We start from the raw sequence: 72,089 nt of genomic DNA, 5'->3' as shown, positions 1-72,089 counted from the left end.
AATGAATCTTCAGGAGAAACTTTCAGGCCTGCGTTACCCTGGAAATATAACACAATCCTATTCAGCCCACAGGAGGATCCTCTTAGGCTCCACCATATAGTTTATAGTTCTCACGGTACTAAAAGGAGCTTTTTAAAGAAAACCTTATAGATATTTTCCCACTAGAATGGGCCTCAGAAGCAAAGAAGATTTTCACTGTACTTAGAGAATATATTTGGTGTTTGCATGGGGAAGAGGAGTGAGGCTTAATCCAAGTGATTCCAAAACATTTCATGGTGAATGTTACAAAAAGGTCAAGTTCAGCTCGATAGAAGAAAAAACTTTGACAATTACATCTATCCAAAAACTGGAATGGACTGGAGGTATTCCAGCAAAGGCTGAAGGAGCCCTGGTTGTGCATGTTCAGAAAATCTATATTTTGGAAACGTATTGGGCTAGAAACCTAAAATGCTATAAAAATATTCAATAAAAGAGGAGAGTCTTGGTATCAGAAAATACTGAAAAACAAAGTTGCATCGATTCTAAAATAATACATAGAAAGCGAAGCTAAACTGCCATGCTCTCCTCCCCACCATCCCACTCAAAACCCTGCCATTAACTTGGTGCTTGGTGCCCAGAAGACAGGAGCATGCACTGCGGACAGTGTTTTGCTTCCAGTGACTTCAGGAGGAGGCTAGCTGCAAGCAAGAACTGGATGATGGTTAAGCCACGTGTTTCTAAACCATGGGTTTCTAGTGGCCTAGAAGCATCCTGGTTTATCTGGCTCTGGTGGGAGCCTTCCCATAGCTCACCAGGTCTCCTCTGCTGATTTGTACTGTGGAACAGAGAGTATATTTCTCCAGTCTGTAATCGTAATGTCTCTGCTTTACCACTCTTCAAGAGGATGACTTTAATTACAACTATGCCAGAATCATGTTTAATATCCTTGATCATAGGAAATTCTGTTGGCCTTTGCTTCTTGGTTTTCATTACCTGAATGCCCCCCATCCCCTTTCTTCACTCTGTAAACTCTGACTGATGCTTTAATTCTTAGCCCTTGAACCCTTCCCTGACCATTGCATGAATTCTTACCTGGATATTCTTCCGTCTCTTGTACTTCCATGGAGCTGTGTATAGATCCCTACAGTAGAACATATGACCAGGACCTGCCACAAAATTTACACAGCCCAGTGCAAAATGAAGATATGGGTCCCTTGTTTATAAATTACTAGGAATTTTTTAATGGTGGCACAGGGCGTTAAATCAAGTGTGGGGACTTTTGTGATTGCACAGATGACATGTGTGTGAAATCAACCCTACTTCTGATACTGTAATCAGATTCTGTGTTACATATTCTGTGTTGATTTCAGATTACTAATCACCAATCACCCTTTTTTGTGGTAGTATCAGAGTTCCATTGGGGGGGTTACTTCTTCCCCAATGTATATGTCTCAGTGCACCTATAAATCAAGGCCCCCAGCCTCTCCTGCTAAAGAATAGGCACATGACTAAACTCTATTAACTCCTCTCTCTCCTCCCCTCCTTCCCTTCCCTCCCTTCCTTTCTCTTTCTCCCTCTTTCCCTCTCGCCTTCTCCTGAGTCTTGAATCTTGAACAGAAAGATACAAGAACAGGGAAAAAAATTGGGATGCATTTGTTCACTGGCAGCGCCCTCCAAGACTGTTGAGAAGTTATTGGTACTTAAACCCTTAGACATGCTAGTTCTTCTTCTATTTTCAAGCCTGATTCTCCAGGCTTCTCGTTGATCCTGTGAGTGTCCCAAGAGCTTTCCAATAAATTTCTCTCCTGTTTAGGCAGCCAGAATCTGTTTCTGTTGCTTGCAATCAAAGAACCCTGTGAGTGATAGTATATCTCATTCTCTCACTGGACTGGGAGTTCTTTGGTCTAATTAAAATTATAGCATACATGCATTAACATACATACAGAAAAGTACAGAGTGTTTCACATATGGGATTTCTTTTAATTTTCAAAATGAGCCTTCAAGAGCTGTCGCTATCTTCACTTTTCAGATGACACCAATGAGGTTCTGGGAGATCAAATAATTTTCTGAAAGCGTCCCGTTTACTTAGTTATGGAGTCAAGCTTTTCAGACTAAGTTTTTTTCTGACTCCCAAGACTACACTGTCCCATGATGTTTTGTTCCTTTTGCATCCCCATTGTCTGGCACATTGCTGGGCACATCGTATTCCCAGTAACTATTAAACAAGTGAATGAATAAAGAAAAGAAGGAATATTCCCACCCATGTCTTTATCCAGTAGCAGTCCGTAACCTGTACCTAATGGTCGACAATTATAAAGTCAGATTTTTATCTTTTGCCTCTCTTATCATAATATTTTATTTGCCATTTACTACTATGAAAACATTGGCAGATTCATCACTTATTTCTAAAACTAGCTTAGCATACCAATATCTCAATTTATTTCATGATTTTTTTTTTTAGCAGTTCACTGTGACTGCCACTTTCCAGATCGAAGGCACAATGATTGGCGCAAATATATATCAGTTCTTGACTGCCAAGGAACAAACTGCAACTTTAACTATTCTGGCCTTTACTTTAATAGAGACATTCTCAAATGATTGCCCTTTACCCATAAATCTTTGCAAAATCAATAATGTGGAAGGGGTAAAGGTATATAGAGTCTGAGAGTCTGCCTGAAAATGTAATTGTGCCACGGTCCGACAGCCTTGAGGAGAACCAGACAGACAAGAAGGTAGCTAGAGCAGTTCAAAATTCTACATGGGATCTGTCTATCATATAAACAGAGCAAATACATCTGGCAGGTAAAAACAAAACCCATTATTTCCCCCCTTATGTGTGTCTAAACAATTCAATGTAAATAAGATGTTACTGAGCAAAGGACTGATCTTTACTGTTCCGTGTACAGGTTCGGAGGTAAAAAAAAAAAAAATTAATTAATTACAAAAGCTTGCAAACAATGTAAACAGCATTAAGCGCAGTAATTATAAGATAAGCACTGAAGCAATTTTCAGTTGATTAGGGGTGGATGTACAGAGGTAAACCTACAGTTTGCCTGCTGGTGCAAGAATGGCTTAGGTGCCAATTAGTGGTTATTGCTACTAATTATTAAAAACATTTTTAAGAGTAATTAAAAATTAAATGCACCTGGTCTTCCCTGGTGGCGCAGTGGTTGAGAGTCCGCCTGCCTATGCAGGGGACGCGGGTTCGTGCCCCGGTCCGGGAAGATCCCACATGCTGTGGAGCGGCTGGGCCCGTGAGCCATGGCCGCTGAGCCTGCGCGTCCGGAGCCTGTGCTCCGCAACGGGAGAGGCCACAACAGTGAGAGGCCTGCGTACTGCCAAAAAAAAAAAAAATTAAATGCACCTGTATGATGTCTCATAACTGTGTGGTGGTAAATTGCTCTGATTTTCCATATCTATCACACAGGAACTGCTCAGTAAGGTGGAGAAGCTTTATGACACCTAGTATCAGAAGCCAAACTATATATGCATATGCCTTCTCTGTGCAAGCATTGCTGGAGCTCAGTTTTTCTGCTCAAAAGTTTCTATGAATGAATGCTACTAGGTCAAGGTCATTACAGTGCTAATGAGGACCATAGCTGAGGGCTTAATCCTTTACTTCTGACATTAGTTATATCCTCGTTGTGATAAAATACTGTTGAGAAACTAAAGAAGTTAAGGAAAGATAAAGCTTAGCCTCTCTGAGACCTCACTTTCCTTCTTAAAAGCTGTGCCAGAGAGGACAACTTCAGAATTCTAGTACAAATACTGGGATCTCACCATTAGCTCTGTGACCATGGGTACATCACTAATCCTCCTGGCATCGGCTATTTTACCTTCAAAGCACAGAGGTGGATTAACTGCCCTTGCAAGTTCCTTCCAGCGTTAAAAATCTGTGTCCTGATTGGGCTGATATTCATATGACATGAACAAGAAGAAATGGATAATATTTACTGAGTGTTCGTCCAGTCTCAGGCTTTTCCATCAGTGGGTCAAATCTTTGGCTGTGCTCCGGAATTACCTGGAGATCTTTTCAAAACTATGATGCCAAGGCCCGTTCCCCAGAGATTCTGATTTAATTGAATGGAGGTGGGAACAGGGCATCGGTAGCTTTTCAAAGCTCTCCAGGTGACTCTAATATGCTTAGAAAGTTACAAATTACCAACATGCTTTCCATACATAAGATCACTAGTTCTGATATTTTAAAATACTCTGTGAAGTATGTATTTTTGTCCCCATTTTACAGATGAGTAAACGTATTTAGGGACTTTGTGTCTATCATAATATAAATGTGTCAGAGACAGGATTGAAATTTTGGAAAACTGACATTTTCCAAGCTTCTCTGATCCAAAGATCCTGGCTTCTCTTAACCTTAAATATACTAGCAATTTTATATGTTGTTGATTGACTTTCTGCGGTCTCTCCTCTTTGGTTACTATTTGTGTTATTGTAGCACACATCATTAAATGCCTTTCCTTTAAATTTCCTTATAGTTCTTGGATATGTAAATGAATCGTACACAAAATAAGGGTCATGAATTTGCTTGTCATTCCCATAAAGGATTCTTTGACACACTGCAAAACAAAATGTTGGCAGTCCAGGTGTGATGTTCTTAAAAGAGCAATCAGGGCTTCCCTGGTGGCGCAGTGGTTGAGAGTCCGCCTGCTGATGCAGGGGACACGGGTTCGTGCCCCGGTCCGGGAGGATCCCACATGCCGCGGAGCGGCTGGGCCCGTGAGCCATGGCCGCTGAGTCTGCGCTTCCGAGCCTGTGCTCCACAACGGGAGAGGCCACAACAGTGAGAGGCCCGCATACCGCAAAAAAAAAAAAAAGAGCAATCAGCCTCTTTCAATAGCTGACGGAGCCCGAAAAAAGGTCTCCTCTCCTCAGGAAGAGGAGGCCTGAGAGACTTCTGCTGTCTCACTACAGCCAACTACACAGGAGGTGATGAAGGAACACACGGGTGTGAGCGGCCAATGGGAAAAGAGGGGAATTTCTATTAACCTCTGCCTCAGGCCTTTTAGGTTTGGTTTGTGTTGTGTTCATCTTAAGGCCATAACCTCTATTTCTCATGATTATCTCCCTGGCCCCAGGACATCCCTACCACTTATTTAGTTATTATCTCCACTGGAAATCTACTTATCTTTTAAAAAGGCAGGAAACAATTTATGTCCCACCATCATTCTATTTACAATCTTAATCCTACACAGCCAAGGTAAAGAAAAAGAGTCATTACCTGTACGTATTGGCGAGTCTACTATTTGATACATTATTGGAGCTTAAAGATACAGATAACAGCAGCAAAAAACAAAAATGCGCTTCACACAGCATTTACTGCTCTTCTTTTGATTGGAGCTCCTGCTACGTACCTGAAAGCAAGAAGGAGTAGTATTTTCACGCCAGCATATAATTGGCAGATCCATATTTTGTTTTTGCTTGTTTCTTTCTTTCAGCAAAATCAGCCTGCCTTCTTTCTGACTTTCCCTGCCAAGCATATCGAATTGTGTGAGGTTTATGGATGTACAATCATTCCTGGGCAACCTGAAAGCCAGGGGAATGACAAGGAGATACTGCAAAACAAAATTTACAAAAAAAAAAAAAATGGTAAAAGTATGAGTGAATACTAGAAGACAGATTTGAGATAATTATTGGAATGATGACAGAGTATATCAGCCATGATTTGTTTTGCCAGGTTGTCGTTTCAAAGATAATGAAGAACTATTAAATCAATTTCTTTTTTTTTAATCCCTCGGGGAAATGAGTACACAGATATTAAAGAATAAATGAAATGAATACACAGATACTAATTATAAATACTAATTATGATAAGTTTGAACAGCTAGCTACTTTAGACAACACTGGAAATATTCGCTATGCAAATGCATAAACTCTACCCAACGGCTTTATAGATCCCTGGCATTAGGTCCAGAACTATTGTGCAGAAACAGGATGGTGGCTCAACTTGGTTGGGGGTCATTTTTATTGCCAATTTAACTCGTGTTAAATTAGTGGGTATTTAACTATCACTAAAACAATTTAGGGCTCAATTCACCAAAGTATCATTTTTACTAATATTTTAGTGAAAAGTGAAGAATTACTCCTCCCCATGCTGTCCTGTGATGCCAGAGGCACCACTCTCTCTAGTCTATAGTAATGAAACTCGCATTGCCAAGGGTGGGCTGCTTGCCTACCAAGGAAAACAATACTCTCCTTGAGAGTTTGGTATCCTGCTGTATTTTATTGCTGTAAAACCGTTTTACCATCCCTCTTCACTGAATGAGATTTTTAAAAAATTCCTAAATCATGAGCCAAATTAGCCTAATCCAATCCAGTATTTCATGGAAGACCTTCAATGTAGGATTGTTACATCAAACTACCAACCTTTCGTTTCAGGAAAGAAAAAAAAAAAAAACATATTTCTCTACCAACAAGAAACATGATCCACTCCACATTCAGAAAGATTTACAAATGCCACAACACAGTTATCTACCAGCAAACATATCATTTCTTTGTTTTGTAGGACACCAAGGATGAATTATTCATGAGCCCCCATTTCAGATGCTTATTGTGTCTGGTGGCAAAGGCTCCGCCCGCTCAGCCGCAGGAAAGCTCCAGCGCTTTGCTGCAGGCACAGTGCTCTGTGCCATCCAGGGACCAGCCGCGTGCTCTCGAGTTACTGGAGCGGCGCATGCGGTTCCAGTGGCCTCAGCTGTGGAGACAGCTGTTTGCCCACAGTCTGTGATGGCAGAAATGTGTGGTAGGCTTCCCCCTAACAGCATGCACCCCCCCACACACACACACCCTCACACACTCCCATGCCATGCATCATACATCATACCACCAAGGGGATGCAAAGAAGCCCCATGATTTGGGGACCAGAATGAGCGATGCACCACAGTTCAGAATAGCTCTTTATCTTGTATGGAAAATTATTGGATAGTAGGCTGTACAGCCTCAGAATCTAAACCCTTCTTGTAATTTATGTATCAAAAGGTTTGTGCATGCGTGAAATTCAGAATGATTTATTGTTTAGTTATTGCCTTATTTACTTACTTAATGGATTGATTGATGTGCCAGGATCCCACAGACAGCAGAAGCTTTTTTTTTTTTTTTTTTTTTTTTTAAGATTATTTTAAAGGAAAGAGGTGGTTGTCAGGAGTTTCACCAACACAGTCAACGCCTCCCTACTGGTGTGTATTCACAATGAATTCCTTTTGGCTCTTGCTACCTGTCTGTGGCTACTCGTTGACACAAAATACTGCACCTTGCACACAATAGGAAGTGTTAGAGATGGAAAAAAAATTAGGCGTGGAAGGGTAAACTACGGGGAGAAAATCTGAATGGAACACCAGAGCTTCAGCCAATATAAGCATCTATACTAGGCAATCCCTTATGTGGAGCTTGGGCTGCGAGCGATAGAAAAACTCCTCTACAATGGGTGTTATTAAAATTCCATGTGGCATCATTTCTTCACAGAAGAGGGAGGTGCAGACAGAAAAGTCCCACAATTTGAATTCCTCTCGTAGACCTCGGGTCATCTGTTTATCTTTCGGACACTGACTTACTTTCATTTTGTAAGGACATGCTACACCTGAATTGGTCAATGTAATAAAATAAAATTCTCCATAAACGTTGAAAAGGTAGTTACAAGAAAATTTTCACAAACCTCTTACTAGCACGGCCCTTGAATTCTATTTGTTACTTTATAAGGGAGCTCAGGACAGGAGAAGGGTGGACCCGTTTCTAGAAATGGGATGTTGAATTTCTCTAGACTTTTATTCACTCAGTGTTCTATGCGTGCAATGTTTACGTAAGATCTTTGTACCCTAATTCCCAACCGAGCTCTAATTTGACATAATGCGGCGTAGAATGGCACCAGTCATCGGGCTTGCATCAGAAATGCATTTTATTTGGATTCAATTCAGACTCTTAACGAACTGATTCCTGTAAATGCAGCAGATGGGAGTGAGGCAAATGGGAGCGTGTGTGCGGCCTCACACCCAGCATCACTGCTGCTTCCCTGTGCTAAAGCCTTTCCTGAGTTAGCTGGTTAGTTAGTTAGCTAATTAGTTAGGCACACTCCAACTGAAACTTTTCATTATAATTAACACATTTATCCTAACAGTCCACCAAACTGAGGCATGAAAAGCTACCGTCCAGCCAAGGCAATTCGATTCTTTCGTTTGCTTTCTCTCTCCTCCTGATAAATGCACTGAATGTTGCCAGAGATGGTCTAACGGTTTATAAACCTGGCAAAGCTGTAGCCAGAGCTTCTTTTCTAAAAGTCAATTAAAAATGCTAGTTGCACTGTAAACAGAATTCTCCATAGAAGAATGCCACGCAGTGCCCAGAGTGGTCTCTTAATACAAAATATCAATCTGATTTTCCTCAGGAGATTTGCTCTCCTTTTGCAATGCAAATATTTTCAAGTGTACTAAACACGTTTTAGCACCTCAACATAGGCACTAAAACTATTTGCATGCAAAATTACCCAGAGTAGGCAGACAGGCACAAGCTTATGCTAGCACCATATGTGCTGAAGAATTTGAGCCAGGAAACAACTAGTATCTGGACGTTATTTACAATTTAAATTTAATTTTACATTATTATTCAAACCAGAGCTTATATATAAAGTCTCTATTAAAATTAATGTTTCACATGGAACAAAATTTCACCTAAAGTTACATGTTTAATAGTACTGGGCTTTTTTGTTCCAGCTGTCTAAACCACTCAAGAAGGACAATACGGGCACTTTTGTCCCTTGCCTTCCAACTCTACCTGCATGCGTGGTTCATTTTTCCCTCTAACAAATTCTCTCGGAAAGAGCAGCAAAATTAATGTTGATTGGAAAGCCCAGAAAGCAACACAAAACAGAGACCAAGCCAGACACATGGAAGCGCAGAAGTGATTTGAAGAACTACACACCACTTGGAAATAGCGTAGAACATTGTTCACATTCAGATTTAAAAAAAAAAAAAATCTTTTTTTTTCTTCCTAAGAAACTCCCTTTCATGTTTTTTGAACATGAGCAATGACTCCAGTTTAGCATTTAGTTTGCAAATTGCAATGTGTCATAGTGTCCCAAGAAAACAGCACTTCTTTATGTACTCTGGAATACTGTTAACCCTTTATCTCCATTATGCTTTTAGAGCACCTTGATGGAGAAATCCGAAATCTGTTGGCAGTGTTTGGATGGTGTATTTAAAAATTACTTGTTAATGCAGATCAAAATAGAACTCTACTTTCTTCTTTCTCTCTTCAGGTAATTTAGCATTTCAAGTTTGGTGAGATTTCATGTCTTTCATCTCATTGTTTTAAATGTTTACTAGTTTATTTTTATGTTCATTTTAGGAGAAATATATTCAGCTGAATCAGAATGAGTATTTCTAACCCACAGCTATAGAAATAAATTTAGAGTGGAGGGAATATAAGAAAAATCAATATACTGTATTTCATCACAAGGGCCACGTCAGATATGCCCAGAATCTTAACTACAAAGAGTTCTTTCCCTTGGATTAGAGATACTCAAATTTTTTATAAATCTAGCATATATAATTTTTCTTTGAGTACTTCAAGTATTGTTCTCAGTTTAACAGCTTTTTGCTTTCTCTTTCTTTCTTCCTTTCCTTCTTTCTTTCATAAGAAGGAGAAGCTGCTTTCTTTCTTGACTTGCAATCAGCCTTAGAAATGTTGAATCATTGCCTAGGTGCATGAACTCAATTCTGAGTAGCTTTAATTTAGAGCTGCCAACATTTCTATAACATAAGCTCTCTAAAAGAGGCCCACAGAAGAACCAGAAATCTGTGGTTGTGTAGAAAGTTGAATGGGAGTGGAAAATCTCCACGTTTACACGTCTATCCTTGCATATTAATATCATTACATTTAAAGGCTGGTTTGATTTCAAACATTGAATTAATTAAGGGAACTTCCAGGTCGAGTTATAAGGCCAAATCAAATGCCAACAGCTCCCTCTACTGGCTACTGGAGGAAATCATTTGATCTCCATCAATGAAAAAGAAATTTGCTGTTTATTTAAGAAGCATCTTCATCAAATTATAAATTTTTTGCAAAACATAGAAGCTTCTGGGGAAAGCTGGAAAATGTTCACTTGTAGTGATATAAAGAAAAACACTAAGAATTATAGAAATAGAAGTTGACAGTCATGTGAATTTTCTGCTATCAGTAAAGAGTTCCTGCCTCCACTAAAAGAACATCTGATTATTCTCTTGCCCAGCACCCTCTATTATATAGAGTTTGGGTTAAGGTTAAAATATAATTAGGGCTAGGTTTAGGTTTGCGTTTTCCCAAATCTAACACAAATATTAAATTTATTTTCTGGAAGTTGACAAATCTTAATAGAAGCTAAATATTTTTCATGATATTTCTTTGTCACTTGCTGAATTTTAAAAAAGAAAAAAACCAAGACTATCTTTATTGTTATTTCAGTGAGAATAAATAGAACACTTTTAACTTGTATATCATTTGGAAGCAAAAATGTTGGCTTCTTTTATTTAAACTCTAGCATTTGATATAACAAGTAGCTTAATTAGAGCTATAAAAGTAAAACATGTAAAAAATAAGCTGCGTTTTCCTCGCAGACTCTGTGCCTCAGCCTTCATGGAGACTACTGTCTTCCACCACCTGAAATAATCAATCTATTGGGTTTCACTCATTTAGCGCTGTCTCTCCCTTAAGTCTCCCCCAACCCCTCTGCAACGCTTGGCCACATTTTCACGCAGCCATATTCCCTGAACATAAATGGAAAATGTAACAGCATACTCAGAACTTTTCAAATCCCACTCATTTCAACAAGTGAGACTTGACAAGGTTGATATGATAGGCGCATGCGAGAAGTTTTAGAATTTTGACGTAAATGCACCGTGAAGGAAAAAACCCTTCTTTTTTAGAAGGGAAGAAATACAGCACTGCAGAGGCATCAACATCCCATTCTATGGGTGGGCCTTAACAATGCTGTCCCCAACCTCCAGCCCAGTTTACCACATAATTTGAAAACAAACATGTAATTTTTGAGAGATTACCAAGATAGAATAATTATTTCCCTCTCTCTACCAACCTGCCATTCCCCCTTCCCCCTCCACCCACCCACACAGCCTCGAAATGTATGTATGTATCCTTCATCTTTGGGAATAGGGCCATTTCTTTTAAAAGAACCATCCTGCATCTTAAACTTGATATCTTAATTTAGGAAATCACACTTATTTCCTAAAGCACCCATAATTGGTGTCAAAAGCCTCAGAGAATCTTTTTATGATAGGTTCTTCCTTGTTTAACAATATAATTATTGTTGAATTACAGTACATATTGGCATGCAGTATTTTTCGGGATTTTCTTATTTCACTAATTCTCTTCTAACACTAATTCTATTCTAGAAGTTGAATTTTTGAAACATTCAGTTAAAAATGTGGTTTCGGAGTCAGGCAGTTCTCCTGTATTCAAATCTCACCTCTGTCATTTACAAACGTGTAACCTAAGGTAAGCCACTTAAACTCAGGGAGACTCAATTTCCTCTTCGGTTAAGAGAGAATAATAATACATTTCTACCCCATTGGGTAACTCACTGAGGTTGCCTTGAGATAACATGTGTAAGATGCTCTAGCAAAATGGCACATAACAAACAACCAACGTTGCTATTCCTGCTTAATAAACAAGAAAAAGAAGTCGTATGTGAATGAAACAATGTAACTGGTCATTTGATTTCCTGAAAACAAATGCCACCATAGTCAACCAAGGGAGCATTGAATACCAATGGCTTTGACTAGAAAACTGAAAAGAAGACATTATCTAAAACAAGGATTCAGATTTGATGGGTGAAGCAACCATGCTTCTTACCTGGGAGAGCACAGCAGAGTTCTTCCCTGTGATGGGACAGGCACTGGTTTGCAGTGGGGCAGTAAGTTAGAACGTAGAACCAGAGAATAAAGTTGTCCTTCAGGGCTCATCTGGAGGGAACATCTACTGGACAATGGGTCCACAAAAGATGATGAATCATTGGCAGAATCCTTTGAGAATCCAAGCTTTGGAAGTGGATAGACCTTGTTCCAGTCCCACCACTGGGCAACTTTGAGCTGTGTGACCTTAAGCCCATTTCCTCACATGGTCTGAGCTTCAATTTTCAATTCTGAAAAATAAGGATATTGTCTAATTCACAGAGCTGGGTGAGAATTTTGATCACAGATTATTGTAAAAGATTCTACACGGTCCGGCTCCTCCTTTGCTCTGCAGCTCTTCTGCTTCAGTCCTCATCTTTGCTCCTTCTGCTGCAGACGAAGGGGCCTTCTTGGAAGCCTGAGGTCCTCATTCTTGCCGTGTCCCTCACAGTGCATCATCTCTTTAATGGCAGCTTGTTCATCATATCTTAGCTCGGTCATCCCTTTCTTGTGGAGGCCTTCCTTGACCTTGCTGAGTGGGCCAAATTCCTTCTGTGTCTTCTTCAACTACCTTATAGTTCTCCTCCATCGTGGTGCTTATCACAGGTTTAATTTAGTTTGATTGACTGTCTTCCTACTAGACTATGAACCACTTACTAAGGGCAGGAAGTGGCCGGGGTTTTTTTTCACCATTACATCCTCCATGCCTGGTAAAGAATAGGTACCTAATAATTACTGTTGAACAAATAAATAGAAATCCAACACATAAGAGATACTTGGAAAATGGTCGTTACTACTACAAAATCTTAGCATCAGAGGGAGCTGAGAGGTCCTCTAGAGATTAGTCCAAATCACTTTTGCTTCCACTATGTCTCCACCACGTTCACACCCTCTTTAGATCCATGAGCAAGGAATCAAGATCTCAAAAATCAATGGATGCCTACTAAAGTCTACACTTATTATCCAATGGCATCCACATTTCCCTTGGTTCTCCTAAATCACATTCCCTTTTATAATTAAAACAATGTCTCAGTTGTAAAGAGCTATGAGTGTGATGACAGTAACTCTGAACCATGCCCTCCAATAGGGGATTTTATGCAGTGATGGGACTGGAAATTATTTACTTTGGGAAGAGAATCCTGTTGGGATTTCTGCACAAGCCTTTGTATACTGAGAGATGCTGCGCATATTTATGGGGCTGGGAGGTCCTAGAGCTGCATTTTCAGATGTTCCTTATTTCTCTATTTGTATATTTATTCAACTCCCCACCTTCTGGAAATTCTGTCACTGGGTAGAAATGGTGATAATGGCTGGGAAACATTTTAGCGCCATAATAAAAGTCACTAGAAGTGTGGTAACGCAAGAAAGAAAATGTAGTGGTAAAACCGTAGAAACATTTAACAAATTGTTTTCCACTAATTAAAAAAAAATAACCCTTGGAGACTTGAAGGGCAGGAAATGCTGCCACTCTATTGCCTTTTTAGTCAAATGCCTTCATAGGCATATCCCTTTAACATATATTATTAATATTGATCCCGCAGGGCCTGAAACAGTTTCCACCTCATCCCTGTTCTAACTACCCCAGGACACTCTGACCTTCTTTCTGAATTCCCATTATGCCTCTTTGCACTCTTTACTCTTTTGTGAATTGTTTTTGATATTCATTTTTCTCTCTCAACTAGCTTGGAAGTAGGGACCCCTTGGAGGAGGGCTTGGGACTTTGGAAACACATATGGATTTTGGAAGAGCAAAATCCGATTGGAATTCCATTTCTTTACCCTTACTACCAGGATCTATGCCTCATTTAGAGCTATCTGACCAAATTATTAGAATTAAAATAGACGAAATGTGGTGAAGTAGCAATAGTTTACCTTATCACCCTGCCCTCATCATGTCCTTGGTTACAAATTTAGTTAAATTCATTTCAATACTTTTTATAAAACTTTTGTATATTTGTTTTTACTTTCTGGTTAGGAAACATAGACAAGTTCTTTTAGAAAATTTGAACAATTCAGAAAACTATAAAAGAAGAACTTACGAATTAGCAGCTGCCATGTTTGAGGGCTTACTGTGTGCAGAAACTGTGCTGTCTGTTGTGTATTTCTATTACCCCTTTTAATTTTGGCAGTAGCGCAGAAGGTAGATAATAATATTATTCCCATTTTACATGTGAAACAACAAAAGTAAAGGATCCCTGAGGGTATACAACTAGTGATGGATTTGGAAATCAAATCCAGCCGCTCACTCCATAGCATAACCATAATACTAAAGTAGTTACTAAGATTATCCATAAATCAACCATGTCCCATCATAGAGGGAAAATCCATGCTATTCATTTTTTGTAGATTTAATAATATTTCCTTCCAATTACATGTACACACACACACACAAGGCATGCACACACATATAGGGGGAGCTGTGCAGTATTTTTAAAATAAAAATTGGGATCATACCATATGTACAGTTTATTTCATTAACGTATATTTGGCATTTTCATGGCATAAAATTTATTCAGATATACACCTTTAGTAGTGACTACGTAAGCATTTTTTTACCCTCATTGAACCATCTTTTTCTTGGACTTTCAAATGATTCCCAATCCTTAGCATGTAAGTTTTCTCCAGGTTAAATTTACTGCATATTAGGATTATGTACATTATAATCTCCAATGTATAAATTAGTTCTCATAGGAAGGAGATAATTATGTAACCTCCCAGATGTACCACTTGTGATTTAGACCTTGTAAAAAACAAAAGACTTTTATAATAATCCTCCAGCCCATTCCATTATATCATTCCATTTATAATTAATGATGATGAAAAAAATAGATAATTAATAATTATTAATTATTATAATGATGAAAAAAAAGATTTTTTTAATAATGATGAAATAATGATGATGAATAATAAATATATGATTATATTAATAATGATGAAAAAAAAGACAATCCACTTCATCCAGTTCTGCCCACAGTACCAAAGTGCCTGGAGGCCAAGAATGAGCCCTCATACATCATTTCACCAAGTTTGGTCACTGGGCTAAGAAAGGCAATGTGGTGTCACAGAGAGGAGTTGGACCTGTAGACAAAGGTCTGGGACCCTAACCATTGTCACCATTTATTACTGTGACTGTATTCTGAGCAAGGAAAATTGATCGTTGTAAGCCTCAGTTTCTTTGTTGTAAATTATAATAGCAATACATTCTCTCCTGTCTTGGAGGGTGGTGGTGAGAATTAAATGCTAGAACACTCTGTACACACTGTATTTTATTATTATTATTATTTAGGCTTGTCTAAACAACCATACACTTACTTAGAAAGAAAAATCACAGAAAATTTTTGGGTCCATCCTTTTCAATGCATGGAAATGTCTACAAAATTCACAGAAGCTCTATTTGTTCTGAAAAAAAAAATTTGTGGACCATTTGTGCCCCATGGAAGAGAGGAATGTATCAAGAATGGGAATTGACTTTATTTTTAATAGAACACATTTCTTATGATCCTTGATTTTTTTTTTTTTCTGTTGTTGAATTCTATTAGAAACTTAAAACCACTTCTGTGTTTCTCATCATCTCTACTTTTCCTCTTCTTGGGCCCATGACACAAAGCCTCATGCTCTTTAGAAGACAGAGTAAACAAAAATTAGTCAGAATTCCTCCCTTTAAGGCAGGCTTGATGCCCTCTCTGGTTGTGGCTCGTATGGGTTCTTTGTGGCTTAGAGCAGAATGTCTGGCCTGGAAAGCAGAAGGCTTTTAGCTGGCTCTTGGCATGCGTGTTTTGGGACCCTTCTCTGCTCATCGTCACTGTCTCGGTCACCCTGCATTTCTCTTGACACCTGGACACTGACCTACCATGTAACTAACCACATTGCATAAAAATCCAGTGAAGGGTGAACCTTCTCACTAGTGTGAGTTTCTAGGGTCCTTCTCATGAAAAACTTTGGTTAGGGCTTCCCTGGTGGTGCAGTGGTTGAGAGTCCGCCTGCCGATGCAGGGGACACGGGTTCGTGCCCCAGTCCGGGAAGATCCCACATGCCGTGGAGTGGCTGGGCCCGTGAGGCATGGCCGCTGAGCCTGCGCGTCTGGAGCCTGTGCTCCGCAACGGGAGAGGCCACAGCAACTTTGGTCAGAGAATCATACCACAACTGTTGTAGGAAGGGGGGACCCCTTGCAGGGCCCGAGAGTGGGCTCTTGTCTAACACTCGGAAATGAATTGTCCGAGGAGACACACGTGCTGACAAAGCAAGAGACTTTATTGGGAAGGGGCACCCGGGTGGAGAGTAGGTGGGTAAGAGAACCCAGGAGGACTGCTCTGCCACTGTGGCTCACAGTCATGGGTTTTATGGCGATGGGATTAGTTTCTAGATTGTCTCTGGTCAGTCATTCGGACTCAGGGTCCTTCCTGGTGGCGCACACATCACTCAGCCGAGGTGGATTCCAGTGAGAAGGATTCTGGAAGATTGGTAGGACATATGGACTGGCATCTTTCTTTGACCTTTCCTGAATTCTTCTGATTGGTGGTGACTTGTTAGTTCCGTGTTCCTTACCAGGACCTCCTGTCGTAAAATAACTCATGCAAATGGTTACTGTGGCGTCTGGACAGGGTGGGTGGTTTCAGTCAGTGTTTCCCCTAACACAACTGGTATGTTAGATGTAATGTCTGTTCTCTTATTTTTTTCTGAAAAATTTCCTTGTCACATTATTTTCATTCTCTCAGTGATTATTTGGGAATATAACGCTTGAGTTGAGAATTCTCTTAGGGTTATCAGAATGCTAATCTGGGCCTGCACGCTGTGATATGGGCTTTATCGCTTTCTTTATTGAATTTCCCCCTGTGTTTTTTTTGTTTTTTTTTTAACATCTTTATTGGGGTATAATTGCTTTACAATTGTGTGTTAGTTTCTGCTTTATAACAAAGTGAATCAGTTATACATATACATATGTTCCCATATGTCTTCCCTCTTGTGTCTCCCTCCCTCCCACCCTCCCCATCCCACCCCTCCAGGCTGTCACAAAGCACCGAGCCAATATCCCTGTGCCATGCGGCTGCTTCCCACTAGCTATCTACCTTACTACGTTTGTTAGTGTGTATATGTCCATGACTCTCTCCCGCCCTGTCACAGCTCACCCTTCCCCCCCCCATAACCTCAAGTCCATTCTTTAGTAGGTCTGCGTCTTTATTCCTACCTTACCCCTAGGTTCTTCATGACATTTTTTTTTCTTAAATTCCATATATATGTGTTAGCATATGGTATTTGTCTTTCTCTTTCTGACTTACTTCACTCTGTATGACAGACTCTAGGTCTATCCACCTCATTACAAATAACTCAATTTCGTTTCTTTTTCTGGCTGAGTAATATTCCATTGTATATATGTGCCACATCTTCTTTATCCATTCATCCGATGATGGGCACTTAGGTTGTTTCCATCTCCGGGCTATTGTAAATAGAGCTGCAATGAACATTTTGGTACATGACTCTTTTTGAATTATGGTTTTCTCAGGGTATATGCCCAGTAGTGGGATTGCTGGGTCATATGGTAGTTCTATTTGTAGTTTTTTAAGGAACCTCCATACTGTTCTCCATAGTGGCTGAACCAATTCACATTCCCACCAGCAGTGCAAGAGTGTTCCCTTTTCTCCACACCCTCTCCAGCATTTATTGTTTCTAGATTTTTTGATGATGGCCATTCTGACTGGTGTGAGATGATATCTCATTGTAGTTTTGATTTGCATTTCTCTAATGATTAATGATGTTGAGCATTCTTTCATGTGTTTGTTGGCAGTCTGTATATCTTCTTTGGAGAAATGTCTATTTAGGTCTTCTGCCCATTTTTGGATTGGGTTGTTTGTTTTTTTGTTATTGAGCTGCATGAGCTGCTTGTAAATTTTGGAGATTAATCCTTTGTCAGTTGCTTCATTTGCAAATATTTTCTCCCATTCTGAGGGTTGTCTTTTGGTCTTGTTTATGGTTTCCTTTGCTGTGCAAAAGCTTTGAAGTTTCATTAGGTCCCATTTGTTTATTTTTGTTTTTATTTCCATTACTCTAGGAGGTGGGTCAGAAAGGATCTTGCTGTGATTTATGTCATAGAGTGTTTTGCCTATGTTTTCCTCTAAGAGTTTGATAGTTTCTGGCCTTACATTTAGGTCTTTAATCCATTCTGAGCTTATTTTTGTGTATGGTGTTAGGGAGTGATCTAATCTCATACTTTTACATGTACCTGTCCAGTTTTCCCAGCACCACTTATTGAAGAGGCTGTCCTTTCTCCACTGTACATTCCTGCCACCTTTATCAAAGATAAGGTGTCCATATGTGCGTGGGTTTATCTCTGGGCTTTCTATCCTGTTCCATTGATCTATCTTTCTGTTTTTGTGCCAGTACCATACTGTCTTGATTACTGTAGCTTTGTAGTATAGTCTGAAGTCAGGGAGCCTGATTCCTCCAGCTCCATTTTTCGTTCTCAAGATTGCTTTGGCTATTCGGGGTCTTTTGTGTTTCCATACAAATTGCAAAATTTTTTATTCTAGTTCTGTGAAAAATGCCAGTGGTAGTTTGATAGGGATTGCATTGAATCTATAGATTGCTTTGGGTAGTAGAGTCATTTTCACAATGTTGATTCTTCCAATCCAAGAACATGGTATATCTCTCCTTCTATTTGTATCATCTTTAATTTCTTTCATCAGTGTCTTATAATTTTCTGCATACAGGTCTTTTGTCTCCTTAGGTAGGTTTATTCCTAGATATTTTATTCTTTTTGTTGCAATGGTAAATGGGAGTGTTTTCTTGATTTCACTTTCAGATTTTTCATCATTAGTATATAGGAATGCAAGAGATTTCTGTGCATTAATTTTGTATCCTGCCACTTTACCAAATTCATTGATTAGCTCTAGTAGTTTTCTGGTAGCATCTTTAGGATTCTCTATGTATAGGATCATGTCATCTGCAGACAGTGACAGCTTTACTTCTTCTTTTCTGATTTGGATTCCTTTTATTTCCTTTTCTTCTCTGATTGCTGTGGCTAAAACTTCCAAAACTATGTTGAATAAGAGTGGTGAGAGTGGGCAATCTTGTCTTTCTCCTGATCTTAGTGGAAATGCTTTCAGTTTTTCACCATTGAGGATGATGTTTGCTGTGGGCTTGTCATATATGGCCTTTATTATGCTGAGGAAAGTTCCCTCTATGCCTACTTTCTGCAGGGTTTTTATCATAAATGGGTGTTGAATTTTGTCAAAAGCTTTCTCTGCATCTATTGAGATGATCATATGGTTTTTCTCCTTCAATTTGTTAATATGGTTTATCACATTGATAGATTTGCGTATATTGAAGAATCCTTGCATTCCTGGAATAAACCCCACTTGATCATGGTGTATTATCCTTTTACTGTGCTGTTGGATTCTGTTTGCTAGTATTTTGTTGAGGATTTTTGCATCTATGTTCATCAGTGATATTGGCCTGTAGTTTTCTTTCTTTGTGACATCCTTGCCTGGTTTTGGTATCAAGGTGATGGTGGCCTCGTAGAAGGAATTTGGGAGTGTTCCTCCCTCTGCTATATTTTGGAAGAGTTTGAGAAGGATAGGTGTTAGCTCTTCTCTAAATGTTTGATAGAATTCGCCTGTGAAGCCATCTGGTCCTAGGCTTTTGTTTGTTGGAAGATTATTAATCACAGTTTCAATTTCAGTGCTTGTGATTGGTCTGTTCCTATTTTCTATTTCTTCCTGATTCAGTCTTGGCAGGTTGTGCATTTCTAAGAATTTGTCCATTTCTTCCAGGTTGTCCATTTTATTGGCATAGAGTTGCTTGTAGTAATCTCTCATGATCTTTTGTATTTCTGCAGTGTCAGTTGTTACCTCTCCTTTTTCATTTCTAATTGTATTGATTTGAGTCTTCTCCCTTTTTTTCTTGATGAGTCTGGCTAATGGTTTATCAATTTTGTTTATCCTCTCAAAGAACCTGCTTTTAGTTTTATTGATCTTTGCTATCGTTTCCTTCATTTCTTTTTCATTTATTTCTGATCTGATTTTTATGATTTCTTTCCTTCTGCTAGCTTTGGGGTTTTTTTGTTCTTTTTTCTCTAATTGCTTGAGGTGCAAGGTTAGGTTGTTTATTCGAGATGTTTCCTGCTTCTTAAGGTGGGCTTGTATTGCTATAAACTTTCCCCTTAGAACTGCTTTTGCTGCATCCCATAGGTTTTGGGTCGTCGTGTCTCCATTGTCATTTGTTTCTAGGTATTTTTTTATTTCCTCTTTGATTTCTTCAGTGATCACTTGGTTATTAAGTAGTGTATTGTTTATCCTCCATGTGTTTGTATTTTTTACAGATCTTTTCCTGTAATTGATATCTAGTCTCATGGCATTGTGGTCAGAAAAGATACTTGTTACAATTTCAATTTTCTTAAATTTACCAAGGCTTGACTTGTGACCCAAGATATGATCTATCCTGGAGAATGTTCCATGAGCACTTGAGAAAAATGTGTATTCTGTTGTTTTTGGATGGAGAGTCCTATAAATATCAATTAAGTCCATCTTGTTTAATGTATCATTTAAAGCTTGTGTTTCCTTATTTATTTTCATTTTGGATGATCTGTCCATCGGTGAAAGTGGGGTGTTTAAGTCCCCTACTATGAATGTGTTACTGTCGATTTCTCCTTTTATGGCTGTCAGTATTTGCCTTATGTATTGAGGTGTTCCTATGTTGGGTGCGTAAATATTTACAATTGTTATATCTTCTTCTTGGATCGATCCCTTGATCATTATGTAGTGTCCTTCTTTGTCTCTTTTAATAGTCCTTATTTTAAAGTCTATTTTGTCTGATATGAGAATTGCTACTGCAGCTTTCTTTTGGTTTCCATTTGCATGGAATATCTTTTTCCATCCCCTTACTTTCAGTCTGTATGTGTCTCTAGGTCTGAAGTGGGTCTCTTGTAGACAGCATATATAAGGGTCTTGTTTTTGTATCCATTCAGCCAATCTGTGTCTTTTGGTGGGATCATTTAGTCCATTTACATTTAAGGTAATTATCGATATGTATGTTCCTATTCCCATTTTCTAAATTGTTTTGGGTTCGTTATTGTAGGTCTTTTCCTTCTCTTGTGTTTCTTGCCTAGAGAAGTTCCTTTAGCATTTGTTGTAAAGCTGGTTTGGTGGTGCTGAACTCTCTCAGCTTTTGCTTGTCTGTAAAGGTTTTAATTTCTCCATCAAATCTGAATGAGATCCTTGCTGGGTAGAGTAGTCTTGGCTGCAGGTTTTTCTCCTTCATCACTCTCAGTATGTCCTGCCACTCCCTTCTGGCTTGTAGGGTTTCTGCTGAGAGATCAGCTGTTAACCTTATGGGGATTCCCTTATGTGTTATTTGTTGTTTTTCCCTTGCTGCTTTTAATATGCTTTCTTTGTATTTAATTTTTGACAGTTTGATTAATATGTGTCTTGGCGTATTTCTCCTTGTATTTATCCTGTATGGGACTCTCTGTGCTTCCTGGACTTGATTAACTATTTCCTTTCCCATATTAGGGAAGTTTTCAACTATAATCTCTTCAAATATTTTCTCAGTCCCTTTCTTTTTCTCTTCTTCTTCTGGAACCCCTATAATTCGAATGTTGGTGTGTTTAATGTTGTCCCAGAGGTCTCTGAGACTGTCCTCAGTTCTTTTCATTCTTTTTTCTTTATTCTGCTCTGCAGTAGTTATTTCCACTATTTTATCTTCCAGGTCACTTATTGTTCTTCTGCCTCAGTTATTCTGCTATTGATCCCATCTAGAGTACTTTTAATTTAATTTATTGTGTGGTTCATCGTTGCTTGTTTCATCTTTATTTCTTCTAGGTCCTTTTTAACTGTTTCTTGCATTTTGTCCATTCTATTTCCAAGATTTCGGATCATCCTTACTATCATTATTCTGAATTCTTTTTCAGGTAGACTGCCTATTTCCTCTTCATTTGTTAGGCCTGGTGCATTTTTATCTTGCTCCTTTATCTGCTGTGTGTTTTTCTGTCTTCTCATTTTGCTTATCTTACTGTGTTTGGGGTCTCCTTTTTGTAGACTGCAGGTTCGTAGTTCCCGCTGTTTTTGATGTCTGTCTCCAGTGGCTAAGGTTGGTTCAGTGGGTTGTGTAGGCTTCCTGGTGGAGGGGACTAGTGCCTGTGTTGTGGTGGATGAGGCTGGATCTTGTCTCTCTAGTGGGCAGGTTCACATCTGGTGGTGTGTTTTGGGGTGTCTGTGGCCTTATTATGATTTTAGGCAGCCTCTCTGCTAATGGGTGGGGTTGTGTTCCTGTTTTGCTAGTGGTTTGGCATAGGTTGTCCAGCACTGTGGCTTGCTGGTCGTTGAGTGAAGCTGGGCGCTGGTGTTAAGATGGAGGTCTCTGGGAGATTTTCACCGTTTGATATTATGTGGAGCTGGGAGGTCTTTTGTTGACCAGTGTCCTGAAGTTGGCTCTCCTACCTCAGAGGCAGAGCCCTGACTCCTGGCTGGAGCACCAAGAGCCTTTCATCCACACGGCTCAGAATAAAAGGGAGAAAAAGTAGAGAGAATTAGTAGAAGTATGAGGAAAGAAAGAAGGAAAGGAGGGAAGGAAGGAAGGAAGGAAGAAAGAAGGAAAGAAAGAAAGAAGCAAAGAAGGAAAGAAGGCAAGAAGGAAAGAAAGGAGGGAGGGAGGGAGGAAGGAAGGAAGGAGGGAAAGAAGGAAAAAAGAAAGAAAGAAGATACAGTAAAAATAAAATAAAGTATAATAAAGTTATTGAATTAAAAAATTCTTATTTAGAAAAAAAAGGGACGGATAGAACTTTAGGACAAATGTTGGAAGCAAAGCTATACAGACAAAATCTTACACAGAAGCATACACATACACCCTCACTAAAAGAGGTAAAGGGGGAAAAATCATAAATCTTGCTCTCAGAGACCACCTCCTCAATTTGGGATGATTCGTTGTCTAAAGGAGGGAAGGAAGGAAGGAAAGAAAGGAAGAAAGAAGGTAAAGTATAATAACGTTATTAAAATTAAAATTATTAAGAAAACAATTTTAAAAAAAACCATGGACGGATAGAACCCTAGGACAAATGGTGGAAGCAAGACTATACAGACAAGATCTCACACAGAAGCATACACATACACATTCACAAAAAGAGGAATAGGGAAAAAAATCATAGATCTTGCTCCCAAAGTCCACCTCCTTAATTTGGGATGATTGGTTGTCTATTCAGGTATTCCACAGATGCAGGGTATATCAAGTTGATTGTGGAGCTTTAATCCGCTGCTTCTGAGGCTGCTGGGAGAGCTTTCCCTTTCTCTTCTTTGTTCTCACAGCTCACCGGGGCTCAGCTTTGGATTTGGCCCTGCCTCTGCGTGTAGGTCGCTGGAGGGCGTCTGTTTTTTGCTCAGACAGGACGGGGTTAAAGGAGCCACTGATTCGGAGGCTCTGGCTCACTCAGGCCGGGGGGGGGGGGGGGGGGGGGAGGGAGGGGCACGGAGTGCAGGGCGGGCCTGCTGCGGCAGAGGCCGGCGTGACTTTGCATCAGCCTGAGGCCCGCCGTGCGTTCTCCCGGGGAGTTGTCCCTGGATCCCGGGAACCTGGCAGTGGCGGGCTGCAAGGCTCCGCGGAAGGAGGGGTGTGGAGAGTGACCTGTGCTCGCACACAGGCCCCTTGGTGGCGGCAGAAGCAGCCTTAGCATCTTCCGCCCGTCTCTGGGGTTCGCGCTTTTAGCCGCGGCTCGCGCCCGTCTCTGGAGTTCCTTTAAGCAGCGTTCTTAAACCCCTCTCCTCACGCACCAGGAAACAAAGAGGGAAGAAAAAGTCTCTTGCCTCTTAGGCAGGTGCAGACTTTTCCCCGGACTCCCTCCTGGCTAGCCGTGGTGCACTAACCCCTTCAGGCTATGTTCAAGCCGCCAACCCCAGTCCTCTCCCTGCGCTCCGTCCGAAACCGAAACCCGAGCCTCAGAGCCTCAGCTCGCAGCCCCACCCGCCCCGGCGGGTGAGCAGACAAGCCTCTCGGGCTGGTGAGTGCCGGTCGGCACCGATCCTCTGTGCGGGCATCTCCCCGCTTTGCCCTCCGCACCCCTGTTGCTGTGCTCTCCTCTGCGGCTTCGAAGCTCCCCCCTCCGCCTCCCGCAGTCTCCGCCCGCGAAGGGGCTTCCTAGTGTGTGGAAACTTTTCCTCCTTCACAGCTCCCCCCCACTGGTGCAGGTCCCGTCCCTATTCTTTTGTCTCTGTTTTTTCTTCTTTTTTCTTTTGCCCTACCCAGGTACGTGGGGAGTTTCTTGCCTTTTGGGAGGTCTGAGGTCTTCTGCCAGCCTTCAGTAGGTGTTCTGTAGGAGTTGTTCCACGTGTAGATGTATTTCTGGTGTATCTGTGGGGAGGAAGGTGATCTCCGCGTCTTACTCTTCTGCCATCTTCCTCTCCAAGACCCCGCCTGTGTTTTATTTCAAGAGTTTGTATCATGGTGGATATGGTTCCACAGGCATGTATTTCCAAGTGATGGACTGCTAGACAGATTTTACTTTCTTTCCCCTCTCTTTTGCTCTTAAACATCAGATGTTTCCTTTTTAGCAGGCTCTTAAAAATGAATCTGGTTCTCTAGAGTCAAAATTCTTAGCAGCCTCTGCCCTGCCTATCTGTGATAATGGGCCTGTAATCGTAGTTTTAAGCTTGAGCCTGAAATCCCAGAGAAAATATTAGTCTTATACTGTGTGCTCCATGTGTGGTAGTATGATTCCTGCATCAAAAATTAAATAATAATTACGGTTTACTTCAGTAATGTAAATGTTTACATAAAATAAAAAGTGAAGAAGAAGGGTTGGCTTTCCATTTGGCTCGCAGCTACCATGCCCAACTGCACGTTGTAACCCACCTCTGGATGAGAATTTCAAATCCTGTGGTTACCTACCCTCAAATTTCAAGACATCACTCTTCAGCTTTCTGTTATGTTTAAATGAGGAGACAGTCAAATAAAACTTAAGGCAACTTTTATCTTTAAAAGTAGATTTAAATATAATATACTATCTACCTCTTCTCTCTTGTTTTAAAAAGATCCGCCAGCCCGTCATACTTAAGAAATTGAACCAAGACGTGTTATTGTTACTGAACGCAAGTTCACGCACCCGACGCACAGTGAGGCCAAACAAAACCGAGCAGAGAAAGGTTCATTGCAGGCCCATGCAAGGAGAACAGATAGCTCATGCCCCTCAAAACCCAGGACTCTCCAAAGGGTTTCAGCAAAGTCCTTTTTTTTTTAACATCTTTATTGGAGTATAATTGCTTTACAATGGTGTGTTAGTTTCTGCTGTATAACAAAGTGAATCAGCTATACGTATACATATATCCCCACATCTCCTCCCTCTTGCGTCTCCCTCCCTCCCTCCCTATCCCACCCAATGGCCAAGTGAGGGAGGGGCGTCCCAGGGTATGTGATCGGTTCATGCACAATTCTCTAATAGGTTGATGTTTAAAAAACAGGGCAGGGCTTCCCTGGTGGCGCAGTGGTTGGGAGTCTGCCTGCCGATGCGGGGGGCGCGGGTTCGTGCCCTGGCCCGGGAGGATCCCGCGTGCCGTGGAGCAGCTGGGCCTGTGAGCTATGGCCGCTGAGCCTGCGCGTCTGGAGCCTGTGCTCCGCAGCGGGAGAGGCCGCAGCGGGAGAGGCCCGCGTACCAAAAAAAAAAAAAAAAAGAACAGGGCAGTTGATATCATCAATCCTTAGATGCCAGTGAGGGTGTGTGTGTGTGTGACTATGTGCTCATGGTCATCAAGTAAATTTCTTCCACTTGGTGGTGGTTTTTAGCATCTGAAAAACTCGGGAAATATGCATGAGATACTATTATCTGGGTACTTAAGAGAGGAGCTACAGCAGAGGGTATGGAGGAGGGATCTGTCCTGCAGAGACCTCAGAGGGTCCTGTTCCATCACATTATGTGAAGGAGTAAGTGAGAAAGTGGTGTGATGGAAAAAAAAAAAAAATAAGAACTTGACCTGCTCTAATCCTTACCCATGAGATGACTCTGGGTAAGATAACTAATGTCTCAGAACCTCAGTTTACTCACTCATAAAATGGGGCTAAGAGCAGTGTCTGCCTCCCAGGGAGGTTGTGGAAATTACATGAGCATCTAAGTGCATGACCTCCTAGCCATGGACAGTTTTAGCAGCTGGGCCCTTTGCACCCCAGGCCTAGCAGCGCCTCTGAAGTTTGCCTCTTGGAGGGCTGCTTGTGTTAAGGTTCCCAGTGCCCAGCAAAGGCGTGGGTAAGGGAATGCAAAAATGAACACAAGGAGGCAGTTTAACAGAGTGGAAATGTAAAAGTAAAAATACTTCGCCTTTTGAGAAGTTGAGCAAGGTGAACAAGTGAAGGCAGATGAGAGGTTCTCGGCCATTCCTCTGATTGGTTACAAGCATGAGCGGAGGACCTCAAAACGAGCTCACACAGAACTGATCAAATATTTTTTGATCACTTGCCGCGGAAGATTTGATGCCCCATATTAACCCATATGATGTTTTTCGTCCTATCTTAATTTAACAGAGTCTCTGGCAAGTGGTGTGCAGAGTTCACCACTGCACACCCATTTACACAGTGGTGTGTAAACGGGTTTTGAAAAATATATATATTTTAAATATCTCCAAGCAATCGGTGTTCTCTAAGTACACCACAGTTCATTTTTAAAAACAGTAATTGAGTTTTACTATGTGCAAACACTGGAGTGTGCTCCTCTGGAAACACAGCTCTTGCACTAATTTATTTGGAGGAGAAAATATGGATGCTACCAGTGGTGTGCTGGGGCTGACTGGTGCCTGCTGGGGAAAGCCAACTGTTAGACTCAGGAATTTTGTGGGCCAGTTGTTAAAGATAGCCATTATTAAAAGCTAAATATTAGGGCTTCCCTGGTGGCACAGTGGTTGAGCGTCCGCCTGCCTATGCAGGGGACACGGGTTCGTGCCCTGGTCCGGGAAGATCCCACATGCCGCGGAGCAGCTGGGCCCGTGAGCCATGGCTGCTGAGCCTGCGTGTCCGGAGCCTGTGCTCCGCAACGGGAGAGGCCGCAGGGGTGAGAGGCCCGCATACCGAAAAAAAAAAAAAAAAGCTAAATATTAAATTAAATTTAGATTTAAGCAAAAAGTAATAAATACTCAAAATTCATCATTCCTAATTATTTTACTACCTTATACTACGATCTGTGCTCTTGAGGTTATCGGCATCCATTGTATCTGAATGGTGAAATACTGGATAATGGTGTTTTACTGCACATCTTTCCCAAGGCTGTGTTTAGTGATGTTCCATCAGTAGTTTGCAGTCTGCCAGGTAGAAGTATTTGCACTAAGGATGCTACGAATCAGAATTCTTTTTTTCCTGGAAGGCTGGTGGTTTAACCAGCATACCACTGGCTTTATCTCAGTAGAGTGAAATAAGAGTTTATTTCAAATGGAATCTTCAGTTCATACAGCTATGAAGGGATGCAGCCAGAAACAGAACTGATGTTTCCAGTTCAGTTTTGCATCATCTTTACCCACTTTGATTATTAGTGGAACCCTGTCTTGAAAAGTCTGTGCAGCATCCTGGTTCAGCAAAGAGTAGGAGAGAGGTTGGTTATTGACAGCTCCAGGGATTAGAGAGGGGCAAGGATGGCCTGATTTTCTGCTCTTTGACTTTTTGGCTTACTCCTTGCTACCTTCTATGAGACTATATGTATTTAATTGCCTGGTGAATGATATAAAGAAGTCTCAGCTGCACTGGGAATATATTTGATCTTGTCTACATTAAATAGAAGGGAAAAAGTAGTTTTAAATTTTTTATTTATTTTTGACAAAAATTGTATATACGGTATACAACATGATGTTTTGATATATGTATACATTATGAATGATTACCAAAATCAAACTAATTAACATACCCATCACCTCCCATAGTTACCTGTGTGTGTGTGTGTGTGTGTGTGTGTGTGTGTGTGTGTATGAGTGTGGTGAGAACTCCTGGGATCTACTCTCAGCAAATTTCAAGTATATAATACATTATTATTCACTGTAGTCACCATACTATACATTAGGTCTCCAGAACTTATTCATCTTATAACTGAAATTTTGTACCCTTTGATCCACATTTCCTCTTTTCCCTCAGCCCCCAGCCTCTTGTAACCACCATATGTTACTGTGAGTTTGACTTCTGGGGAAAAAAAGTTTTCAGGGGAAAGGATGGGATTTGAATAGAATCCTGAAGAATGGAAAGGATCCATCTGGATGAGAGAAAAGGTCAAAACATCAACGGATACACAAAGGGAAGGAAGGGCAATGACCATACCAGAGGAAAATAAAGAATCCAGTATGGTTGAAGAACAGGATTTATAGACAAGTGTAGTGTGGAAAGGGACTTGAAGGGTAGATGGAACCTGATTACCTAAATGGCAGTATTGAACTTTGATGCTAAACTGATGTAGGTTTGGGAGAGAGGGAAAGAGTTGAAGAAGAAAAGGAATTTCAGTGTTTGCTTTAAAAAGTTTATTTTTATTTTTAATAAATATGCTTGTAGTATACACTTAATTGATAATATAAGGCAATTTAATTTACCTTTCTCTATGCAAATTGGATCCAAAAACATGTTGCCTTTAGTATATTAAGAATGTGTAAAAGATCCTCTCAAATGCTGCTACATCAGGCATCAAGAACATGAGAAGTTTACCTATGGTTACTTCAGAAAATATATACACTGCACATAAATTTTACCATAAAAACTTAAAACTTCATGAAAAATCATGTAGTATTTCCATGCCACCTTACACAAATTCAATATCTGTAATGTTATCTCGAGGGAAATAACATGTGCACATTTGAAACAGTCACAAAAGCTACCCGTGTTCAATTAATAGTGCATTGTAGATTACAGATTTACACCAACCAATACTTAAGAAATTGAATCTGAGTGATACTATTAGCTCAACTAATCATCTTGAATAAACAAGGAAATTTAACATATTGGTGGTCTACTTTTCTGATCATATAAATATATAATATACTGATATATATTAAATATATAACATATAATATATGAATGAAATATTCGGTATCATCCTTAGCTTTGCAGAATTGGTAACTATACCACAGCAAGATGTTATTTCTACAGTCAGTGTACATGGGATGACATGCCATCAGTTTCCTTGACTTTTGAGTTGACAAGCACTCAATTACAATATATACCCTATAGAAGCTCCAGACAATCAACTTTTTTTTTTTTTTTTTTTTGCGATACGCGGGCCTCTCACTGTTGTGGCCTCTCCCGTTGCGGAGCACAGGCTCCGGACGCGCAGGCTCAGCGGCCATGGCTCACGGGCCCAGCTGCTCCGCGGCATGTGAGATCTTCCCGGACCGGGGCATGAACCCATGTCCCCTGCATCGGCAGGCGGACTCTCAACCACTGCGCCACCAGGGAAGCCCCAGACAATCAACTTTTAAAAAAAAGAAGGTGGTCCCTTGGAAGACTAAAGCAAAATGTTTAGCTGGACTTTTAAAAAGTTTTACCAATGAGAAGAAGCACCTAAAAGGAAAATACAGCTTTAACAACAGAGGGGGGAAAAAACCCTTAAACATCTTGAAAACCAAAGCAAAATGCAATTTAAACAACATTTAAAGAGAAATACATTTTATGAGACTAATAAAAATTCGATCTACAGGATTTTAGGAGTTCATTACTAGTAAGTAAGCATAACCTTGCAAGTACCATGTCCCTTTTTCTTCCCCTTAGTCAGAATTTAAAGTGTTAGCTTCCATTCAGTCATGGCCAGAGGTGAGAGGGCAGGGAGGAGCTGATAAAGTAAAGGATCCAGAAACATTTTACATGAATGTCACAGACTTCCAATGAAAAGGAATACTCAACAGGACCAAAAGTTTATATTACTGATATACTCTTCACTGATTCAATTTTTAACAAGTGAAAATAAATGGTATTAAGATACAAAATCTTAATATATAACCCTTACTGTCAAATCCTTGTTTTCTGGAAGAAAAAACGAGATCTCTTGGGCTTCCCTGGTGGCGCAGTGGTTGAGAGTCCGCCTGCCGATGCAGGGGACACAGGTTTGTGCCCCGGTCCGGGAAGATCCCACATGCTGCGGAGCGGCTGGGCCCGTGAGCCATGGCCGCTGAGCCTGCGCGTCCGGAGCGTGTGCTCCGCAACGTGAGAGGCCACAGCAGTGAGAGGCCCGCATATCGCCAAAAAAAACCAAGATCTCACTCAATTTCCAGTAACACACAAACGTATCTTACAGAAGAATTTTATAATAGAAGGGTTAATAAACCCTTGCTGCCTTTTTTTCAAAGGGGATTTTAAAAAGGTGTAACATGATCAATAAGTGGCCATGTTCAGAATAAACTAGAATGAATGGGGTAGAGCGAAGAAAAGCAAGAATATCTAGCAAAGCCAGATTATCTTCCTGTGTCCCAATTTTTGTGCAAAGGAAATCTTCCTGAGGGCAGGCACTCACATACAGCTCAGACCTGCCATCAGCTTGGTACGTGCATCTCATCATTTCATCGGTCACCATGCCCCATTGCTTTGAATAGGTCCTAGTTGGGACACAGCTAAAGAGGAATACAATGGAAAGGCTTAGAGTTTAGCCTATGGGATCACGCTCTCTAGACTGAAATCTGGGTTCCACTGCTCACCACCGCTGAGACTGCATAGGTCACTTAGATGCTTCAAGCTTCTCCTTTCTGTGAGATGTTGATAATAGTACCTCCCTTAGAGAGTAAGAGGAGTAAGCATATTAATGATTGTAAAATGCCTAGCACATGTCCAGGCACGTGGAGAGCAAGTTAACTATTGTTAGTGGTATTTTACTGATGTTAGTAGCCAAAGAAAGTATGATATCAACAGTTTGATCTGACCACAATAAGTAATTATATAACTTAACAGAAAATGAAGTCATCTGAGGCTGTGTGGTTGTGTGTGTGTGCGTGTGTGTGTGTGTGTGTGTGTGCAAACCTGCACATGCACCCACCCCCGTGTGTAAACCTGCGATGGTCATGTAACTCCTCTATACAGTCACTCCAATCCTCCTCTTTGCCCACCTCTCAAAGGTACCATATTCTAAGGTAAATCAGAGCTCCATCAGCTACCACTTTTCATTCTCTCACAAAGTTCCCAACTTAAGCTCTGACTGTGCTGGGGAGAAGACAAGGCTGAGAACCAGCTGACCCCACCCGGAGTGTGGGTATAAGGACAGCCAGGAAATCCAAGAGAGCAAAGCACAGTCAACGCAGGGAATGCTCTGATCCTGGAAACTGAAGGGCAAGGACAGAGGGAAACCTTGGGGACCATTCTTCAGTAGTTTTTACCCAATCATGAGAGAGAAAAAAAGGACAAAACTAAAGCCCTTCTGAAGAGAATGTAATTATCTTTCTATTCCACCTCGCTTCTAGCCTTAGACTTTATATTGACAAACTAAAGCATTTTTTGGCATTGAGATAATTTGACTGGATCAGGGTTTGTTTTTTTTTTTTAAAAAAGAGCTTGCCTACAGTGTTTGATGCAGTGAAGCTTCATGAGAAGATGGATGAAATGTGAAATATTTGGATTCCTGGGTCAGCTACTGCTTAGGTATTTACCTGCTTATTGTCCAGGAACTCATAGAGGATGCCTCCTACCAAGATCAAAGCATCACTACTTACAGTTTAAAACTGGCTGATTGTGGAAATCAACTTTACTTGACAGAAGCTTCAGGAGGAAATTGAAGCTTTCATTCCAAAAATGGTTATTAGGAGGTAGTCTCCTAATTTTATCTGTTAAGTCACAACTGGTAAATTTCTTCATTGACATATATGTTGAAGATACCACAATGGAAGATTTGTTTTTTTAAGTATTTCCCACATTTTCTTGATTCCCGGACTTTTGTATTATTTATAAGAGCAATAAATATAATTATTTATACATTATGACTTATTATATTAGTTATTATTACTTATGATTCTATTCTGTGTCAGTGACTATAAACACATTCCTTCTAAATTCTATAGCAAAATTATAAATGCGTTATTTTCCTTATTTTCACAGGTAAGGAATCTGAGGCTCTAACCTAAGGTCACATAGCCAGTAACTGACGGAGTTGGATCTCTAACTCATATTCATCAGATACCAAAATACATTTTCTTTCCAAAGATGTCACATTACCTTTAGTGTTTAAGAAACATTTATTCTGTCCATATTTGCTCCCACAGTGAACACTAAACACTTATCAGAGACCAAGTAATGTGTTGGGTATAATACAAGCCATAATATGCCATGGGCATTTAAATGTCAATCTTTGAAATGAACTTACAGAAATTTCCATCCCTGATTGCAATAATGACATTACCCAATATTCTCATTCCTGACTCCACATTTCCTGTGTATTCAAAGAGAAAGATGGCAGCAAAATGCAGAGCTCTTATTGGAACTGGTGAGATTTGAAGAGCTCCAGTGGATTATTTCTATAGTATAAAGTATTTATCTTCCAAATTTGAAGGACAGATGTTAACATATTTCTGAGTTGCTCCTGTTGCACGAACAGATGCTTAACCATAACCACCTAAAATAATCTGTAGTAATTAATGGACATTTTTATACTTGTAGTTATTGTTCTATTTCTACAATAATTCATACCTTTGACTTTAGCAAATTAGGTACAATTTTGAAGCAGTTTTATGGAACTCAAAAATCTGAAACCTGCTCCCAGAATATCAAGTTTTGGGTTTTTGGTTTTTTGTATGCTATATTTGTATGACTAGACCCCAAATCCCAACCCCACTACCTACATGGTTCGTATATTCACTGCCAACTTTTAGGAATAAATATGGGACATGATTCTTCTCACAACAAGCTTCTGCAGCTGATAGCTTTAGAAATCAGAGTTGCATACAAAGGAAACAATGGTACGAATGGTTGAAGAGTTCCAATGACTGTAGTTGGTGAAAGTTAAAGGAAGTGTTTCAGCACAGATCACATGTCTTGGGTTGCTTTCTCCAAATATTTGAAAGCAAAATAACTTTATTCAAAAACCAGATATTAGTTTGAAGGAATTTTTACTTTATCTGGAAGGAAAGAAAGAACCCCAAACTAACCCTTGTCAAGACCTCCTCTGGGCTACAGCACAAAGTATTCAGCCAGAATGCATTCAGACAGAGGGCAGTTCTCTACCATTGGCCTCCATTTTGTCAGAACCAGCATTTGTTCTGGCTGGTCGATGCCAGTATGTGTGACTTATTAAATATTTTGAATTGCACCCCTGACTAGTGCTTTGAAAATGCTATTTATTTTTTTTAATTGTATTGAAGTATAGTTGATTTACAACGTTGTATTGATTCCCTCTGTACAGCAGTGACTCAGTTATACATATATGTATTCATTCTTCAGATTCTTTTCCATTGTGATTTGTCACAGGATACTGAATATAGTTCCCTGTACTATACAGTAGGACCTTGTTGTTTATCCGTTGTATATATACTAGCTTGCATCTGCTATCCCACACTCCCAATCCATCCCTTCCCCACCTTCCCTCTGCCTTGGCAACTACAAGTCTATTCTATGTCTGTAAGTTTGTTTCATAGATGTGTTCATTTTTGTCGTATTTTAGATTCTACATATAAGTCACATCATATGGAATTTGTCTTTCTCTTTCTCACTTCACTCATTATGATAATCTCTAGGTCCATCCTTGTTGCTGCAAATGGCATTATTTCATTCTTTTTTATGGGAGTAGTATTCCATTGTGTATATGTACCACATCTTCTTTATCCATTCATCTATCAATGGACATTTAAGTTGTTTCCATGTGTTGGCTGTTGTAAGTAGTGCTGCTATGAACATAGGGGTGCTTGTATCTTTTTGAGTTATAGTTTTGTCTGGGTATATGCCCAGGAGTGGGGTTGCTGGATTTTATGGCAACTCTATTTTTAGTTTTTTGAGGAACCTCTATACTATTTTCCAAAAATGCTGTTTAATTTAATCCTCACTGCAAGCTGTCGAAGTATTATTATCCCAATATACAGATGAAGGAACTTTGAAATGAGAGGGAACATTCATATCCACCCTGGTTTGAAAGTGTTTCCTCTGGGGTCAACTTTTATTACAAAACAAGAGCAGAGCTATACCTTTGTCATCTCTGTGTTCTAGTGTCCAGGAGAGTCCTGCCATGGACTTGGTGCTCAAGAATGGTTTACTCCATTGAATTGAACAGACAACTGTTCATCTTTGTTGGATGAAGAATATCTCACTTGTCCAAATTCCATGAGGAATCAACTCAGGATTTAACAGCTTTAAGAATTTGAAGGTTCCACTATGTTTAACATATCAATAAATGCAATTGCAGGAAATTTACTTACATTAATCTCTCTCCCTATTATGGTGTAATTTCTTCTCAGGAAAGGGGCAAATACTTCTAGAACTCTACCCCAAGTGAATGTGATACAGATGAATATATAAATACAAATATATTCAGAAAAGTATTATTTGAAATATTAGAAAGCAATAAACTGAATACCTAACAATGGAAGTATGGCCTAATTCATCATAATGAAGTTTTACAGTAGAATGTTATGCAGTCATTATGAATCATTTTTCAATTAATTCGTGATTTTGTATTAAATAAACTTTTTATTGAAGTATAACATACAGGACAGAAAAATACAAAAAACCTTAAGTATGCACTCAATGAGTTATCAGAGAATTACACCCTGTAACCACCATCCAATTTAAGAAATAACTTATTCCCATTATCCCAAAAATCTATTTCATGATCCCTCTTAAACGCTTCCCTCACCTTTCTTCTCAAAGATATCTGTTATCTTGACTTCAAATCGTATATGGGGAAACACCTACTAAAACATAAGTGAAAAGGCCAGAACAAATTGTATGTGCAGTATTCTCCCAGTTATGTGATCATTGATATGTAACTAAATGTGCAGGAAATTATTAGAAGGAAATAACCGAAATGTTCTCAGCGGTTATCTCAGCAAGCAGATAAGGCGTGATTTTTATTTTCTTCTTCCACAGAAAATATATATTATTCTAATAAATAGTTAAAGGACAAATATTATGTAAATGGAGTAAAATATATTACAATCAATTATAAACATGATTTTTTTTCATATTTGCTAGGAGTTGGCATTATTTTTATAGTCCTAAAATGTGGAAGAGCTCAAAAGGTTGCCTAGGAAGTTCGGCTGTTACATACAATGATATTTAAAATAATATATCCCCTATTAAAATGTAGGCAATTATGATATGCCTTTGGTTACACCATGGACACCAATTACTGTGAACCCCAAGCACATACCACGAAACCACATGTGGAATGGTTAACCCTCCTAGCCAGTGTGAGTTATGATTTGCCACCAGCACAAACCTTGTAAGATTCCCATTATGCTAGCTTTACCATCTTCCAGAGAATTTCTTTCCCATCCTATGGCTCTGCTTGGGAAAGAGAGTAGAAAATGATGCTGGATATTATAAAGTCAGACTAGCAGGAATTATACAGACAGGTGTAGAGTTTTGGAAATCGGTTGAGATCCAGGAGCATGTAGATGGCATTTTCTACATCTTGCTTAAAATTAACAAGAAAAAAAATGTATCTGTTACCTTTGTTTTTGCAGATGGCAGATAACATATTGATGAGGGGGTAGAGATGTGGAGAAAGATATAGTTCTCAAATAAGCATTAAATACGCAATCAGGATTAGCTGGATTCTTTTTCATTCCTCACTTCCTCTTAATATTTGTCAGTTGAGTATTTATTTTGAAAACAGATTAGAATTTACTATACAGAAGGGATGGATGAGACCTAGAGGGAATGAAACAAGAAGTAAATAGAAAACAAATGGAAAGGAATTCAACAGAATAATTCACAATATGATTTACCCAAGAGAGAAGTTGAAAAATTGCCTAATCACAAAAACTTCCTTCTTGGGAAGTGAGTTTTTCCAGAAGGAGCTGGAGAAAGGAACAAATATTTGAATCATTGATGATAAAAGCCTACTCCTCCATCCAAGCAGAAGACCCTGATTCTGCTCTGTACTGTGAAGAATATTCCAGACTGAGTTGTCCAGGTTGCTGAGAAATTGCAAAATTTGAGTTGGGGGAAGGGAGTGGAAATTGTTAAGAGTTCACTGTGGCTCAAACTTCGTACGTAGTTATGAAGTTAGCAAATTTTAGTTCTCAAACAGCTCTCTCTATCGTCCAGGAAGATACTATTTTTCCTGGAAAGAAAAGCCCAGGACAGTGGAATTTCTAAAAATCCTGCTCTAATAGCCAGCCTGTAGAATTTAGTGGCCAGCGGTGACCCAAAGTGGTAATTTTTCAAGCCCTGACATTTATTTAATGCCTTTAATGTGGTTATATAAAAGTATTTAACATAAACACTATTAATATTTAAGTGGCAGGTGGCTGCTAGGCATAGTGGTTTATTATTTATAAGTCTTTTTCTTCTGGTTCATGGGAAGATGAGTGGCTGCCATTGACCCAAGAAGGATTCTTTTAATATCACCCATTAATTTCTTCAGAGAAAGAATACCATTACCTTGCAGCTTGGAGGTGTTGCAAAATATACTAATGTACTAGACCCGAGGTCAAGAGAATTGCATTGAGGTTGTGCATCTGTACCTAGGGAGAACTGTAAGCTGGTGCATTTGCTTAGCCTCTCTGAGACTCAGTTTCCTCATCTGTCAAATGGGAATGTTAACAATGTTTTTCTTAGGAACACATGCTGTGTGCATAACAGAGTGCTTTGAAAATAGAAATTGCTTAAAATTCGTTTCCTACCTCCCATTAGAGGTTTCAGTTCCCTCAGTGAAAAGAAACAGTGGATTAAGTATGGAATGTCAAATAGCTTCATTTCATAAGATAACTCCAATCAATTGATATGAATTTCCTAGAGGGTATCCTGAAAAGAATTTGAGATCTGGTATATCTGAAAATGATAGATAGATGATTCACATCTGCCTTGGATAAAGAAAGAAGAATGGCCGCCCATGTGCTACCTATTTCTCAGCTCCCACCCCCACCCCAGACTCAAAAGTCTCTGATTTTGAACTTGGCCTTTGTGTTTATGAACTACCTTGGGTAGAATTAAGGGAGGCTAATTAGGATCATTGTTACTAGGTCTTTAAAACAGCCCTAATAAAATTGGGCAGAGCCTGGCAATTTCCCTACTCAGCTTAGGGCCTTTTACTCACAGACATTGCACAGAAGCTGGCCTTGCCAACTTTTGACCAGTGAAGCTCTAAGTCAAAGGCTGGTATTTGAATATTTGCCAGTAAAAACAACTCCGTGGAGTTTTATTACCTTATAATTCCCAAAGGAGTCATGATAAGATCTCTGCTTATCTTATTTCTTTAAATCATTCCACTCACCTTTCTCCTTACTTCACTTCTCTGAATTTCACGGGAGGAAGACAGGGAGCAATGTGACTGGAAGAAATGAGACGTAGTCAACAATTTGATCATTAATAAACATAACTAAAAAGTAATTTCAGCAATTAAGTGCATCCTCATGTATAATTACTAAATTCGTTAAGACCAATTGTTTTAAATACTACGTTCTATTTTCATGAGTTTTTTACTTTTATGTAAAAAAATTTTTGAAAAAATAATTTTTAACTGCCCCAAAAGGTCACAACCCTAATGCAGCTATTCTGATTACAGTTTATTCTATTCCAGGTTTTGTATATTTACATAGGTACAGTTACTCTTAGTGGTTGTAAATATAATACACTTATGATTTTAAATTCTAATTATTCATTCAGAATTTTATTATAAATACTTTCCTGTGTTTTTCATCTTCATTGTAAACAGAAGTGGTCATGTTAATTGCAGCATAGTATGTCATTAGTGTTTGGATCAGAATTGATTAGCCATTTACTCCTCATAGGGTTTTTATATTGTCAGAGCCATATTATAATTTGAACTTATGTTTGTCTACACATTCCAACATGGTATACCACACAGACTGACTGAGCTTTGCTCTTGTTTCATTGAAGAAAAATATTTTGTGTAAAAAAACAAGTTCCACAGTCCATCATTAATTTTTTTAAAAAACAATGAGAATATGTCCTAGGTGAAATATTTTAAATATATCACATTTTGAAATAGTTTCATAGTTTCCAGCTATGTCGTAGAGTTTGAATAATATAATAAATATAATGATGTTCCCTTAAACATTGTGCCATAAAAAATGACATCATGATATCTGAAATGTTCATCATCGTCTTAATTTTTGTCAACATGACAGCCAACACTAGGTCATACCTTTATGAATGTGGACTTCCACTGGGCATACATGGAAAACTAGTGGAATGAGGTCACCAGGGCTCTCCCTGGTGTACAAGGAACCTCCTAAGTGAAAAATCTTGAAAAAGAGTTGAAATATAGTTGAAAAGTATAAAAGACTGGTTTTTAAGTAAGACAGCTTGGGTAACCTTGCTATGTGACCATGGTAAAGTCATTTAACTTCTCTGTTTTTGTTTCCTTATCATATGATTGATATAAAGATCCAACTGCTCTTTGAACAGTGGCTGACATATAACCTGTCAATAGATTTTAGCTATTATTATACAGATTTAGTCCAAAGACAATGTCAGGATTGGAGGGAGGTAAGATTCTGAATAAGGCGTGATGCTTGTCATTCTGATGGTCTTCTAGCTCACATCCTAGGAACTCATGGCAAACTCTGAGGATGGGAATCTACTAAAATAAATAAGAAATGAAAACCAGAAGAATCATTTTGTGAAAAGCTTCAGCTCATGAGAAGAGAAAGTAAGAAGACAAAGGCTCCTACGTGGTAGATGATGACACTGGTAGCCTCACATTAGTCAACACGTCCATCTTTGATGCCCTCATTGTCTAAAATCATCAACAGAATAGCAGTGCCTTGAGGTGACAACTAATGACACATGTCTATTTGCCATTGGTAACAAAGGAGACATGATCCTAAAAAAGCTGGAGAGAAGACAAAAATGTAAGAAAAAGCCTGGAAGAAATTCCCCAGAATTCTCATAGGAGAAATTTAGAGGGTCTATTCCTGATGGTGGGGGCAGTACTACAGAGAGTAATGTTTTGCGGCCCTTACTTCACCCACAGGCAGTTATGATATACCACACTCAGTTTTTAGTGGTGTGACTAATGATTTGCTATAAAAATCCGGAAATCAATTCATTCTACAAACATTTATTGAAGAGCTATAATGTGCCAGGCATTGTTTACTATACCAGTGAGGGTCAGACAGATTATATCGTCATAACAAAGTACGCCCAAATCTCACTGATTTACAACAACAAACATCTTTCCTCATTTATGCTGTAGTTCTCTCATGGTAACGATGGCTCTCCTGCATCATGATCTTCACTTAGGAGACCCAGCCGCTGGAGGAGCTTCTCTGTGGTATATCAATGGTCTTATTATAGAAAAGAGAAAGGGTGAAGCCCTAGCTGAATGATGAAGCACTTCTGTGCTCAAGTACTACATGTCAGCCCCTCCCACGACCTTCTGAATTCAACAGAACAGTGATACATAATCTCTTACAGAGTGGGACAGCAGGGGGGAAAAATGAATTTTCAGCCAACAGCAACACAATCTACTTGCCATGAAATCTATCCTCAATGGTTGTACTGTCTGGTAGAGTTTCATTTGGTCAAATTAGTCTTAAATATGATACTTAATGGAGTAAATATTCAGACATCGGTGAAAGCACAAATGTGATAGTACAAAGTCAGTGTGCTTTTAAGTGTTAGTTGCTTGAGATTATTTGAAATTGAGGATTATATGAGTTCAGGGCTCTAGGATTCAGAAATGACTCCAGATTCTTTCATCATTCCCCAAAGGAAAAGCAAGAATAAGTAGGATACCAGACATTTATGCAATCCCTCTGAGATCATAAAGGCTAACAAAGGAAAGTTTTCAAAGGGCAAAAAGACTTTACAGTTTCTTTGCAATAGACATTATTCAGTAAATACAACATCATTCATGACCTGGAAACATACCACCTTGGGTTGCCATCCTGGCAGGTATCATAGTTTGTACAAGGTTGGGCAGGTTAAATTCTTAAAAGGAAGACCTTTTTTGGAACACCCAAGGATTACAAAAAGCACAGCTGTCTTTCAGATGAGGTTTTATTCTGAGTGTTTCTTGTTCAGTGACCCTTCCTAACTGCATATAGGATACTTTTCATTCATTTGCTTTGGCCAATTTTATCTTCGATTTTTGTAACTGAATTTGTCTTGCCCTTTACTGCATTTAAATAGATGGAATGGTCTCACTTTAGACTTCTGAAACTATTTGTAGACCTTCGCCTTCACATGTTTGAAATAAATGTGAGGCATTAATTTTAGTCAAACAACACTGAGCCCAATTCACTTGGGAAAATGCATTTCAATGTGTAATTTATCATCCAGGACCTGTCCACTAGTTCGTTACTCCCAGAGAGTAAATTAGGCACTTTGATAGGTGCATTAAACTCCTCCTGGCTACTAGGTACCATTTAGGGCTGTGGGGCAATAATTTACTTAATGGTACCTTGGTGACCTCAAAAAGTTTATGTTATTTTGAAAGTTCTTAGTTTTCTTCCACAAAATAATTTATGCACTAGGAGGCTGGGTATGCTTATAAATATGTTTCCAGATAGGCAACAACTATTGAATAGAATAAATAAGATAACATCGTCATGCTGATGCAGACGTGAAATGTTTCATAACTGTGTTATCTATCCTATCCACGCAATAGATGTGTATCTCACAAAACAGTTATTTCTTTGGGTTTCTTTTTTTATTTACAAGACTGTCTTCCATTTTATTGTAATTCGTAACGCTTCATAGCTGTAAGGATTTCCAGATTCACATCACTGCATTTTTCCATAGTACAAGACACATTTATCCAAAATTAGAATAATGTGCTAAATATCCTGAAAGTTCTGACAGCAACTTACATCCTGCTTCTTCCTTGATTCACAGCAGAGCTTCATCCATGTTAAATAAGTTGCTTGTTAAGTTTTGATACCTCCTACTTCAGTCACTTGTTTGTTAAATTGCCTCAGATTAAGCTTGATCCACCAAGTCAAGTAAAAGCTCTGGATTTTGAGTGACTGAGAAAAAGAAATATACCTTTCATATTTTAATGTCTCTAAAATTTGGATATGTCTTATAATTGATATGTGCCTAAGTTTCTTTGGTAACATTTTTTTCTCTCTTGTCATAAAATGATAGTACATGTTATAACTGATGGCATATTGGATTTTTGAAATATAGTAGGGCAGTTTATTTTAGAATTTTGAAGATAAAGACCTGGGTGAAAATAGTTCTAAGAACATGAAAATATTGCCATTAAGAAGAGCAGAAGCTGATAATGTTTTCATACCCATTTCAGTTACACTGTCCCTCTGAAGATGAATTTATTCCCACCAATCAGTTTTGAAAATGTTTGAATGGGGCAGACACCGACAATTATATGAAAGTAAAACCTATGTGAAATTTTAAGGGAATATATGTATGCCATAATAAATCAGCAGAAATACCTGTTTAAACAATAAAAGACTATTCCTACTACTTTGCAACTAATGGAAGTTGAAATAGTGACTTGCCAGTGAAGCAGAGTTTTGGAAAGAAGCGCTGACCCAACAAAACTTGTGTTTACAACGAATATACTTCTTTTGTCAGAAGAAACCTGTAAGGGAATGTCTTTTTCAGAGTAACTCTACTCAAATCATCTCAGTTGCAACTTCTCTGGACCTCTTTGGATGGACCATCAAGTTCACATGTCAATGACAATGGAGAAAGAGGATTAGAGTCATAGGAAACAAGAAAAAAAAGGGGAAAAAGGAGGAAGGAAGAAAAGGAGGATAGAAAGAAAGGAACAAAAAGAAGAAATTTTATAATTAATCAAGATATGGAATTCCTGAAATTATACCCTTAATGTTACCCTGAATTTAAAAAGATATTTGCCTAAATATTCTACACATTTTTATTAACAAGTAATAAAGGAACCAATGTGCTTCATTCTCTTAGTAAAATGTGATGCTTATTAGAGTTTGTTTGCTGTATTATACCAAAGTACCAACATACAACTGGGAATCCCACTTCTAATATACAAAATGTCAAAATTCCAAAATGTGATTTCATGAGTATTTAACACCAAGCTCCTTGAATTGGGCACTTTTCAGGAGAGATTTCATTCAAATTTAAACAAGCAGCTATGTCATAATTAAAATTTCAAATGGAATATATATAGTTGAGTACCATAATTAAGATTTCAAATGGAATATATATAGTTAAGTCCTGGAGTACAACAGAACCGTAAACTGTTACATGATAGGAGTTTTTTGTGTCTTCATACCTCTAGAGAATAAACTCAATTTTCTTTGTGAAGGGAGGAGTTAAGATGTGATACACATGACAATAGTGAGAGGTTCTGAGGTCTCTGCACTGTTCCAGCCGATATCACAGCACAGCTTCACATTGAAGTTGAATGTCAAACATGTATTTGAACTCCGAAAACTCTAATAAGATTGATACATCTACAAATTCTGTATTTGCTTGAAATTACTCTTTAGAGTCTCTTATTTTTATAATCTTTAAATTACAGAAATAATTAACATGATTAAGAAAGTCCTAACTTCTTTGGAAATTAGGGGAAATAATGTAACTAATTTTTTTCTTTGGATTCACTTCTGTTGACTCTGTTGATCCATCTGTACCTTGTAAGTATGACCAGGGTCTGGTGGCAGGCAGCAAAAATTATTAAGTTTGAAAGACATGACATTCAAACTCTTGGTTGTACTTATGACCTTTCAAACATCCAGGAAATTACATTACGTTCATAAAACAATGATAATGATATTTACTTTTATAGTCATCGATAAGATTAAATGAGCTCATGTATGTAAAGCACGTAGCACATCGAATATGTTCAATCACTGGTTGCTTAAAATAAGTCCCATAGTAACCAAAGAGTAGTAGTAGCTTACTTTTTAATTATGTGGTTAGAATCTATTTGATGATTTACTTCTAATTTCTCCATAAGTTTCATAAGCATCCAGTAACTCAACTCAATAAATAGTTATTGTATGATGTGATAGGACTAGAGAGGTAAAGTATTTCCCATAGAAGTGCTCACACAGCGTGTCAACATGTCAATAAACATTCACATGAGAAGAACCCTGTACACTTATTTTGCAGTCCTAGCAAGCAGTGTGGGACACCCTGTGACAAAACTGTGGTGGGGAAGATGAATGATAGCGGGTACCCTAAAACCACTGATGAGAAACATCCAGAAAGATGAGCTTGAAATTACTACCTAAAACACAGAAATAACATCCATAAAAAGATGGGGAAAAACTGTAAAAGACATATTAACACTCAACTTTTAATATAGCTTAGAAACAAGAAGAATCAGCAAATACAAATATCTGGAAGAAATAGAATGGGATGGGAATCTTGGTCGCCTTGCTAGTTTGGTAGGTTAAAAGACAGATAAGGTAAAATCCACATTATCTTTAATGTAGCAGACAGCTAATCAGAGATCTAATTTTAGCTTTGTTCATATATTAGGGTCAGTGGTCTTTAGGGGTGAGAAACTTATTTTCTGCTTGAAGTCTTAGGTCCATGACGCATGAGATGATTTATTTTGTTGATCAAGAAACATGGGATGGCCTTGAGGGAGACATAAAATGACTCAAGAATGTGTGGGTCATAAGGAGACTCTGATCACAGTCTTTCAGTGGCCCTGAACTTCCTCTTCCATTCTTCATCTTCTCTGCCTTCCAAAGTCACCAGATCTTCCTCTCCTCTCCTACAGGACAGATGATCTTTCACATTTGGTTCCTTTAGAATTATAGCTGCTAACCCAAACAGGCATATCAGTAACTTTTCCAAAGAAGGCATTTTTTTTTATCCATGTAAGAGAAATTCTTGTGCCAACTGTTAAGAGAATACTGTGTTTGAAACAGACTAATAGATAAAGAGAACCAACTGGTGGTCACCAGAGGGGATGGGTTTAGGGCTTTGAGCAAAATAGGTGAAGGAAATTAAGAAGTACAAACTTCCACTTATAAAATAAATAAGCCATGGGGATGTAACATACAGCATAGGGAATATAGTCATTAATATTATAATAACTTTGCATGGTGACAGATAACTACTAGACTTATCATGGTGATCCATGCATAATGTCTCCAAATGTCAAATCACTATTTGTACACCTGAAACTAATATAACACTATATGTCAACGATTCTTCAATAAAAAAAGAAAAGAAAGAGAACACCGTGTTCTCTATTTGAACACTCCACAATACATTAGATATTCTAGTAATTCACGTGTTTTCCTTTCTCTGCTTGCATAATCATAAAGCTTTAGAAAGTAGGGGATGAGGAGCAACTGAAGCGCAGCTATAAATCACGTGACCATCTATCATCAACTTGTGAATCAAGGTCATGACCAGAATGTTGTTTGGCAATAGCATCCTTGATAACGATGCATAAGATAGTCAGTTATCCAGCCTTTTCAAAGATCTGTCATCTTCTGTTGCCAAAGGGTCATCCATTTTTGTTTTTTAATACAGTATTACTTCTTTGCTACAAGATAAAAAGAAAATTACCAGCATTGTAACAAGGGTTTATAAAAACAGGAGGGCTAGTTTTTACCCCCCAAAAGAGCAGTTGATATGAAGATTACCCTTTTTTTTTTTTTCCAGGAAAATCATGTACAATAGGGAAGATGGTGGTGGAGGAGAGAGCACGGTGGTGTAAGGGACCATGGGGATGAGAGAGAGGTAAAGAGATTCAGTGACTATTATGAGTGGGAAATTTGGAAAGGGGGAAAAGTTCCTAAAGTACATGTGTGCTGTCTAAAACTCCTTCAAGGAATCTTTAAAATTTAAGTTTTCTTCACAGAGCCAGTAAACACTACTGTTTCTTTATATGTTACACCACATAAAGATTAGACTCTATGGCGCCTCAGGTGTTATATGTGACGTAAATTTATATATAAGAAGGTTTATATATATGTATATGTATGTTTTTTTCCATGCCAGGCTTTTATATATCTTTACATCTTCCACAACACCAAGCATAGTATTTTGCACATGGCAGGTACTCAATAAATATTCGCTAAAGCCACACAAATAAGTATGGTTCTCAAATTAGTATTTACTAACCTAGAAGCACTGTGATATGTTGGAAGGAGCATGTGTCTAGTTACGTGAAAAATTTCAGCTATACTCCCTGGCTTATTAAACTCAATGGCTTTGGAACCTTCAGCAAGTTCTTTCTCTTTCCTGGAATCACATTCCTTCTCTGGATCATAAGGGCATTGACTACGTCATCTCTCACTGCCTGTCCAACATTCTAAGTCCAACACTGTAACCTTACAAGTTTCCAGGTACTTGTATTTGGCATGGATAGAATAAGCATTGTTTAGCCCCAGATTCTATCAGTTCTGCTCTGCAGTTCTTTAAGGCTATATTGGATTGCTCATTGTTTATTGTTTTAAGATAAACAGCTGACAGTATACTCTGAAAGAAGGGTGATGAGAAGCACACATTTACAACTCATGCCACTGTTGTCTAAATGACTAGAGGTGATAAAGTAGCCTCAGTAACAATAGTAGCTACTGTACGTTCCGTATTTACTGTGTGTTCTAGGCACTGTGCTAGTCATTCAAGAAACATTTTCTCTTTTGCTTATAATAATTCTGATAAGTAGGCCTCATCTTAGCCTATGCAGTTTTAGCTGCATAGGTGTCTCTCCTAGATAGCACTCCTTGAAATCAGTATAACAATCACAAGAAAGAGTGCTGGTGGTCAGCTGGTATTAGGGACTAAGGATGGGTTCTGTTCTTCCTTAGATGGTAACCTATAGACTCACAGCAAAAATACTGTGTAAATTTGCATTCACAAATTTGTATTTGTAAATATGCTACTATTAGTAGTTTTTTGTAAGGAATTGATATCTCTAAAGGAGCAACTTTAGGAATATTTGAATGGATCTTACTTGCGCTAATGAATTTTATGAGATATATACTTTGTCCTATTTTCAGCTGGTTCTATTGGAATTGGCTCTTCCTTACAAGTAGAGGAACTAAAGATTTATTGTCCTCAGAACATGTGGAAATTAGAAAATGGACTAATGGAATCCATTAATATCCTTTCAACAATTAGATGAATTGTAGATCAATGCAGTGTATTAATAGAGTCAAACTGATTTATATAAATATCCCATCAGGACAGCCTCAGGAAGATAGCACTAGTCTGAATTGTCTTGAAAAGAACAACAACAAAAAAATCTTACAGGACAAAGGCCTCTTTCCCACCTTGTATTTTAATAATTTTGAAGTGAAACTAAAATAAGTTAGTCTATATGGCTTAATGGAAACACACCACATCTGATTGAAAATTAAACATCTAATAGTAGCAAGGTGAACAGCATTCTTGTAATAATAAATTAGTTCTTTGTCATGCATTCCACAGTCAAATGTCTGTGTTGCTTTTTAAAAATGATTTCATATAATAATTATTATTTTAGTTTAGATGTCCTTTTCATTTTCAGGATGCAAGTCTGAATAAAGGTACCAATTAAATATGATTGATATAACAGTTACCCTCCCCTGTAGACGTTCTCCATAAACCTCAAAGCCTAACCTCAAAGATAAAAAATAGAATTCCAAAGGAAAATTACTGCAAAAGTACTTTGTGCTAAACTGGCATCAAACATAAAAGTAAAATAATGTCCATAAAGCTTAAGGGGCTAATTAAGATCTTAATGTGGTCTTATTCCTAGGAAAATATTAGGACTTGTGACTCGAGAAGCCTTGTGTTTCACAAATTAAAAGAAAAACAATTGAGGTAGTACGTCTATCAAAATGTTCCAGGATTGAAATTTAATGAAAATCTTTAATTAATTTATATCTGGATCACATTTTCTCATTATCAGTGACAATCATTAGGGAAATAGAGAATGGTATGAACTGCCCACATTCCCATAAAAAAAAAAAAAGGAGCTCAAAAGGTAGAGCGTGGCAGTTCAGCAAGAAAAAGAAAACAAACTATAAATTATCTTCTGCAGAAGGACAGCATGTTCAGCCAGACACGACAGGTTTTATTTTTTTTTATTGCTCATGGTACTCCGGCACCCTCGCTTATGTGTTTAGATTTAACAAAAGCATAGCTGGGCTTTGGGAACACTCAGCGCCAAATGAGGGGCTGGGACACATCCATTCACATGTTCCTAAAAGGAGATGGGCACAACCGTAGTAGGTATCAGACCCTGTACAATTTGGAGCAGGACGCAGAATAAAGAAGTCAGCTTTAATTCTGGAAGAAAGGTGGAGAAAAGCCCAAACATCCTTTTCCATTAACACTGACAGCATGTGGAAATGAAAAGCAAAACGGAAGCATAGGATAAGGAGAAAGCCGTTTCTTATTTTTCTGTCTCTGAAGAGGAGAAAAATAATGTATATTGGGTCAACATGAGGCATTGATTGTCATATCACTGATTATAAATTTAACTGCCATTAACACAGACGCTAGAAGAGCTGTCACTGACGTTCAATAACAATTCACTGTTACTTAAATGCACCTTAAATTCCCATGTTGCTTCCAAAGGCAAGGTTTATGAAATTTTATAGGGCATATTGGAAAGCATCAGATAGCTGACTCATGCTGGTCAGTAAGGAAGTAAATTTTTCCTTCCCAACTGGTCACACCATTCTAAGAGCATCCCTGTTCATACACCTGAACACTCAGTGATTGCTCCAGTCCTTTGGTAAGGCTGGAAAGAATTGAGGGCACAAATCAAGGGGTACAAACACCAGCTCTTACCAAAATAGACCCACGGAGGGGGTTATTGTTTGTGAAACTGACCTTTGGTGATTTCACCACAAAAGTCTAATCATCTCCACAAATGCCTTGCAGGGAACATGAAGTTAAAACCAGAAGTAATTCGATCACAGCCAACCAAGTGTTCTATGGAGAATTTCCACATTTTTAAATTTTTAACGATAACACAAAATGAAATAGGAAGAAAGGAAAATGTTGAGAAGAAGCAAAGAGTGTTCAGAGGGAATAATATTAACTTAAGGAAGCTTAGGTCCCCGATTCCCAAGGTTCGCTCAGGAAGGATTTTTCTACCTCCTCAGTTCTTGTAAAACTGTATAGGTGTTCTTTGGAGAGAAAAAAGGAGGACTCCCACCTTATGTTCTGAATACATTGTTTCAGCATCCTGATGCTGTGTCTAAACCATATCTCTTTTTTTAAATCAAATCTCTTAAAAAATCATACCTAATATGTATAACAAGTGTAATGTCAAAGGCACTGCGCCAAGGGTTTTGCACGGATTATCTATTTTACTCGCCCCAAAAGTCCTAAGAAGAAGGTACAATGATTGTCCCTACGTTATAAAGGTGAGGTAGAATATCCTCCAGGAACAGATTTATTACATGGCAGGTCAGAGATATATCTTCAACTTTTAACCAGTCTCTGGGCCCCAGTTCTGGTCACATTACTTCCTGGGACTGTGCTGTGAATACAGTAGCCACTAGCCACATGTGGCTCTTTGAAGTTAAATTAACACAGATTCAATAAACTTAAAACTCATTTCCTCAGTCGCAATAGTCACATTTTAAGCACTCAATAGCTACCATATTTTATAGTCCAGATAGAACACTTCCATCATCACAGAAAGTTCTATTGGACAGCACCGTCTTAGGACATTGGTTTTCCCTTGATGATGCTGTCAACTTTCCCTTCCATTCCCCACAGTAGGCTAAACCAGCATTAAATCCACAGAAAATACATGGGCTGTGATGAGTCTTTTCTTCCCACCTCCCAGGAAAGGGCTACCATCCTCTCAACTGGAGAAAATTGTTTGTATCCCACTTCTCAAAACAAAGCTGTTTTAATTTTTAAAAAAGGATTAGGAGTAAATGTTTAAAATTACTATCAAGTAGAAATGCGAGGGGTACTCTGTGGGAGTCAATGTGGACTTTTCACCAAACCATCTGTATGATCTTTGACGGCTGAGAAAGAAAAGCAAGTAAGATTATTATGAAGCATATTTTATGGTGATGATGTTATTTTGGCACCACATAAAGTACCGATGAAATTTCACTAGGGAATGCAGCTATGTGCACTTCTGCCTAGAATGCTATAGTAGGACATTCTGAGTCTAAGAACACACATCAGAGAATAATCAGAATGATTCAGTGCTAAACCATGACAAAGAATTAGCCAGTCTTGGCCTGAGTCCTATAGGCAAAAAGAAGATGTTAAGGAGTATCACAGAGGTAAATGAGATCCAGAAGGGAGCAGAACAAGTTATTGCCAATAATCTTCCAATAACGGCAACTCAGTTTAATGTTGTTAGTAGTGTAAATTTCCAATCGTTAAATTTGGAATTAAAGTGTTCGGCAGTATATTCAAAATCAAAGTTCAAACATAATTGAGAAATCAATCCAGGTAGAACTTCAATTGTGGTTTTTGAAGGTAGAAAAAGAAAGCGTCCCAAAATACTGACAGAATTAAGATAATGATTTCAGCTGATCTAGGAAAATATGTGGGGAATGAAATGAAGACTCAGTCCTGTTGGCTAACATACTGGCTTACTTGTAGTTTTCATTCCTAAAGTGAAGGGATTGTACTATCTAATTAAATAATATGCTATATTCAGGTTTTGCGTTGTCTTTGAATACAGGCACAACTTTGTCATGCACGTTCAAAAAAAATCTTAGACCCTTCTTCTTGAAAGAAGCTTTGGGAAGTTCTCTAGTTCATCCTCTAAATTTTATAGATCAGTATCCTAAGACCCAGAAACGTTCAATAATTCAACCATGGTCACTTAGTTCATTGGCCACAGAGTTGGGAAACCGTGGCACCAGGTGAATAATTACAGCCAATGACGTAACCAGCAGCACCAACATTTCCATATGTGTCTGAGGACCCAAGAAGTTCGGACGAGATGGATGATCTCTAGGGTCCTTCCAATGCTAATATTTTGAGAAGTCTTCTTCAAGCAAAAATAAACTTTAAAAGTTTTATTTTAGAAAAAAAATTTTTTTAAACAGAAAAGAACAAAATGTTTAAAGTTCCATAAAGTCACCATCCAAGGAAAACTACCATGCCCATCATAGATCTTGCTTTAGAAGGCACAGATATTACATACTGGAAATGCTCTGTGCAGAACACCCAGCAACCATGTCTTTAAAAATAGTAGCAATGTCTCTTTCATCTTTGTATCCTAGGCCCTGGAACAATGTCTAGAGCGTGAGAAATGTTTATTGAATTGAATTGAATTCTTAATTTTAGAGATAAGGAAACTCAAGCCCATTCTGGCTAGGAGCCTGCCTTCTATTTAATAGATGCATTCTCAACAGAGGCAATATTGCCCCCAAAGGGGTGACAAAATCTTACTCTTGCTATGTATAAAACAAGGGCATACAGAGAGTACATAAAAAGGTATACAGTATAGCTGTGTATTAAGATTGCATAAGGAAGGGACAATTAAGGGAAAAAAAACTAAAAAGGCCTTCTATGGGGACAAAAAAATTTTTTAATGTTGGGATACACTGGTCTAAGCCTATAGAAATTACATGAAGTAAAGAAAATATACATCACAAAATCAGAGGACAGTTACCAATTTTTTAGATGGATCCTCTTTGGCCCTCACAAATGTTTAAAATGTTTCACCTTCTGTTTACTGGCTCCAAGATGATATAAGTTGAATATAGTAAGCTTTCCTTTTCCCCCTGAGTAGGAAATTGCAGTAATAGATCTGTCCAATTTCATGGACAGTTATTTAAATGGCTTTATTGTGTTCTTATGATTCAATCATTCATTTTAGAGCTTCACTCTCACATTCTAGTCAAAGCCATCTTCTTTCCAAGCATTCATTGCTAGTTCCTTGGGAAACTCTCTCACTTCCTCCAGGGGACCCCAGTTCTCCCTGTGATCTGCCAGCATCAGTGGCCCTCTGTTTTCCTTTGCCCCATGAGCTCCTCCTTCAGAACCCCTCTTCCACACTCCTTGGAAATCTCCGTGTCTCTCTGCAATACTGTTACCCCTACACTAGAAGGCAAATGAAGGTAACCAAGCTGGTGTCTAAACAGAAGGCCTGTGGGGTATGATATTACAGCTCCCCCAAATCTGGAAGCCCCTCTCAACTGACTTCAATGAGGGGAAGCAATCCTGTCCTTTCTTCCACAAGGAAGTGAGATGAGGGAGTGGCTTTCCCTCACCAGCATTGCACTCCCATAAAACACAGCTGCCATTTCCAGCTCCTCCCCTGTCGCCCGCCCTGGCCTCCATTCAGAAGTGGGCCAGCTTCTCCTAATAGCTGAATGGGAGGTGTCAGTCCTCTACAAATAATACTTCTCTAATCATTGAATATGGAGCACTGCTTTCTTTAGTCTCAGCTGTGAGTCTCATTTTCTAAGTCAAGCCCTAGGCCCCTAACATCATACTGTTAAACCTGCCGCCATTTAGCTTGGGGACCAAGCATTTGATACATGTTATCTCATTTATTTCTCTTCACCAACCAGTAAAATATTATTCTCTTCCTTCTAGAGATGAGGAAAGTGAGTCTTGGAAGTTAAGCAACTTTTCTAAGGCACAACTATTTCTAACAAATAAGTGGTTCAACTACTAGTGGACTCTAGACCGGTAAGACTCTAAAATCCAAGCTCTTAACCAATAATTTTTTTTAAGTGAAGGTTAATTAAAATTAACTTGATTGGAGGTCTCGTTGAGAGATACCCATTGAGGGACCTAATACGTGGCCAGTCAGGAAATCTGTGTCTAAAGTTGGGGCTCAGGAAAACAATAATTTGTACCATCAATTTTACTTTTTTTTCCCCTGGGTACATCAGATCTTATTTTTTCAACCTGAACTGAGAGAAGTATTTCATATGCAGAGCTACGTAATAGAAAATAACATGGTACCACCCAGGCATTTGGAGGAACACTTAAAGAACTAAGGACACTTTTCCTATTATTGATTTTTTTTTTCAATTAAGTGTTAAGTGGAGAAGCAGAAAGAAGATAAAGGGCTCTTCCTAAGTAATAGGAATAAGTCCAAAATCGCCTAGCCCACATTTGGGGCCACCATAGCTGAATCAGAGCACGGCACCGTTTCTGGTTGATGGATGAACAGTCTGTTGTGAGGCTGGCCAAGGATTCTGGCCCCCTGTGCCATCTCTGATTCATCTGTGTCACCAGAGTCTGAATCACAGCTGTGTGACCTCAACCAATTGATGAAAAACAGAGAAGAGAAAAGAGAAAAAGATTTGGAGGAGATTTGACTTAGAAGTTGATGTGCTTTATTTCTTACCTACAAATCCTTATAAAATCATCTCTATGTGTATAGTTTCTAAAATTCATTATGAATCTCACAGATGTTTATATGGCAAACTTTGCAGATCTTCTTGTCTGTTCTCTACAAAATATCCATTTCTTAGGGATATATTTTTAGCTTTCTAGTCCCCAGAGATCATCTCTGAGAGACTGGTTGACTCCAGTGATAATCCAAGGATCTTCTGATGGGGGCTATGGGAAAGTCCCAGTAGCTGCCTGACTGAGTCGTTAAAAACTCCAGCTTTTCTATTGCACCTCTTAACAATGGCGTTGGATGTTCTTTGTCTAAAGACTTCTTACTGGTGCAGAGATTTCTAGGAGCCATAGACTCTCCCAACCTACCTCCATTAAAAGCTACACAGGAGTGATTGAGGCATGTTGGGCTTTTAGCTACCAAGACAATTGACTTCTCTGAGGAAGCCACTCTGGGAACAGCATTTCTTTCTCCTAAGTGAGCAGAGGGAGTAGGAAAATCAGAGTTCAAGGTCTGGCTGTCTAGCTTCAGGGGCTGCAAAAGCAGCAGTGAGGGCTCTTTAAATTTTAACAGTGCAGACAGCAGAGACGTTGGGATTGCCAAGTTCTTAAGCATTCCCCGTGAATGACACCAAATTCAAATTCTTGTTGGCAGAGTGCTACAGCTAGCCTGTGCAGAGACTTTAGAGAAAGTCTTCAGTAAACCCTTCTAATTTAGAAAGCTATGAAGTTAAGTTAGTCTCTGGGGGGAATTACCAATTCACTAAAAAAGAAAAAAATAAATCATGGGAGGAGAGTAGGGTAGGGAAGAAGAAAAGAGGAAAATCAGGACTCTGCCTATGGTTTTGTACTTTCCCATGAACAGATAAAATAGCCAGGCTATTGAATGTCTGACAGTTCAAGCAATTGTTTTGAAATAAACAGGGTCATGGTGGTCAACAGATCTGAAAACCACTAATGGTGTAAGGACTTCTGCACTTAGTTTTATAACGTCTTTGCTACACCGCAATTTCCTCATCCAGGAAACAGAGCTACAATTGGCCGCTAATACCTTAGAGATCATGATGCCCACTGCCTGTGTTTGGGACTAGTCCTTGAGCAGGCAGTGTCTTCTCCCCACCCCCAATTCTATGGAGGACCATCCTGCCTTCCCATCATCCACAGAGGTTCTACTACAAACCACTTACAGGCCTCAGCAGCAAAAATTTCTTTTAGACCCCCAAACACTACCAGCAGTACAATTCCAAGGCACGATAATGTAAGAAGAATTGATAAACTGAATTTTTTGGAAACTTTGACTCATTCCATAAATACAGTTTGATGGTCTCCTGCATGTCAGGCCCCGTCCTACGCACTTGTATGTAAGGTCCACTTTCAGGGACCTTACATACAAGCTGTAAAGAATATGAATCTCCCCTCTGCAAGGGCTACAGTCCAGGGCACCTGCTTTGAGTTATGAAATAATATTCATTTTACTTAAAACCATTGTCCAATGTCAAAATTTTTTTAAGGAAGAAGAGGAAAGGAGAATGAAAGTAAGAGAAACAAGAGAGGCAAGTAAAAAGTAAGAAATATAGTGAAGCTTTTTGTAATCCCAGTCTATATCAAATTAAATTTTAGAAATGGAAGAAAACGTATCGGTGTCAGGTCACAATGGGCTATTTTAGTTAACTTCTTCATCAGTCAGGTGAATAAGAACCGATAGAGAATGTATCATATTTTAGTTGCCTTAACTATGCCTCATTCAATTTTAAGGAATATCTCCAAACTTATGTTTAGTTTGTCCTAATTTCCATTTATGAATGCATTTATTGAGCATCCTTTATATTTAAGACACTGTGCTAGGTGATTGGCGTAGTAGGTTACATGTTAAATCTTCACATACTTATTCTCCCCATTACATAGATGAGAAAACAGGGGCTCAGAGATTACGTGACCTACTCAAGATCACCCTGCTAGTACATGGAGGAGGGAATATTTGCATCTAACCCCTTACTTCTTCAAGCCTGTGTGTCCTAATCTAAAAATAAGGGCTAATAACAACTTCTTTGTAGAGATGTCCTAAGTATTACAAATAATATATGAAAAGTTGCTATGGCAGTACCTGGCGCCTAAAAGACTGTATGATTGCTGATAGCTGTTATACCACATATCTCATAAGGTCCCTGGGGACACCTTGTACCCAAAAATGTAGAGATGACTGTATAAAAACTCCATTATTTGCCCCACGGGAAACTCAGTGTCCTCCCCCATATTTCTATCATTAGCCAGTGCTTGATATTTCCCCTCTATGATTTCCTGATTCTAGTAAACTTTTTGTTCACTCTGCAGTTTATAGTTGTTCCACTGTTGGAACAACGTAAAATCAAATATTAGACATCTCTTTTCTTAAAATGCCCTTGGCCATTTCAGCTGAGTGGGCTCCAGCTACCACACTTAAACCATGCTCATTTCTTACACGGAGCAGGGTGGTTCCGTCTCCTCGCTACTGTTGCCTTAAGGCTTCAGCCTTAGCCTCACCCAGGTTTCCAAGGCATTTTCCTAAGGCAAACAATTTCTTCCTTAGGACGACCCTTGATACCAGCTGATAAAATAAGATTTCACCTAGTTACGTGACTATTACCTACTACGTACCTAGTGGGCCCCTCATTTATGCCTGATCTGACTGGATTTCTAGCCTGGGCTCTGAGGTTTGCTGGTTGAATGACTATGGACGAGTCATCCTGGCATTTATTCTCTCAATTGTAGAGAAAGTTGGACTAGATGTTCAGCAAATGCCTTTTCTCCCAGTAATTTTATTCTATTCAGAGCTTTCAGATAATTCCTTTTCTCATAAATTTCAACACACGGGTGGGGCTTGGAGTGGAACTTGAGAATACTTTAAAACCAATTGCACGATAAAAGATACTTTATGCATAAGGAAAAATCATCAATTTTGTTTTTGCTGGTTCACCAAAAATGAAATCAAAGCCACAAATCTCCTTTAGTACTTTCAATCATAATATACTATACGCCCACACTAATAAAAACAGAGACAAAGGAGATAAAATGTTTTGAAAATGATGGAAAAGGGCAGAAATGTAACTGTTAAGGATAAAATGTATTACAATAATATTGATGAGACCAGGAAATGTTTTTCTATCTAGCCACCGAAATCCAGGGAGGTAACTGTTTTGCTGTGCTGAGGCACTTGGCAGGGCTTACGGTACCTGGCGGCAATCTATTTTTCTGGTTAAAAGTACACGCTCATTGTAAGGAAACTGGAACATTCAGAGGGATAAAAAAAAGTAAATTGCTCACTGTATTATCATCCAGGAATAACCATTGTTAATGTTCTAATTTATTTTTTTCTATCGGGACTGATTGGAACTCTGGTACACACATAATGTTATATTCTGACTTATTTTGCTTAACATGGGTGACAACTGTATCCTTCCCATCAACCTAACATTCTTTTATGAAGTGTTGAGCCGTGACAAAGGCCATGTTAACCAGCATCAAGGCGGGTTGATGCCTTGGTCCTTGGAATGAGGATTATGATTTTGTTTTCAGATGAAATAGTATAGTTGAGCACTTGTTTTCAGAAACTCTGAGGGAGACTGAAAACCATCTCGGTATCTAAAGGTTGTTTTCATTTATAGCAGCCGTATCTCTTAGTTGCATGTCATAGGCAGTTGCTATCACATACCTGACTGAGCACTCCCTAGGAGGCCTGAGAAGAGCCCATTCTTGGGTGGGAGACAGATGCATTGAAGTTCAGAGACAAAGCCTGTAGGGGCCCTATAGTGCCATGGGGGAGCTCAGGCACTTGTGGATCTCCTCCACAGAGGTTCAAAACCTGGCTCTTAACCCTTGTCAGCTGAGCGGCCTTACACAAGTTATCCTCTTTGAAACTCAATTTCCTAATATGTAATATTTTATCCCCTCTCTCACTGGGGCTCTGTAGGAATTAATGAGTATAATGCATGCAAATCACTTAGCCCAGAATATAATTTTAAGTGCAAAAGAAATGTTAACTAGATATTGTTACTGGTGTTGTAGTTATGGTTTTTATTGCCTCCAGTTTTTGGCAAGTTCCGGTCAGTATAAGTCTCAGTGGAACATAATCATGAAACCCTTTAATTTTTCTCTGGTCACAACTTTTCACTGCCATTATAACTGTCCCTTTCCCATCCCTCAGCAATATCTTGAGTTAAATGCTATGACTTCTCTCTCCCTTCGGATTATGAAAATTTAAATCTGTTTAAATTTCCATCCCAAGTAATTTAAATCTCACCTCTTACTTCCCCACTGTCCTCGCACCCAGCAGCCTTGAACCAGGCTCTGACTGCCCAGGGTGGAGGGCAGGTTATATGGCTGACTACAACCATTCTTTCCTACGCCCTTTTCAAGACCCAGCAACCTTGATCGGGACAAGCAGATTGAAGGAAAAGGGCAAATGTTTATTATTGTCTCATTTCTTTCCTGTCTGCTCCATGGACCTATCCCTGATGGGTGTCGCTTCTTCTCACACAGTGGTGACTGGCTTCTGTGCCTCTTGTAATGTTGGCTCCCTCATGACATGCTGGCTTCAGTTCCCTAGGAGGGGTCACGTGGGGCTTCCCTCACTGCGCGCTTATCTGACATGGTTATCGGGCTCAGTGTACTGGTTTGCTAGAGCTGCCGTAACAAAATACTACAGAACACGTGGCTCAAACAATAGAAATGTACTGTCTCATAGTTCTGGAGGCTAGAAGTCTGAGATCAAGGTGTCAGCAGAGTTGGTTGCTTAGCTTGTGGAAGCATCACCTCTATCTTTGCCTTCGTCTTCACATGGCATTCTCCCTGGGTGTATGTGTTTCAGTGTGCAGATTTCCCCCTTTAATAAGGACACTAGTCATATCGGATTTGGGCCCACCCAGGGACCTCATCGTAACTAATTACATCTGCAATGACCCTATTTCCAAATTTAGTTGCATTCTGCGGTACTGATGGTTAGGACTTCAATATATGAATTTTGGGAAGACACAATTCCACCCTTAACAGTCAACATCAACCATCCCATGCCAACCAGCCTGTCTCCAAGCTCTTGCCTCTGTTAGTGCACACACTGCAGGCAATGAGGGGGCTCATACGATGGACACTTTTCACTGTTTCCTGCCTTGTTACACGTGTGTTTATGGCAGGATTCAGTACCTAGGGTCTGTAATCACCCGTCCTCCCAGTTCAAGGAGATGGCTTGTAGACACCCAGCTTGAGTGCATCTGCTTTATAATTCTAAGTGACTAAGCTTGTCCTGCATGCAAGGTGATATTCCGGAAGGAAGTATACTCGAGTCCAAAACTGTTTAACCTTTCATATTTATTAATGCCTTTTTCCAAATCTGGTTGCCCCCAAATGATTAGCATGAAGTAGATATTTTATTGCCCTTCTCCCTGGACCTCATCTGTCTGGAAAGTAATAGAAGGGCATGGGAAGAGATAACAATGGGAGGCGGAAAGCCTAGTGCTGATTTGGTTAATTTCCTCAAAGGCAAATGCAGGTCTTCATCTGCTCTGGGTTGCCCAATGTGACGCATGGACTTCCATGATTCACTCTGTGCAGATTCTATCGTATGTGTTCATTTCTTAATTTTAAAATAAGTCTTCTTTTCAATCTATTGCCTCAATGTCCTTATAGTTTGGAAAACTGGTTCCAGTATAATTCCTTGTTCTGTAAAACACATTTGGGGGCAGAGGCTTCACTGAGAGAGAGAGAGAATCATAACCCCAGACCCCATATGCCTGCCCAAAATAATTGGTACCTTATATGATAGGTACTTCTGGATATAAGATTTATATTTCCAAAAAGGATAGAGAAGAGCAAGCCTAATGCAAGTTGACTTTACCCCGGGTCCTAGCAGAAGTGATATAATCCTGGCCGATTTTATCATTTTTTCAAAGCAGTGGTTCTCAATGAATTCCCCAGACCAGCAACACCAGCATCCCCTGGGGTCTTACAGAAATGCAAATGTTCAGGCCCCAGGCCAGACCTACCCAATGGGAAACTCTGGGGGTGGGGTCCAGACAGCTGTGTCTGAGCAAGCTCCGAAGTGATGCTGACGCACTCCAATTTGAGTAGCACTGCTCTGAAGCAGTAGTTCTTAACCACGGCTGCGTTTTACAACATCTGGGGCCCTGAAAAAAAGCAAAACAAAAAACAGTTGTCTATGTCCCAACTCGTCTCAGTTGGATCACAATATCTGGGGGTGGGTTCTGAGCAGGGATATTTTTAACAAGTTCCTCAGATGATCTAACAGGCAAACAGGATTGAGAACCACTGCTCTCAGTCAACAGAGTCTATAGATTCTCTACTGCTCAGGAGATCTCTTCTGGAGCCTCTGTTGGATGGGAATGATGGGGCCAGCTGCCAGGGCTTTGGGCCCCCTCCCTAATTCACCTGGAGCAACTAAACTTTTATCTGTTTTCCATCCTTGGCTTTAGTATAATGTTTTGTCTGAACAAAGGTTTCTGTGGCTCAAAAGTACAAGCATTAATTCTCTGAAGGATAATAAATTGTAAAAGCCAAGAGCCCCTTGTTTCCTTCTAATTCCATTTTATGGAGAAGGTGAGACGGTAAAATAAATATATCTGGAGCTTATCAGGAGAGAATAGTGGCTGGAGGCTCCTCGTGAGGTTATAGGAAATCTGAGGTTTTGGAATGGACCAAAGTGCATGGAAACATTTGTGTGGGAAGTCCAGGAATGTGATCTGCTGTTCCAACTGCTCTATGCTTCACTAATCTGATCCTCTAAAACTTCATGCTTGTTAGAAACATAAATTATACCATCACAGATTAAAAACATGTTCACCTTTTGAAAAATAAATCATGGTATGAAAGTACAAAGTAGAGATTTTTTTTTTCCTGATTTTGGTTAGCCAGCATCAAATCTATGAGCAAAAAATTAAACACAAAATATAGAGATGCTTAAAATAATAAGACGATGGCCAAAGAGGGGCTCCATCAGCACAGATACATTGGGAATTTTTAATGGCAAATAAAATGTTGCAACTGAAACAATTTTAGAATATTTTAAATCCATTTATTTTAATTGGAGCAGTTTTTGTACATAAAGATGCCAGGATACATGAGAAGGAATATATGTAAAAGGTGGATAGCTTCATTCATCAAGGTAGATAGGTATTTTAGAAGGCAATTTGACTCTCTCTCTCTCTCTCTCTCTCTCTCTCTCTCTCTCTCTCTCTCACACACACACACACACACACACACACACACACACACACTACAATAAAAGTCTTTGCCAACTTTCGTGATTAGGAGCTTTTAAATATCCAGGAGGTCCCTGGAAAAGGAAACTTACTAAGGATAAAGTCTAGCGTATTACAGGCAGTTACCATGCTGATGATGGACATGAGTTCTGAGTAAGCAAAAAAAACAATGAACAATATTTAAATCTGGAGAGGTATGAAAACAAATGCTTGATGAGTGTCATAAGTGTCAATTGAACAGATGAAGAGAAGAATGAACCTGCAGGGTGGGGAGGCAGAGGTGCTGTCAAAGGTGGTGAAAACAGGAAACTCCAGTTGGTGGGATATGTGGTTAGAATTACAATAATAACAGTGATCATCATGGGTGCCTCCTTCCTCCTCCCCAGCAACTGAATAAATAAGGAACTAGAGTATGACGATCACTCCATAAAACTCTCATAAAATCACATTGTCCTATCAGCTCTCTTTACGTGCACGCTGCTCTAGAAACTCAACAAAGGGGTGAAATTCTCCTGGCAGAGAGGAGAGTTAAAACTTTTCCTTTATCAGGGAATGAGAAGTCAGGACAGACAGACAAAACAGAAAAAAAATGCCACACTTCTTTCATCCAGAATCTTTAGTCTTAGGAGATCAGAAGCACTGTGGCTTGATTTGAGGGGCCTTTTGCCATGGCTTTTTTTTTTTTTTTTTTTTTGTGGTACGCAGGCCTCTCACTGCTGTGGCCTCTCCTGTTGCGGAGCACAGGCTCCGGATGAGCAGGCTCAGCGGCCATGGCTCACGGGCCCAGCCGCTCCACGGCATGTGGGATCTGGCATGTGGGATCTTCCCGCACCGGAGCACGAACCCATGTCCCCTGCATCGGCAGGCGGACTCTCAACCACTGCGCCACCAGGGAAGCTCTTGCCATGGCTTTTAAACTACTTAAGGATAAGGACTTTACCTGTTCATATTTCCAACACCCCCAAAGCAAGCATAGGGCCGAGGAAAGTATACTTTGAATTTTCTGATTCTCAGAGCTTCTAGTAGGGCTTCAATCAAAATTCCTGATGGTTCTATGTTTTTTTTTTTTTAATGAAATTTTAAATCACAGGTAATCTATGTATATCTTATGTGTAACTTCCTAGAGTATTTTCAAACATTTTTACCGGTGGAATCTGTTTACAAATTTACTCTTATGGCCAAACCACGATTTATAAAACAGATTAAAGTAGAACTGTACTGACCATTAAGGGGCAGGGAGCTCAGACTGCTGGGTCACCTTCCCTTCATCCTACACAGTGACCTTGAACATCCTCCATGAAGCATCAGGGGTTAGAACTCTTTGAAGATCATTGTTCTAATATATTTATCCATATATATCTATATATATATATATATACACATACACATATATATACACACACACATACATAATACCTATATATGCATATATTATCATTATTATATATTTATATGTTATATTATACATATTATTATTATATATCATGAGTACATATGGAACACATTTGTAAAATTAGTACAGATGAAGCGTGGTTCAGTAATAGTAACTGTTTACCACGGAAAGCAGTTAATGTATCTATGTACCTATGGTACAATCCAGTAATTCATCTCTCTGTAACCTAGGCACCATCCCCATAGAAACTGTCTTGCACCAGGGCCCTCAACTTCTCATCTTACTTTTCATTTTGAGCATATATTTTCCCTTTTTTAAAAAAAAAGTAGAACCTTCACTTATTTTTCGTTGTAACTGAGGTACAACTTATAATAGTAAAATGCACAAATCTTAAGAGTACAGCTCTATCCCTTTTACCTACCTACAGACATACCTGTGAAATCCCTACCTATATCAACACAGAGAACATTTTAGCACCCCTAAATGTTCCCTCCAAGTCAGTACCATCTCCAGAAGGTAATAATTCTTCTAACCTCTAACACAGAAGATCAGTTTTGCCTGTTTTTGAACCTATATAATCTAAAGCATGTAGTATATGAGCTTTATGCATCTGGCTTCTTTCACTCAGCATATGAGATTCATCCCTGTGCCTGAATGTGATATTGGTTCATGGTGATGACCTTGACTTTTATTTTCGTAAGAGCAAAAGTTATTTGACCTTTATAACTTTTCCCTACCACCCTTCATCTCAGCATGTATCATCGTCAGGGTTTAGAGGTGAAAAGGACTTTAGGACCTTAAATGTATCTAGCCCAGTAACATTAAGAGACGAGCCTAAGGTCACACCCCTGGTCCTTCCGAGAGCTAGGACAAGGAAAGCCTGGTGTCTTGACTCCCGTCCGGTAGCCTTTCCATTACCTTTTGCTCCTGTCTCTCTTTTATTTCTCTTCCCTAATCTGTTGACCCTGCTTTTTTTCTGGAGAAGCAATAGGAAAGCTCATCTTCCCTATTGGCAATCTCCTGAGCAATGTGGCTTAAGCTCTTTCTCACTTCTTTTCTGTCCCAAACTCCTACTTCTGCCTTTCATCCTAATTAATCCTCAATTCTTTGAAATCTCTTAATGCATCACTCTAGGAAAATTACCATCACCATGCTGATTACTGAAACCTTTCCAGCTATGTTTTCCAGTTCATCTTTCTAGCTACCTGTTCTCAGATTTTTGAGACTTTTCATTTCCATCTACTGGAAATATTGTCCTGTCTAATCTTCCATTACTTTCCCATCTCATCGTAGCCTTATCATTTTTAATGTAGATCTGTGTTCTACATTTGTTCCCTCGCTGATTGGTTCTTACTTCACATCACCCATTATTTTTACCATTCTAATATATTGGAATGGCAAAATTACAAGGATACCTGACAGTATCAAGAACCCAGGGTGAGTGACCACAAACAAGCAGTAATAATAATGGTAAATATTTATATAGCATTTACTATGTGTCAAGCACTATTCTAAGCACTTTACACATATTAACTCATTTAATTGTCCTAACGACCCTCTACGGTAGGTACTAGGGTTAAGAACTCTGTTTTATAGATGAGGAAACGGAAGCAAAAAGAAGTAACTCACCTAAGTTCAAACAACTGGTTAGGATTTGAATTCAGGGGGTCTGGTTCCAAAGTCTTTGATCTTAACTGGCCTCCAAAGATGAAGATGGTGTGGGTACAAGAATAAAAAGAAGTCAACTTAGGGTGCTTGGGATAAATCTTCAGGAAGAATTTGGAGAGATGTCCAAGATGGGCAGCAATATAGCAGACATGGGAATTTAGTCTGGCAAAGCCACCTGGAAGGCAATGACAGGTAGATAAAACAAAGACGATTCCTAAAGGCTCAGAAATAGCTGCCTTCATGTAAGAATAAAAGAAATGAAACTGAGCATTCAACCAGTGTTGCAGAGATAAATTGCTGATATAAACATGATGACTCATCTAGAGAAAGGATAATGTCTAGGGTTCATCCAGAACAATTACTTAGACCAAGTTGGTTTTATACATTATGTAATGACAGCCTATACATTAAAAAAAATAAAATGCTAGTTCATTGCTTTCTGTAATACATCAAATTGGATGAACTAAATGGGCAAAATAGTTGATTTGGCAGAAATTAAACTACATGTAATTTCTTCAAGAATATGGACAGTATTTAATTATTTCTATATCATCCATGGTGCCTAGAATAGCATTTTCACATTTTTCATATCAGAATTGCTGAGTCCATGTGGAATTTACAGTGGAATTAAAATAGTGGTGGATGGTTGCAACCTATTAGGACAATAATAGTCAATATTTATTAAATCTTTACTATGTGTTGGGCCTTTTTCTAAGTGCTTTATGCCATTCGGTCCTTTAAAAAATCTTGAATGGAAGATGCTATTCCCATTTTAAAATAAGAAAATTGAGACTCAGAGACGTTATGCAGCAGGCTCATGGTGGCACAATTAAGTGGTGAAGCTGGGGCTCAAATCAATCTGTTTGCCTCTAGGACCAAAGGTAATATATTATCCACCAGGCTAGAGACAGATCTAGAGAGACTGAGACAGAGAACTGAAGATTTTTGCCTATATGTAGAGACAATATTAATTTAATGATGCTAATGAAATGGCTATACAGAGCTATGAAATGTTTCATTTGATAGTAGAGCATAATTCTGCTTTCCCCACATATACCTTCTCTTGTGAAGTTCAATGTCTGCATGAAAAGATCTCTGGTTAATGATTATGCCTATAAGTCCATTAGAAATGAATAGTGCCAAATATATCTATTGCTGTTTGTGCTTTGTAAACTATCTTATTTAATCTCATTTTATGATCACAATTGTGAAATGTAATACAGAGTTTATTATGCAAAAGCCTAGTCACAGGGAAGGACTCATATGTCATATTTCACAGCAAGACAGTGATAGCAGATCACTGCAGTAGAACCCAGAACTGCTGATCCTTAATTTTGACCCAGGGCTTGCTCCTTAGTTTTATTTAAACTGAATCCCTTTCCTCATTATATGCCTCCAGTATTTACTCAGCTCTGTGCCTGACCCAAGAAGGTCTACAGAAAACATAAACTGAAAGAAGACAAGCTTTTCTGCCTGAATAGGCTGAAATTTTACAGAAAGATACAGAAAGATGAGTTTTACCACCTAACGATGCCATCATTAATCTAACTTTATTATCATTGTGAGAGTGCCATGCAGAAATTATGATACTTTCCAAATGCAGGCTTTTGGACAAAAGTGGACATGAATGAGTTGTTTTTTAAGTTGGTCCATTGTGCCCCTCTTAAAAGATCAAGCTTTTGCATCAGCATACCTGAATCCAAACCCTAACCTCAACATTTACAATGAGTGGCAGGGCAAGTTACATGCAGATTCTCCAGGCCTTAAGTTTCCTCACCTATGGAAATTATCTAACAATTATCTGCTTTTTTGGTGTATTTGTGAACATTGAATAAGGTATGTAAGGTATTCAAGCAGTACCTAAGACAGTGTAAACAGTAAATAGTGGTTATTATATTCCCAGCACCATCATCATCATCATCATCATCATCATCATCATCATCATCATCAACCTCCTCAACCTCTATCTTATCTATGAGAGCATTGGTTGTAAAATTTCACATCATCGTTTTTACCATAAAGAAAAGAAAACACTCCAACCCAACTATGTCTTGCCATTGACTATAAGATGCATCAAATTTCAATAATGTTAAAAATGTGGAAAAAAAATCTTCATCTTAAGTACATAAAATACAGTAGTGTGTGTGTGTGTGTGTGTGTGTGTGTGTGTGTGTGTGTGTGTGTGTTTTCAAAGAGTTAAACTGTGGTCTGGATCAAGTTTAAGAGTGGAATGTTTTAACTAAATTTCCCAAAAGAAAGTTTAAGAGCAGTTTGCTGTTCAACCAAGTAAAATTCTTTCAACAGTACAATGGAAATGTTCTAAGGTACAGAGAACTCTATATGCCTCTCTAGCTAGTATATTTTTAAACTTATGAATGATGTTTTCATAATGTGCATGTGCTCACAGGGTTTTGTGATGGGCTAATGATGTATATTGCAAATAACAAATAAATACTTCTGCAATGTCATTTGAAAAAGTAAAGCATATTTTTGTTTATAGCCAGATAAATACACTTGCAGATGTTTTCCCATAAAAAGAAGTGATATCTAGTGAATTTCAGGAACTTTATTGGAATGACAAAGTTCAAACTGCTGCCAAAGCCAACACATAAGGTTTATATATAGAGAGAGAAGAACAGATTTCACTGTGTTGATGAGATTTTTATTTCTTGGTTCACGTTTTCCAGTACTGCTTGGTCAGTAGCCATGAAAGATTCAGGGTGGTTTCACTCAATAAATGCCTCCAGTGTCATACCCTTCTCTCCTAACTTTATTCAAAACCAAACACAAATCTGAAGAAAAATTAAGTATCTAGAGAACCTAGCAAATCACTAGACAGCTATACTAAGCTCTTCGTGCATATTTGAAGATAATCTAATGTATAAGCTATCTTTGGAACAATGACTTGAAGGTTTAATGATACCATGACTCTAGTATAACTAAATCAGTCATGACACAGTTAATTCAGAATTGTAGACGCTTTCACTATTGCAGTAATTGATCAGATCGAATGCATCAATCCAATTCAGGATATTCTTTTGTTGGAAGTAGAGATTAATGATACAGCAGTAGTTATTTGGTTACCATGGCTCACCATTTGCAAATGAAGGCCTCATTTGTTATGGACACTTGAGCTTAAAAGGAAAAGAGCTCTCAGAACAACAGCTTTTAGTAAATGACAATAAATTGAAACATTAAATGTTTTCTAAACATTTTGTAGTGTTCGTTAATTTGTTTTATTTTAAATTGTACTTTCAAATGTTCTTGCTTTGGAGAATAGAATACAGAGGTGGCCAGGATTGTGATTCCTATTGCAATTCTAGATTTGAAAGGTAGGAGATCTTTGAAGGTGCACTTAAAGAGGTATAATGTAACTCATTAAGTCTAAGATGGCTTTGATTGTAATAGGGAACATTACTCTTATGTGCCACTAAGAAGAAAAAAATACTGGCAATCAAATTATGATGCACCATCAATTGCAAGACACATTTCAATTTCAGAGAAGTTAAAATGTGAAAATATGAATGGCTTAGAATTGATAAAATATGGTAGTTTCCATGATAAAATGTAGCCACTTCATCTCAGAAGCATTCAAGAGAAAACCACATATTATGCTACAGGGAAAATCAGGGAACTTGATAACTTTAGAAGGTATAATGGTGTTTCTACATCACTCTGGATGCTTTGGAATTACCCAATGGAATAGATCCCTAATTCTGTACTCCGGAAATTCAAGACATCTTCACTCCCCACTGTCTTCCCACCTGCCAGGACAAATTCCAGAGCAAAGAAAATAGTCACAGCTTGCAAGATAGATGTTTGAATGCTCCCTGCCAGTTTTGCACAAAGAAAGGTTCAAGAAAGAATTCTAATTCTCCTTTAAATAAAATTGCTGATAAAGGTATTGCAATGGGAGGCCTGAAGCCTGAGAAATTGCTGAAATTTCAGAATGTGAAATGACCTCTAGGTTCTCATATTCTGAGATAGTTTTATTCTTCCAAGGCAAGTGAATGCTTCACATCTCCCCTTTGCCCACCAGTCCCATTTATTTTCATTTCTCAAGTTTCATTATGTCTTTTTTTTTTAATTTTTTAGCATCTTCATTGGAGTATAATTGTTTTACATTGTTGTGTTAGTTTCTGCTGTATAGTGAAGTGAATCAGCTATGTGTATACATATATCCCCATATCCCCTCCCTCTTGCGTCTCCCTCCCACCCTCCCTATCCCACCCCTCTAGGTGGTCACAAAGTACCGAGCTGATCTCCCTGTGCTATGCAGCAGCTTCCCTTGAGCCATCCATTTTACATTTGGTAGTGTATATCTGTCAGTGCTACTCTCTCACTTCATCCCAGCCTCCCCTCCCCTCACTGTGTCCTCAAGTCCATTCTCTACATCTGCGTCTTTATTTCTGCCCTATATTCCGTTGTCTACATGTGTCACACCTTCTTTTATCCATTCACCTGTCGATGGACATTTAGGTTGCTTCCATGTCCTGGCTATTGTAAATAGTGCCGCAATGAACACTGTGGTACGTGTATCTTTTTGAATTATGGTTTTCTCAGGGTATATGCCCAGTAGTGGGATTGCCCACCAGCCCCATTTTAGTTCATTAAGCCAAAGTGGGACAAATATAGTGTACTACGGAGGACAGGGAGATGGAGGACAAATACTGGAAACCATGTTCCAAAGGGTTACTGAGGTTAATCAAAATAGTTCTTCCCAATATTCTAGTATTCGAGGGTTAGATTGACAACAGTAAAAAGCCACACACACACACACACACACAGAAAAAAAAACAAAAAACAAAACAGGTCATAGAAATAGGGAAGTTAACAAGTGGTGGGTGGTAAAGGAAGCAAACAGTTTATCTGAATGCATTGTAGATGCAATGCAAGTATCTGAGGACCTTCTTCCATACATCTGGCATGACTGGGGATGGATAAGCCCTATCTGCAGGGTGAGAAAGGAAGCAGTCAGCAGCAGCATCCTTGACTAGATCCCTCTTCTCAACTCCCAGTGACAAATGTGGTTTTTGAAGGGAAGGAAGTTCTAGGGAAATCATCTCTCAAGGGTATACCAGAAAAAAATTCTTCTAAATTTTATAGACATTATAGAGGTGCTGTTCATGCCCAGGCATCTTCATATCTGCATACTTCAGTGAAGGAGAAAAAACCAAATCATCTTACACTTACATAGTCCACCAAGTCTCCATAAACCTATGTTAGCAGGAAATCAAGAAGTTGCCCCCAATCTGTGCAGGACTCTTTACTATTTCTTTTTTCTTCTCATTAAAAATTTTTCTTCTCTCTTAAAAAAAGGAAGTGGAATCAAGAGAAAATGTGCAGAACCTGTGTACCTATGTGATGTGCACATAAAAATAAATCACAATGAAACCCAACTTCAAGTGTGCCAAACCACACAAAACTCTGAAATAACTTCAGCCCAACTGTGAGGCAAAAATGTTTAGGTTGCTTTTACGTTTAATGTTTAAGGAGTTTGTGACCGTGGGAAAAGAAGAGAATAAAGTTGTGTGCAATGTAATAGTTTTTTTTTCAAATTACTTTTAAACTACTTTTATTCAGAAAAATATATGATCTTTTATATGCATGATTCTACCATTTTTGAAAATTTTCGGGGACTTAGCTGGGCTTTGGAGCCTGAGGATTTCATGTGTATGTAGAGTCTCTGTCCTTAACTCAGTGGGTGCCTCATAGGGCAGAACAGCTCCATGCTTGCCTGGCATTTCTCTTGTTCCTTACACACCGTGGTCCTGAGAACCAGAACCAAGAAAGGCTCAGCAGTGCTGTGCTTGGCCTTTCTTCCATGTGCATGCACATTCCTTTATGGAAGGTGCTTCCTCTCTACGGCAAATTTCTGCTCACTACCTTCAATTTTTTAATAATAAAATTAGTACTTTGTTCCCATGTAAAGGATTAGCTCTGATAAGAAATAAAAATTCCTCTTAAGATTGGAGCAACTTATTTTTTTAATGATGTGATTAAAGGGACAAGATTTCTTGCAATTCACAAATGGTCATACTAGAGACAAATTAACAGCCTGTCCTGAGAGTTAGCCTCTAGGCAGTACACTTGCAATAAAGAAAATAAAGCCTAAGATGTTGAAGACCTATCCCACTCTGGGACAGTTGAGGTCTGTAAAGCAACAGATTGCATGCAAATGAATCTCTGCTGGCCTTCCTCTTAACAGAGCTTTGATTGGACAGTGGTGTGTCTAACTTTAATGTGCGTAGAAATTGGACAGTGGTGCGTCTCAACTTTAATGTGCATAGAAATCACCTGGGATCTTGTTCACCTGCAGATGCTGCTTCTGGGAGTCTGGAGCAGACCAAGGATTCTGCATTTCTAACAAGCTCCCAAGTGATGCTGATGCTGTTGATCCAGGGACCACACTTTGAGTAGCAAGGGTCTAGAGGAAACCATAAACCAGGGCTCCAGACAGACCAGGACTAGCAACCAAGCTCCACCACTTAATAAGCATATGAATTACGGTAAGTGCCTTTACCTCTGAGCTTCTGTTTCCTTGTCAGTAAAGTGGAAATAATAATAATATTAAATTAGCATTCTATTCCAGACACTGTTTTAAATGCATAATAGTAATTAACTCAATAATCTGATTTTTACTGTTCATGTTGATGAAAGTGTTAACAAAGAAAGCTCAAATTACCTGCACCAAAGCCAGGTGGCTAGTAAGTGGCCAAGAGTGAATCCAGATCCCGGGCAGCTTAGCTCAGGAGCCCACTATTTGCAACCACACCTTAGAAGAGCACACACAGAGGTCTTGCTAGCAGACATGTGATGTACCATAGCTAGTGCTCACTAAATCTGAGTTCCACTTTCCTTACTTCCCTTCTCCTACACCAAGTTCCGGTGTCCTTAAGCAGAATCTACTTATAAAATTTAGAAAATGGTACTGCTTTCTAGGATTCCTTTTTCACAATGATCTCTCTGGTGGACTTTTCTTTAGCTGAAGAGAGTCTTTGGTGTTTAGAGAGTTGCATGAATTGCTACTACTGACAGAAGGAATTGCTTTGATCTCTCTTGCATCGTTACTGGATCCATTGTTTCCCTTCTTTCTAGAAGTGCCAAAAAAGTCTCCAAGAGACAGAAAATAGCATTTGCTATAGCTATGAACTTATAACTATATCTGGCCTTTAGAAAAATAAAAATCTAGATTTATTAAATATTAAACAGTGGTAGTTCATTCAACAAAGGGATTTACCAAAGTCTTGATTTAAATAGTAAGCTCCCCTGATATTTTAAATTTTTCATTAAGGTTTCTTTTATTTAAAAATAAGCTCTTTAAAAAGTATAACCATTGTGTTAAAATTAGAAGCAATAGAAAAAATACTTTGCACACTGGTTTGCAGATACACTTACCTTACCATGAACAGACTTGTGTAGGAAATATGACTGAAAAAAAACTATTTTACATACCATAGTGGCAGAATAGTTTGCTTTAAGAAGAAGCTTCAAATATTTCATATCCAAACTTCATTATTAATACATTCTAAAGCATGGAAGTTGTTTATCTTCCTGATGTCGGTGCTAAAGAATGATGCGGCACTTCTGATGGAGGGAACTTTCTGAAACCAGAGCTGGTATTTCTGGAAATATTTCTCTCATATGCTAGAATTCTTTCTTTTTTCTACAACAGAGCTGCCTCTTGCAATATCTGTCATTTGGTAAAGCACACTGTGGAAATCCCCAATTTTTAAGTAAATATGTTCTAGGTAAATGCTTATGCGGGGAAAGAGATGATGACAGTGAATCAGAATCATCATCTGACTGACCCTAGGGAAAAATATGAAAAATGTTAAAGAATTTGTCTTTTAAGAGTATGGGATGCAGGCATGATGTAGGGACAAGGGATATCAGATTTATTTATTTATTTATTTATTTATAAATTAATTTATTTGTTTATTTTTGGTGGCATTGGGTCTTCGTTGCTGCCCGAGGGCTTTCTCTAGTTGTGGCAAGCAGGGGCTGCTCTTCATCGCAGTGCACAGGCTTCTCATTGCGGTGGCTTCTCTTATTGGGGAGCACAGGAGCTGGGCACACAGGCTTCAGTAGTTGTGGCACATGGGCTCAGTAGTTGTGGCTCACAGGCTCTAGAGCGCAGGCTCAGTAGTTATGACACATGGGCTTAGTTGCTCTGCGGTGAGATCTTCCTGGACCAGGGCTCGAACCCATGTCCCCTGCAATGGCAGGCGGATTCTTAACCACTGTGCCACCAGGGAAGTCCTGGATTTTTTTAATTTAAATTCTAGTGATTAAAACAGTGTGGTACTGATGCATGAGTCAACAGACAGGGCAAGGACATACAGTAGAGAACCCAGAAATAAATTCAAATACATAAAGCAATTTAGAATATAAAGGGGGAGCATATCAGTCCAGTTGAAAAATTATATATTATTCAGTAAGTGGTATTAGACAACTGGGTAGTTACTTGAAAACATAAGTTGGACCCATACGGGACACTTTACACCAACTGTAAATTTCTAATAAATCAAAGATTTAATGGTGAAAAGATAATCCATAAAATTTAAGGGAAAAGCAATGGAAAATTTTTTAAGAAGCTTGGTATAGAAATGAAGTGTGGCCACCGCTTGAAGACTCATGAGAAGGGAAGAGATTATTCCTCTTTACACACCAGCCTCACCACCACCCACTACTGGCTTCCACTACACCAGTGAGCCAGAGCATTTCAGTGGCACATATTGTAGGCTCTGAAGTCTCTTACTTCATTTGCAGACTTCCCAGTTCCTGAGCCAATCTTGACTAAGACAGAAAGCATACTGTAAAACCCATTCTTAAGCTAGAGGTATCACCTGCCCTGATTTCAAACTATATTACAAAGCTATAGTAATCAAAACAGCGTGGTATTCGCTGAAAAACAGACACATAATGGAACAGAACTGAAAGCCCAGAAATAAGCCCATACACATATGGACAATTAATTTACAACAAAAGAACCAAGAACATAAAATGGAAAAAAAACAAATGGTGTTGGGAAAACTGGACAGCCACATGCAACACAACAACAACAACAAATGAAACTAGACCACTATCTCATCCCATGCACGAAAATCAACTCAAATGTATTAAAGACTTGAATGTAAGACCTGAAACTATAAAACTCCTAGAGGAAAACATAGGCATTTTGCTCTTTGAAATCAGTCTTGGCAATTACTTCTGCATACATCTCTTCAGGCAAGGGAAACAAAAGCAAAAATAAAAAGACTGTATCAGATGAAAGAGCTTTTGCACAGCAAAGGAAACTACAAACAAAGTGAAACAAAAAAGCTGTCTGCTGAATGGGAGAAAATATTTGCAAACAAAGATCTGTTAAGGGTTTAATTTCCAAAATATAAAAAGAGCTCATACAACTCAACATCAAAAAAACAAACAAATTGATTAAAAAATGGGCAGAGGATCTGAATAGACATTTTTCCAAAGCAAACATACAAATGGCCAAGAGGGATATGAATAGGCATTCAACATCACTAATCATCAGGGAAATGCAAATCAAAACCATAATGAGATATCACCTCACGCCTGTTCGAATGGCTGTTATCAAAAAAGCAAGAAATAACAAGTGTTGGCAAGGATGTGGAGA

At 38.9% G+C, this 72,089-nt stretch overlaps 1 long non-coding RNA gene across 1 annotated transcript; it reads right to left on the bottom strand.

Moving 5' to 3' along the window:
* Positions 1–35,421: 35,421 nt before the first annotated feature.
* Positions 35,422–62,621, bottom strand: LOC132522904 (uncharacterized). Its single transcript, XR_009541371.1, has 4 exons — positions 62,414–62,621; positions 58,159–58,299; positions 37,200–37,256; positions 35,422–35,632 (listed from the first exon to the last, which is right to left on the bottom strand). It is a non-coding gene; the product is annotated as an uncharacterized LOC132522904 (long non-coding RNA).
* Positions 62,622–72,089: the final 9,468 nt, after the last annotated feature.

The sequence above is a fragment of the Lagenorhynchus albirostris genome, chromosome 7 (assembly GCF_949774975.1).
Source record: "Lagenorhynchus albirostris chromosome 7, mLagAlb1.1, whole genome shotgun sequence".
Lineage (NCBI taxonomy): Eukaryota > Metazoa > Chordata > Mammalia > Artiodactyla > Delphinidae > Lagenorhynchus > Lagenorhynchus albirostris.
Note: the sequence above shows the minus strand (reverse complement) of the source record. Positions and strands in the feature narration are given on the sequence as shown.